This window comes from Wolffia australiana, chromosome 10 (assembly GCF_029677425.1).
Source record: "Wolffia australiana isolate 7733 chromosome 10, ASM2967742v1".
Taxonomy (NCBI): Eukaryota; Viridiplantae; Streptophyta; class Magnoliopsida; order Alismatales; family Araceae; genus Wolffia; species Wolffia australiana.
The window spans coordinates 1009677-1081765 of NC_135844.1; the positions used below are offsets into that span (position 1 = coordinate 1009677).

The 72089-nt window shown below is 50.0% G+C and overlaps 2 long non-coding RNA genes, 2 other non-coding genes and 1 pseudogene across 4 annotated transcripts; 3 read left to right on the forward strand and 2 right to left on the reverse strand.

Annotated features, from left to right (window-relative positions):
• Positions 1-6080, forward strand: part of LOC144708764 (cytochrome c oxidase subunit 3 pseudogene) — a 13038-nt pseudogene extending 6958 nt beyond the window's left edge.
• Positions 6081-9366: 3286 nt separating this feature from the next.
• Positions 9367-9474, reverse strand: LOC144708990 (small nucleolar RNA R71). The gene has a single exon (XR_013582935.1). It is a non-coding gene; the product is annotated as a small nucleolar RNA R71 (small nucleolar RNA).
• Positions 9475-30109: 20635 nt separating this feature from the next.
• Positions 30110-30741, forward strand: LOC144708757 (uncharacterized). Its single transcript, XR_013582852.1, has 2 exons — positions 30110-30411; positions 30496-30741. It is a non-coding gene; the product is annotated as an uncharacterized LOC144708757 (long non-coding RNA).
• Positions 30742-42252: 11511 nt separating this feature from the next.
• On the reverse strand, positions 42253-42361 carry LOC144708996 (small nucleolar RNA R71). Its single transcript, XR_013582940.1, has one exon. It is a non-coding gene; the product is annotated as a small nucleolar RNA R71 (small nucleolar RNA).
• Positions 42362-54289: 11928 nt separating this feature from the next.
• LOC144708653 (uncharacterized) lies at positions 54290-56420 on the forward strand. The gene is made up of 2 exons (XR_013582825.1): positions 54290-55153; positions 55285-56420. It is a non-coding gene; the product is annotated as an uncharacterized LOC144708653 (long non-coding RNA).
• Positions 56421-72089: the final 15669 nt, after the last annotated feature.

Here is a 72089-nt window from a genome sequence, read left to right on the forward strand (position 1 = left end):
CACCGCGAGCAGGCTCGCCACACAGCAGCGCAGCGCCGCAGCGAGCTCGCCAGCGCAGCAGCGGCGCCAGCGCGCATGCTCGCCCGCACGTAGCAGCACCGCAGGCTCACCAGCCGCAGGTGTTCACGTCTGGCAGAAACACCCGCAGGGTGTTTGCTCAATTGCCTCACAGGGCATAAGCGAACCGTCAACAAAGAAAATTTCTCTGCTAACGGTTCTGCTCAATTGAATTTGCCAAGATATCTCCGTAAAACTTAACTGAAGATAATTTGATTGAAGAATTAGCTGAATCCATACTTTTAAGGAATTCTCTGCAACTTATTCTGGAGAAAATTTCTACAGAGATTAACACTTGGAATTAGAGAACTGAATAGACTGATTTAATAGAAAAGAATTTTCCGCTGTTTTCTTTGCTTCCTGTGGATCGACCCTTGCTTGCCAAAGGCTGTGAGGTTATAAATTTCGTTGCATAAGCTCAATCCTCACACGAATTCAACTGATAAATAACCAATAAAAAACACCCTAAAATTGAGCTCATCATGCGGGTGGAGAAGTAGTGTAGATTGCGGGGCTCTCGAATCCCTAGATTCCTTGACATCCTGCTGGATCCGGTTTTTCACTAGCCGTAAGACCGGTGTAGCGAGAACAATATCGGACTCATTGTCACTATAGTGTCTATGGCTCTGGGTATTCTTGTAGACCGGAACCTCTACCTTTGCACTAAGCTGTATGTTAGCACGGGTGTCCTCTCTTCTACATTTCTTATCTACATCATCACAGCAATGACAACGGGCATGCTGGTTTCGTCTGACATCTTGCGGGCTGAATTGCAACTGTTGGCATGGGTAGGGCACATTTACAATTGTTGGCACGGGTGGTGCTGGTGGGGCATATGGTCCATATTGTGCCAAGGGCGCATACGCAACGTGAGGCACTGGTGGGGTGGGCTTCCCATAATGGGTCAGTGACGTGTATGAAGCATGCAACGCCAGCATGGTCAGTTGTCCTGGATGGTATGGCGAGGGCTTGCACGGCGCATAAGTCGATGCGGGCGCATATGGTAAGGGCGATGCCTCGGGTGTATGAGGTGGCCCATAGTGGTAAGATAGCGATGGAGCATGGCAAACGTACGGCAGGCTGTGGGTTGGCATCGAGCAATACCTAACCGGTGCCGTCTGAGGGGACGGTGGAAAATAATGTTCCCCATCTACATGTGGATCAGTTTGCACGTAAGCCATAGTGTACAGGGCATGGGATGGGTACTGAGAATGGACTGACTCGTATGGTCATCCATGATAGTCATAATGGGGTTTGTTTCCATAATAACCTATGGTGGCACACGCCATCAAGGATCGGCAACGATGCCGTTCACGCCACCCGCCATCGTCATCGAAGACCAGGTGAAAGAAATGCTCGATTATTGTTTTTGATTTTCCTCGTCTCTTGTCGTGTTTTGTGCTTTGTTCATGTTCATCACCCCATTTTTGTCGGTCTGCGACACGTCTCTACGCCCGTCATTATCGTCACGGGAAAGGATCCTTAGCCAATTTAAAACCCCTCCCTTGTACGCTTTTATTTCTTTCCTTTTCTTTATTTTAATTTCCCTTCTACTTTGTAATGGGGGAGCCCATTTGTATAAGGGCTCCCTTAATGGACCATCCTTTCTCCCCTTTTGGCCCAATTGGGGGGCCCATTGACCTCTTCCCCTTTATAAGGGACGAGGGGGGGCGCCATAATTCATCAGACCAGGAAGAATTTGATTGTAGTATTTTTCTTGTTCTGCTTTGGTCTCCCCTCCCCTTGTGAAAAGGAAGACCAAGAGGGGAGGAGGAGGAGGGCGACTGTGTGGATTGGGAGACGAGGAAACCAGAATTTGGGAGGATCTGCGAACTCTTCTGTCCTCCTCTTCTCTGTGTTCACTGGCGATCCCAGAACTTGCGACCATCCATGGGTTGGACTCCTTGAGCATCGCAGGCGGCTTCCTACGAGCACTTGCGGAAGAAGGGGTAATTGGGATAAGAGTTAACTGAGAACAGGAGAGCAAGGGACTAAGAATTGGTGGGTCACCGATTTGCCTCTCCTACTTCCTTCCTCTGCATTCATCGGCGTGTTGACCCACCGTTCAGACCTGGCGATCGATCACGGAATTGGACGCCTTGACCTCGCAACCTGGTCCCTACGAGCACCTGCAAAAGAATAGGTTGTCATCGACAAGGGCGAACATGGAAGCTGCACCCCTTTGCACGTGAGCAGCAGGGATGAAACCAGCCAACGTGGTTCAAAGTCCCCTCAACGTCCCCCAACCAGTTGATCCCACGCTCGGATAGGGCACCGACGGGATGTCTCCCCTCATTTATGGGCACTGCTTGTGTGACGCCTGGCCGATCGAGATCTCCGTTGTAGGAACCCAGCGTGCTTGAGTGAGTATTGGCGTTTGGAATTCTCCTTCCCTCGACTGGCTCAAAATTAAGGACCATCTCTACCAAGCCCTGTCGCTGCCACTGTGAGCACTCGTCGCGTTGCACCACGGGTTGCCCTCTCTCTCTTCTCCTCAACTGCTCTAGTGCCGAAGCTGGATGAGCCGCCATGTGTCCTCTGGCGTCTCTCCACTCCACCCGCTCTGAGTCACCACCCACGTCAATGAATCCTGTGCCAAGAGCCCACTAACAAGGTACGCCATCCTCTCACTTGGCTTGTTTAATCATCACTTGCTGTATAATTTCAGTTCGACTCCACCGCGTTCGGGCTAGGTAGGTGAGAGAGGCATTGAGAGAAAACTACAACTTTGAGTGTCTTACCGGTATGGATGAGTACGTCTGTTTTGTGCGAGCCCTATGGATAGATTATGTTTGGCTGTTGATGCCTTCGTCACTCCGATGAGGTTCGAGAGGCCACCGTTGCCGTCACTCAGTGACCCCATCCAAGCTTGGAGCTTGGTACCTCCCTTGAGTCAAAGCCTGCACGTACGACACGTAGGACATTCATTGCATCGAAGTTACATCGACCCATTAGGGTTTTAGGTCTGTTGGACAATGACATCATCGACGTTCGATACCATTATCACTTATCGGGACCAAGCCATCATACTTGGTGCCGACTGACCGACATTCCCGACAACGTCCGACATCACTTCCCCTCTGCCTTGTTTGACCAATTTGCTGGCCGAATCCGCAAATGGGATTTGACATTGATGTACACAGCCACGAGTCTCATTGCACAGGTCACCTACACATCACGCAGCCACACCAGCAACCGATCTTACCGACCGAGCTGTCTCCACTGTCCATCCATGGGCGGTTGCACTAGTCGCTGGCGTGCTGCCTTGCCAGGCCCTCGCCCCACGGCTTTTGAACCTCAATCCCCATTGTGACACCGTGATACCTGTTGCGCACTCTGTTGGATGCCCTTGTTGCCACGTCTCTCGAGTGGTACCTGTTGTGTCTTGCACCGCATTGCATCATCAAGCCGTCATGTGCGGCCATAAGTCCTTTGATCTCGATCAATCGTCAAAGCACAATCCCTTGGTCAGTAACTGCTCGAGCCACCGTTGTGTGCAATCGCACCGTCTAGTGCAACCCTGGTACTTGCACCGCCATCATGCCGCTGGTTGTCCCTCGTATCCGCCATTTGACCCCACCCGCACCAAACCATTTCCAGGTTATGCCCCCCAGGCTTGGCCGATTGCTAGAGCCGCCTCGCCGTTGCACATCCCCTCTCCTCGTCGTCGACTACCTCCTGATTTGATATTATGTGGCCGTCAAGGAAATCACACTACCATGTTTATTTAAGTTCATTAAATAAAATATTTGCATTCATTAAATAAAATAGCACAAAGCGAAAGAGCCACGGTATCATCAGAAATGAAAACACATTCTGAAGCGATTTCACCTAATTAGGGAGATAATTGCAGGATGAGATATTGTGATGGAAAGGGTTCCATCAACCGACAACATAGCAGACCCACTAACTAAGCTACCATCTCATGAAGTTTTTTAGCTCCACTATCAAACAATGGGATTGTTGAACAAGGGTGATTGGCTTTAATCCTGATGGGGGACCATCGCGCCAACATCGGTAATTGAATCTTATTTTCCTTGTATTTTGATTTTTTTGGACAACTTGGAGTGGGCCACCGTGCTTTGTGCCTTGTCAGTTATTTCATTTTGTCTCCACGCTAATGTACATTGAGGGGAATCCTTGTCACGCGATGGTTTTCCCCTAATTTTGGCCCACCTTGGCATCCCCCCTCTCCTATATAAAGGGATGGCATACCCAACGAAAGCCTTGAAGTTTATTGAAGTTGAAAAGGGTTTTCCTCAACTGGCTCCCACCTTCTCCCTTTGGGAGCTATCTTTATTGCTTTCGAGATACTAGACCGTGGAAGCGCCCAACACATAGCCCTACCCACATGGACATCAATCCGTGAGTGGAACCGTCGTCTCCGCGACCACTCCATCATTGTTTCTTGATTGCCGCATTAAGAACCTGACTTCTTGATATTGTTGCTACGCAAGAATTGACAAGAAACATCCCTCTTCGCATCGTTCTTAGATTGGTGCTGCCGCTGTTGCCGCCAGCATTGTCATTTCTGCCACTGCCACCTATGTCACTACTACCGCCGCTGCCGTTGCAACCGCCTCCGCCGCCATCGCCAACCGCCTCTTCTTGCGACTGCCTACGTGTCTCAAGCACCTGCATCTACAAGCCTGCACCCTAAGTCTGTGTGCCCTGTGCGCCAGTACCCCGCGTGCCCTCGCTTTGCGCCCCGTGCACCTGCGCCCGCATCCCCTATGCTTTGTGCGCCCACGCCCCGCGTCCCACGTGCTCTATGTTCTCGCGCCCTGCGATCACATGCCCGCGTCCCATGCCCTATGTGCCCGTGCCCTGTGTGCTCGCACTCACGGTGCCTACCGTGTCCGTGTCCCGCTCTTGTGGCGCTCGTCCATGCCCCCGAGCCTTGTTGCTTGTCATCACGCTGAACATGGACTATTGTTCCCCTCTATTCTAAGTATTATTACCTTTTACAATGCGGTCTTCCGCTATCAGTTCTTTACTGTTTTAACCTACAATACATAGGATTGCCATCCACGACGAGGGTTAGACCTATTTTTTTGTGGTTACGGCCTGAATTATATGTAAAAGGAGTCGTGGATGCCTTTGGGTCTTTCACCCATCGCGTCATAGGTATTTTAGTGAATCTCACGGGTCATTTGCAGTCTGGACATGACAAGCCATATCCCGAAGATCAAGAAAACAATAGTTTTAAATCAGAAAACTTCATCAATCTTCTTATTTAGAGTGATTTCCTAAAACGTGCATTCATCATTTTAGGTGCATTTTATCTTACCGTCTCACTGCGTTGTTACATGAGCTGATCGATCCGGCATTCTCCGTGTTACATCATATTGGTATTAGAGCTGGTTGCGTTAGCTCTTGCTTAACACGATTAGTAATATATCAAGTCACCTCATATTTCAAAATTCATTTCGTACACCATATCATGGCATTATCTCGTCATTTCATCATATAGGAATTCATTAAATTTAGGAGATAATTGACCATAGGATGTCTCGAACATATGGCCAGATACGATCTACCATAGCTGACATATATTTTTACAAGGATCATGAATATGATCCTGAATTTTCTGATCCTCCACTAGAGGATTTCTTTAGCCAGCATTATCAGAATGCACCATTTGATTTTGCCATGGTCCAGTTACCTACTCGAACCATTAGGGATTCTTCGAATAGAATCCATACTCCACCTAGTGCGCCAAGACAACATGACCATTCGGCACGGTGACTGATGACCACAAATATGTCATATAATAATCCAGTAAGCGACATTAATCAAATCATTATTTGCATACATTATTTCCATATTTCCCATTCAAATCATGATTTTTTACTAACCACACTTGATTCAGAGAATCAAGTGGATTGGATCTCATTTTTCACTTAAATGTGTACAGATTTAGAGGAAGTCCAACAAAGAAGGCACTTGCTTGGGCCGATTTCATCCACAAGATGAAGGCCGATTTCATCCACAAGACAAAGGCTGATTTCTTAAAGGACTGAAACTCACTTACTTGGCCAGCCCTAAAGGCCCAAAAAGGCCCAAGAAGCCCAAGATGCCTAAGAAGCCCGAGAGAGGAAACCTATACATGCTCTCTCAAAGAGCCATTTTCAGTTGTCTAGAAAATCTGTCCAAACAGGCTAGGGCTTGGAGAGAGGAGTTCTGCAGACCCTCCAAGAGCTGATGAGCATTGGAGCTGGGAGAGAAGCAAGCTGAGGCATAGCTAGAGCAAGACGATCATCATCTTGCCAGAAGGGTGTGACACCAGGTGGTGTGATTGTTCTAGCTTCAGTTGTTGTCTTCTTCTCCCTTCTAAAACAATTGAAGTTGGGATTGGAAGGTACTGAGTAGTGTTTTCGATGGCGAGGATGCCAACACTTCAGCACCGAACGCGTCACCTCGGTCAACCAGAGTCAACACGCCCGCTATGGACCACGGTCAACTGGAGTCAACTGAAGTCAACATGCCGCAGCGGTCGACAAGCACGTCTCAACCCACGCACGTCCCTACGCGCGTCATGACACGACGCCAGAGGCAGATCCACAACTGCCCTTTGGCGTGACACGGTGCACGTCTTTATTTTCTAGTCATTTTCTCTTTCCTCCAAGGCCTATATATAGGCCATTGTTTTCAAGAAACATCAGGCAGTCATTATTTCAAGAATTGAGTTTTGTTAACTCTTCTTGGAGGACTGCCCAGCCTCCCCTGTCCCTCTTAACCCTAGCCTTCGTCGCCGCCGCCGCCGCCTCGTGACGTCGGCCTCCTGTCTCCTCTCCATTCTCTCTCTTTCTCTCTCTCTCTTTTTTTTCTTCCTCTCACCCTCTCTCTCTCGCCCAAGGCTGCCCAGGTAGCCCGCCAAGGGGCCACCTAGGCTGCCCGCGCGCCGCCCGCGTGCCGCCCGTGTGCCGCCCGCGCACTCCACGCGTCGCCCGCACATCAATCGTGCGCCGCCTGCGCGCCGCCCGCGCCGCCCAGGCAGCCTTCGCTAGGGCCGCCCGAGGCCGCATTCCGGTTGCCCCTGTCCGGACGGCGTCGGCGCTTCAAGCTGCGCGCGCTGGCGCTTTGTGCGCTCAGCGCCCGCGCACGCTGCTCCGCGTGCTCCGAGCGCTCCGCGCACCCTTCGCGCGCTTCGTGCGCGCGGGTGTTCGCCCACGCTTGATGTTGCGCCCACGACAACCGCACTCAACCAGGGCCGTTCAACGCCCGGAACGTCCAGCCTCGTCCTCGTCCAGTGGGCCGCTCAACGCCCGGATTCGCCCAACTTCGTCACGATCAGAATTTCCCGCAACCTCTTCACGCACTACGGTGTCGAGGTACGCCTGAACTCTTTGGTGTTGAAGTGTTCCTCGTTCAGTGTTTTCCCGAGAAGTTTCCACCACCGTCAGATTTAGATTTGGTTTGAGATTCTATCTCTTCTCTCCTCTTGTCGAGTATTCCCTTGTGACGTGAATTCGGATATTGATTTCAGTGCTTAGGCATCATCGCAGTGGGGGAAGACAGTACTCCCGCCCTCGAAAAGGGTAGGAGCTGCACCACCAGATTTTCATCGGTTTTTAAATCCGAATTTGATCGTGAATTTCTTTGGATTGTTTTATCCCTACCTATAATCGCCCTATTACCCAAACTTGTCGTCAACCCATCCATCCCGTCAGTCACCTTTCCTTAGATGTCCTACGTCAGTTTTCCAATTGTTCCAGACAAAATTATTCCATTTTCTAGGTTAATCTCAAGTTTATCTGTTCAAAATTTTTCTCTACAATCTGTTCCTATTCAATTTCATCTTTGCATCAGTGGTTTTTTGGTTGATTGTCGCCTCTATGCAAGCTTTGCCAATCCTGTGCCCATCCCAGGCTGCACACAGCCAAGGCCGCGCGCAGCAAGGCTGCATGCAGCAGAGGCGCAACAGCAGCCAAGGCCGCACGCAGCCAAGGCTGCGCGCCGCTGCAGCCAAGGCTGCATGCAGCAGCAGCCAAGGCCGGGCATAGCCAAGGCCGCGCACAGCCAAGGCTGCGCACAGCAGCAGCCAAGGCCGCACGCAGTAGAGGCCGTGCGCAACAGCAACCAAGGCAGCACGCAGCCAAGGCCGCGCGTAGCAGCAGCCAAGGCCGCACACAGCCAAGGCCGCGCACAGCCAAGGCCGCGCACAGCAGAGGCCGCGCGCAGGCTGCACGCAGACAAAGCTGCGCTCAAGCTGCGCGCACCTCTGTGCTCTTGCCGTGCGCAGCTCTGCATGTTGTCCGTGCGCAGTCACACCCTGTGTGCAGAATCCTTGCACACATGATGCAGCTATAGTACGGCTGAGCGTAACTCCGTGCGCTGAGAACAGCACGCAGCTAAGAAGTTGTGCGTTCGGTCACGATTCGCTCAGAGCTACAGGCGCTAGCTTGTAACAGAGCAGTTTCTTTGATTATTAGCTTCTACGAAGCTAATCAAGTGAAGAATTTTATTAACGTGCATTGACATTATTCTATGAATGCTCACTGAAGATTATTTTACAGAGTAACATTGAAGATTTTACACTTGACTGTTCAAACAAATTATAAAAAGTAAATAAGATAAGCTAGATAGAAAGGAACTACTGTTTTCTTATCTGCTCCCTATGGATCGACACCCTACTTGCCCTAGGCTGTGAGGTTAATTTTAGTGTTGATTAGCTCAAATACTCACATGACCAACCGGTAAATAACCAGTAAAAAACCCAAAATTTGAGCTTATCAACTGGCGCCATTGCCGGGGAGCACTATATTACTGTAGTAATTTTATTTTCTTTTCAGTTGTTATTGACTCTTTTTCCTAAAGCTGAAGGTTGAAAATTCCTCAGCTAGTGGGAGAACTGCAGAGACTGCTACATGTGCGAGGGACTCCACTCCAGTCAGCCAACCAGATAATCAGCAGCCAAACATGGCAGAAGAAGGACGTCAACATCATGACAGAAGATGGACCATGCTGGATAGATCAACACCCTCAGGAAGCTTGATGCAAACAAACGTGAACCTAAATATAGGTGAGGGTATCATGTTCAGGTGTGACAATGCGTCAATACAATCTATACCTGAATTTAATGGGCATTCTGCACAAAACCGCCTAGAGTTTTTAGATGATTTCCATATTAGGTGTTCTTCACAGAACGTGCCGGGATTATCTCCAGAGATTTTAAAAATGAAGTATTTTCCTTTAACTCTAAAAGATAAAGCTTTCTCTTGGTATCGTAATTTAGGAATTACCTTTAACTCTTGGGATGAGATGTAGGGGAAGTTTCTGCAGAAATTTTATCCTCTCTCTAAACGCATTTCCATAGAAGAGAAATCCATAATTCCACCCCCACGAAGGCGAAACTTTTAGTGAAGCCTGGCAGAGATTCAATGACCTTATGAGGAAATGCCCTCATCATGGAATTGAAAACTGTCAATTGGCCCAAATTTTTTATGAATCTTTGTTAGATTTCATGAAAAATAAGGTGAACTTATCCGCCGGTGGAACCTTCTATACTGCATATGAAGATGAGGTTTTTGATATTTTGGAGAGAGTTGCAGAGACTGATTTGCAGGAGATTGGAGCAAATCAGAATGGGAGAAATGTGCAGCCCAAGAGGGCAGGAGTGCTGTAGGTCAATGTTAAGGATGTGGAGCTGCATGCAGGCCTCAAGGAGACTAACCAGAAACTGGAGGAGCTCACCTCCACATTGAGAAATGTTTTCCTCAATAACTCTCCAATCATAAAAGCTAAAATCTGCTCTCTCTGTTTCAGCAGAGATCATGAAGATGGAGCTTGCTAGTCCATGGAGGAAGAAGTGAAGGCCTTCAACCAACAGCATCAATAGTGGTCAGGACAAAAGAAGCCAAATTTCTCAAGTGGAGAGGTGATGCCGGACGTCGTCTCAACGGCGTCGACCACAAACAGAGGAGGGAACTGTGTCGTCGCTTAACTGGATCGGATTCCGCCCACGTCGCCAACCAACGGATGGATATGCTGAGGAGAGATGTATGTATCTCTTCTTCTTCTTTCTTCTATTCTTCTCCACGACCTGACCTTCTTCTCAAAATACCATTCTTCAAAATTTAGGTCAAAAAGTAGGCAAGCGCCCACCTCTTTATATATATATGATGATCCTCCTTAAGTCCAAAACAGCAAAACAAACAAGGAAAGGAAAGGAAATAATGAAGAGTTCCTCATGTGGAGCCTTGCTATAGAATAAGGTAAATGCAGAATCCGTGGCTATCAAGAGGGCTTCAACCAAGGCAGCAAGCCTCCGTTTCAATCCCAGTTTCAGCAGAAATAGCAATTCCAGCCAAGACCTCAGCAACCTTACCATGTCCCATCCCAAAACCAACCAGATTTTTCTGCACTAACCCCGGTTATTTCAGATATGATAGAAAAGTAGAACCAGAAGTTGAGAGCGGAAATGGAGATGCGGATGCAGGTGGTGATGGAGTTTCAGACAAGGCAAATGCTGGAGTATCAAGAGCAAACAAGAAGGTTATTGGAGAGCCTCAGACCTGGAACTGCTGAACCTCAAGGTAAGAACTTAGAACATAATTGTCAAACTAGTAGATTCCCTACTCAACCGATGATTAATCCGTGCAATTTACTCCACGTAGAACATTATGTTCATGAAGAGATAAATAAGGAAGATCTTGAAGTTCTAGCAATCTCAAAATTGAGAAGTGGGAAAGAACTTCAGGATCCTTATCAGAATTCTGCAGAGAATTCAAGGAGGGAAAATGAGCAAGGTAGTGAAGAAGGGGAACCTTCCTATGAGAAGGAACCTCTCCCTTCCACTCATGCTCAAGATGTTCCTTATCCCTCTGCTCTAAATAGAAGAAAACCTGTTTATGACTATGAAAGTAGGTTGCTAGAAAACTTTAAACAAGCCACCATGACCGTGATTGTAGAAGATATGCTTAAGTGTGCGCCTTCCTTGAAGAAATATCTTAAGGATTCTTGCACTAGTAGAAAGCCTAGGGAAGTGGTAAAGCTTTCAGAAAATGCGTCTAGCATTCTGAATGCCATTCCTATCAAGATGAGGGATCCAGGGGCTCCGTTCATTACATGTGAAATCGGAGGAGAAACCTTTTCCAAAGTTTTATTAGATACCGGAGCTAGCATAAGCATCATTCCTACAGCTTTATACGAGGAATATGGATTTGGAGAATTAGTGGAAATCCATATGGACTTACTCCTAGCTGATGGCACTGTTAGGCAACCCGAAGGAAGGTTGACGGATGTCATGATTACAGTAGAAAATTGTGAAATTCCTGTAGATTTCATAGTGACTGATGTCAAAATATCAGGGAATATTAGTTTAGCCCCTATCATTCTCGGGAGGCCATTCTTAGTAACGGCAAGGACAATCATGGATTAGGAGAAGGGGACTGTAGAATTTAAGATTGGGAAGGAAAGAGTGCAAATTGATATATCAAAAATGATGAGGTGCCCCTTAGGGAGCAATGAAGAACTAAAGCTTTGTACAGAGGATGAAGGAGAAGTTGAGGTGATGAAGGAATATTTATCGCGTGTAGAAGAGCGAAAGTTAGAAGATGAAATTACTAACACTCCTTTGGTCGAAGTCGACCGAGAGCTAAAACCTCTACCATCTTCCCTCAAATATACATACTTGGATACCAAGAAAACTTTACCTGTAATCATATCTTCATAACTTACCCAAAAACAAGAAGATGACCTACTCAAGGTACTTAGAGATCATAAGAAAGCCTTAGGGTGGACGTTTGATGACATATGAGGTATTCCATCTTCGATTTGTGAACATAGGATATTCTTGGAGGAGGAATCTAGACCTTATAGAGAGCATCAAAGGAGGCTCAACCCTTACATGAGAGAAGTCCTTGAGAAGGAAATACTTAAATGGTTAAATGCTGGAATCATATATGCCATATCCGATAGTAGATGGGTGAGTCCCGTTCACATGGTACCGAAGAAGTCCGGAGTGACTATAGAAGTGAACGAAAAGGGAGAGGAAGTGCAGAAATGGTTAACCACAGGATGGAGAGTATGCATCGACTATAGGAAGCTTAACAAAGCCACCAAGAAGGATCATTACCCACTACCCTTCATGGACCAAATCTTAGAAAAACTATCCGGGCAGCAATTCTTTTGTTTTCTTGATGGATATTCAGGATAAAACCATGTGAACATTCATCCTGAAGATCAAGAGAAGACGACCTTCACCAGTCCTGTGGGGACATACGCCTTTAGGTGTATGCGTTTCGGGTTATGTAATGTCCCCCCCACATTCCAAAGATGCATGAACGCCTTATTCTCCGATCTAGTGGGAGAATGTTTAGAAATCTTCATGGATGATTTTTCCGTTTTTGGATCCACACATGAGAATTGCCTCCTAAGTCTCACCAAAGTTTTAAAGAGATACATTGAATCCAACCTCGTACTAAGTTGGGAAAAATCTCATTTCATGGTGCAGGAGGGAATGGTGTTGGGTCACATGGTAAGCACCCGTGGGCTGGAAGTGGACAAGGCCAAGATCAAAATCATCCAGGACCTTCCACCTCCAACCAACCTAAAAACCCTTAGAGGTTTTCTTGGCCACACTTGTTTCTATAGACGCTTTATTTTGGATTTTGCTAAAATTTCTGAACCCCTTACTAATCTTTTATCGTCTAAGAATAATGAATTTGAGCTAACACTAGAAGTTAAGACTGCATTTTACACTTTGAAAGAAGCATTAGTGAATGTGCCTATATTGCAAGGGCCTGATTGGACCCTTCCTTTTGAATTGATGTGTGACGCTTCTGATTATGCTGTAGGAGCAGTGTTAGGCCAAAGAATAGATAAGAAACCAGTGGTCATATATGATGCCAGCACAACGTTAGTAGATGCACAATTGAACTACACAACTACAGAGAAGTAATTGTTGGCAATCATATTTGCGTTAGAAAAGTTTAGATCTTACTTATTAAGTAGTAAATTTACTGTTTTCTCTAATCATGCAGCAATTAGGTACTTACTAGCAAAGAAGGAGGCTAAGCCTAGATTGATTAGATGGGTGCTCTTACTACAGGAATTTGATTTAGAGATCAAGGACAAGAAGGGATGTGAAAATGTGGTCGCAGATCACCTATTTAGAATTTACATCACCCCACCTAAGTTAATAAACGATGAATTTCCTGATGAACATGTTCTAACGGCATAAGGAACACCGGTTCCTTGGTTTGCGCATATTGTCAATTTTCTTGTTTCAGGAAAAATTCCTACAGGTTGGACGTCCCATGAAAGAAATAAGCTTTTGAAGGACAGCAAATTTTACTTTTGGGAGGACCCAGAATTATTCCACCAAGGGCTAGACCAAATATTGAGGAGGTGCATACCCGAAGGCGAGCAAAAGAGTATCCTAGAATTCTGCCATGCAAAACCAGGAGGAGGCCACTACTCGGCCAAGGTAACAGCTCATAAAATCGTAGAATCAGGATTTTTCTGGCCAACTTTATTTCAAGATGCACAAAAGTTTTACAATAAATGTTTAGCTGGCCAAGCTTCGATTAATATCAATAAGAAAGATCGCATGCCCTTACAACCCGTCCTAGAAGTAGAGATTTTTGATTTATGGGGAATAGACTTTATGGAACCTTTTCCAAACTCTGATGGCAGTTGACTATGTGTCCAAATGGGTAGAAGCCATCCCTACTAAGACCAACGATAGCAAAGTAGTGGTTAACTTCATAGAGAAGAATATTTTTTATAAGTATAGATGCCCAAGAGCTATAGTTAGTGATGGAGGTTCTCACTTCACCAATTACAAATTTAGAACTCTCTTAAAGAAATTTGGTGTCCATCATCGAGTCACTACCCCTTACCATCCCCAAGCTAACGGTCAAGTGGAATTGTGCAATAGAGAGGTCAATAAAATCTTAAGCAAAATAGTGTGTCCTAATGGGAAAGATTGGTCTAAGAAATTGGACGAGGCATTATGGGCCTATAGGACAGCCTACAAAACCCCTCTAGGAATGTCCCCATTTAGACTAATTTTTGGGAAAGCCTGCCACCTACCCTTAGAACTAGAACACAATGCTCTATGGGCAGTTAGGAAACTCAATTTAGCCTCAGATCAAGCAGGCAAGCAAAGACTACTTCAGCTGCATGAGTTAGAAGAACTTAGGAATGAAGCCTATGAGAATTCAAAATTTTATAAAGCCAAAATGAAAACCTTTCATGATAAAAGTTTGAGGAGAAGGATCTTTGTAGAAAATCAAAAAGTGTGGCTTTATAATTCGAGGCTAAAACTCTTCCCTGGAAAGTTAAAAACTAGGTGGGATGGTCCCTTCATTGTACATAAGTTTTTGAAAATGGAGCAGTCATGATTCTAGATCCTCAATCTCAAAAACGTTTCACTGTTAATGGACAAAGACTTAAGCCGTATTTACAGGATGAAGATTTGCATGGACCTATTAATATCTCTCTAGAAAAACCTCCTAATGATAGTAGCATGATCTAAGCAGTATTTTCATTCTGTTTTCTTGTTTTCCTTCTCTTGCATTTTGTTTTGTTTTTTTCGTTTTGTTTGTTAAGTTGCAGCATCGCCTATCCAAGCCCACATCCACCACACCATGGATAAGACAAGTCGACAATGGCAGATCTCCATTCCTTGGTTTGCTTTTTCTTACTCCTTGTTTCAGTTTACTTCCCATCATGTAGGAACATGCCATTTTTTATAGAGCGGGGGGGAGTCTCATGAAAAATGTTGCCGTCATCAATGAAATTTTTTTTTTTCGTTTTTGTTTGCACCAAACCAAGGATATTTGATGATCATAGGGGACATTCAAGCAATGATAGAAGTGACATCCAAATCCTTTTCAAGGGTGAGTGGAGTTGAAAGACTTGCCAGCTAAGGATACTCGCGGTGAATTAAGCCTAGCTAAGTGCACGGATGTTCATACTAGCTGAAACCCACAAATCTTATCATCATACTTCTCTTATCGTGTCACCCACCTCGGGTTGAGTTAACACTTACATGCATGAAACCTTTAGCTTTAGTGGAGGGTAGGGCTAGTGCTCGCTCAATGGCATTATTACTTATTGATGTGAGTGAAGCTCCCTGAACCAAGAGGGATACAAAACCTCTTCGGGGGAATAAGCTGCCGATCTACTAAGGACAGCACATGGGTAGTGGATAAGCGCCACTAAATGCAAAGTAAAGAAGCTGCATTAAGTACTACAAGCTTAAAGCTTGCATCTTAGAAATCAAAGTTGATTGTCATCAAATATGACCAACATGCAGCAAGTGTAACTGAAACAAAAAAGTGGAAAAGCTGTCTCCCATGTGTTTGAGCCGATTGTATTATAGCCATTAGTATTGAGCCAGCATTAGCACCGCTCTCTACGCCTTGTCCAGTAATGCGCTTGGTATGTTAACTCGACCTTACCTCATATAATACGTAGTTACTTATATGTAATCTGTAGGTCGGAAGTGCACTTAGCTTTGGTTGAAGGCTGAAATAGATCCTTGGGAATTTCCATAGGCTGACCATGTTCAATTGACAAAGACATCCCTTGATGAGAAAAAGAATCAAAACTATCAAAAACAAGGAGTCAACTAGTGATCATCATTTATTTTTACTCATGTTTCATTACTAAGGGACTAGTAATGATCTAAGTTGAGGGGTATTTGATGACCACAAATATGTCATATAATAATCCAGTAAGCGACATTAATCAAATCATTATTTGCATACATTATTTCCATATTTACCATTCAAATCATGATTTTTTACTAACCACACTTGATTCAGAGAATCAAGTGGATTGGATCTCATTTTTCACTTAAATGAGTACAGATTTAGAGGAAGTCCAACAAAGAAGGCACTTGCTTGGGCCGATTTCATCCACAAGATGAAGGCCGATTTCATCCACAAGACAAAGGCTGATTTCTTAAAGGACTGAAACTCACTTACTTGGGCCAGCCCTAAAGGCCCAAAAAGTCCCAAGAAGCCCAAGAAGCCTAAGAAGCCCAAGAGAGGAAACCTATACATGCTCTCTCAAAGAGCCATTTTCAGTTGTCTAGAAAATCTGTCCAAACAGGCTAGGGCTTGGAGAGAGGAGTTCTGCAGACCCTCCAAGAGCTGATGAGCATTGGAGCTGGGAGAGAAGCAAGCTGAGGCATAGCTAGAGCAAGACGATCATCATCTTGCCAGAAGGGTGTGACACCAGGTGGTGTGATTGTTCTAGCTTCAGTTGTTGTCTTCTTCTCCCTTCTAAAACAATTGAAGTTGGGATTGGAAGGTACTGAGTAGTGTTTTCCAATTGTTCCAGACAAAATTGTTCCTTTTTCTAGGTTAATCTCAAGTTTATTTGTTCAAAATTGTTCTCTACAATCTGTTCTTGTTCAATTTCATCTTCACATCAGTGTTTTTTTGGTTGATTGCCACCTCTGTGCAAGCTTCGCCAATCTTACGCCCATCCCAGGCTGCACACAGCCAAGGCCACGCATAGCAAGGCCGCACGCAGCAGAGGCGCAACAGCAGCCAAGGCCGCACGCAGCCAAGGCCGCGCCCAGCCAAGGCCGCACGCAGTAGAGGCCACGCGCAGGCTGCACGTAGACAAAGCTGCGCTCAAGCTGCGCGCACCTCTGTGCGCCAGCTACGCGTAGCTCTGCATGCTGTCCATGCGTAGTAACACCCTGTGTGCAGAATCCTTGCACACAGGATGCAGCTGCAGCACGGCTGAGCGTAACTCCGTGCACTGAGAACAGCACGCAGCTATGAAGCTGTGCGTTCGGTCACAATTCGCTCAGAGCTACAGGCGCTAGCCTGTAACAGAGCAGCTTCTTTGATTATTAGCTTCTACAAAGCTAATCCGGTGAAGAATTTCATTAACGTGCATTGACATTATTCTATGAATGCTCACTGAAGATTATTTTACAGAGTAACACTAAAGATTTTACACTTGACTGTTAAAACAAATTATAAAAAGTAAATAAGATAAGCTAGATAGAAAGGAACTGCTGTTCTCTTATCTGCTCCCAGTGGATCGACACCCTACTTGCCCTAGGCTGTGAGGTTAATTTTAGTGTTGATTAGCTCAAATACTCACATGACCAACCGGTAAATAACCAGTAAAAAACCCAAAATTTGAGCTTATCAGTGACCTCAACAACATCCATAACCATGGTATCCTGTGAGACACCAATCTCCACTGCCCGACCGATATAGCCAACTACGAGGCCATAAAGATAGATACTATCCTCGGGATAATGCATTGTACTATCCCGAGGGGAGTTACCCGCCCCAATAGGAGGCACCCTCTCCAATAGGTTGATGTCGGACTTCGTCTAGGACGTCGTCCGGTCAACACCGAATATGATAGTTCGGTGCCGATAAGTGATGATGGTATCGAACGTCGACGGTGTCGTCGTCCGACGGATCAAACCCTAATGGGTCGATGTAACTACGATGCAATGAATGCCCTACGTATTGTACGTGCAGGCTCTGACTCGACGGAGGCTGATGCAGGACGGACGTTGTCAACGTCCTACGGCGGGAGCGTGCGTCCGTTCGTCCGGATCAGGGACGATCATCTTGGACGGCACGTCCCACTTTCGGTGGGGTGTCCCGGAAAGGTCCTGTCCTATGCGGGGTCCTCATTTCGTTGGGGCCGAAGGGAGTCTCTATCTCCACGTGGTTGGCGCTCCACGGGTAGTCGTCAAGGCGTTGGCGGGCCCGACTACCGGTGGGCGGGGCTGTTCAGCCGGCCGCTGACGAGGACGGTGGCGAACTGGGTGGCAGCATACGACGACTGAGAGCAGCGTTAGCGGCGAGCGACGGCGGCGGCGGTGGCGACGAGCGGCGGCGGTGGCGGCAACGGCGAGCGGCGGCGGCGAGCAACGAGCGGTGGGGTCGGTGGCATCGACGGCAACCGGCGGCGGCGGAGGCGAGCGGCCAGAGATGGTGGCGGCCGGAGATTGCGGCGACGGCGCCCGGAGACGGGGGCGGCCGGGCGGCGGCGGCCGGAGATAGCGGCGGCAGGGGGGCGAGGTCGATGGCAGTGGCCGGAGATCGGTGGGGGGCGGAGGCGGTGGCAGGGGCCAGAGGTGGCAGCAGCCAGAGATGGCGGCGACGGCGACCAGAGTCGACGGCGGTTGGAGATATCGGCGGCAGCGGCCTGAGATAGCGGCTGCGGCCAGAGATAGAGGCGGCGGCCGGAGGCGGCAACGGCGGTCAGAGATAGAGGCGGCGGCACCAAGAGGCAACGGCGGCCACAGATGGCGGCGGCGGGGTCCGGAGTCGACGGTGGCCGGAGATTGCGGCGGCGGCGGCTGGAGATGGCGGCGGCCGGGCGGCGGTGGTCGGAGATAGCGGCGGCGGCTGGAGGAGGTTGCGTGATGGCGCGTCACCACCGGACGTCATCGAGCCAGCAGTAGAGGAGGAGCAGGATTTCCCCGACCCAGCACCCGAGGAGCCAGCACTACCCAGCTCGCCACCGAGACGAGTCCAGCCACCACAGCAAGCCGCCGCAGCAACACGGGATTCCGCATTCCGTTACTCGGCATGACGCGGACGCCGACCACCGGAGCACACCGACACCTTCGGTTACCTTATTCTATAGCTTTTCGGTTTTATCGTGTTGTCGTGTAGCGGGGAAGGATCCATATGAGGAACTCTTTCACCCCCCCCCTTTTTATGTTGGGCCTGACAAGCCCGTTTTCATTATTTCCTTTCCTTTCCTTGTTTGTTTTGTTGTTTTTGGACTTAAGGAAGGGCCTATCTTCACCCATATATAAGGGGAAGAGGTGGGCGCTTCCCCTTACTTGACCTAAATTTTGAAGAATGGTATTTTGAGAAGAAGGGTCAGGTCGTGGAGAAGAATAGAAGAAAGAAGAAGAAGAGGAGAAGGAAGAAGAAGAGGGGAGGAAGAGGAGAAGGGGAGAGGAAAGAGGAAGGGCAACCGCGCGCGCCGCCGCCGCCACGCCGCCACGCCGCGCGCCCGCCGCCGCGCCGCGCGCCCGCGCGCCCGCCCGCCGCCGCGCCGCCGCGCGCGCGCCCGCCGCGGCCGCCGCCCGCGCCGTCGCGCGCCGTCCGCGCGCGCGCCGCCCGCGCGCGCTCACCGCCGCTGCGCCTGCGCCCGCGCCGCCGCGCGCCGGTCGCGTGCCGCCTCGCGCGCCACCGCCGCGCGCCGCCGCGCGCGCCACGCCGCGCGCGCCGCGCCTGCGCGCCAGCGCCCGCCGCGCCAGCGCGCCATCACCGCGCGCCCACGCGCGCGCCGCTGCCGCCCGCCACCGCCGCGCCACCGCGTGCCGTCGCGCGCTGCCCCGTCGCGCCGCCGCGCGCTGCCGCGCCAGCAGCGCGCCCGCCGCCACGCCGCCTCCGCTGACTGCGCACAACCGCCCCTCCGCGCAGTCAACCTCCGGCGCACCCGACAACTCCCTCCTCCGGAACTAGTTGGTGCGAAAATCCGTCGCCAGCGGCGAAGGTACTCTGCTTTCCCTAGCCTCTTTACGTCATTTATTTCCGTCAGTATTCTTTCGTATTGCCTCCACCGCGCTCGGGTTAGATAGGTGAGTGGGACAGGTTGAGAGAACGACGAAACAAAGACGAGTGTCTTACCTGTTCGGTACGAGTCGGGACGCCCCGACGCGTGTGAGCATTCCAGTGGGAGTTACCCCATTCGACGGCGTGCGCGCCCTCGACCCACCTCGGACGACTTGGAGGGCTGGACCGATCCAGCTTGGCGACCCCGTTCCCGCTCCGGGTTGGCTCTCATAGCTTGTCGGCGCATTGCACGTACCGTTGTAGAACCATCGTCCTCGTCATCGTCATACATATATTTCTGTTCTCCGCATATCCATCGGTTGACGTCGTGGACGTAACCCGATTAGTTAGCGAAACGACACTGAGTTCCTTCCTTCGGTGACGGTCGGACGCCGGTGAGACGACGTCCGGCATCAAATTGGTATCAGAGCCCGGCTGTGGTCGCCCACAGCACGTCTCCGACTTCGCATCGCATCGCATCGCATCGCATCGCATCGCATCTAGTGCATCGCATCCATCGATTTTACGTGCATCCATATCGGTACCCAGGGAATGGCCGTAGAGACGCGATCCGCACGGATGGCGCAACGCGGAGGTTCTACCTCCCCGCGACGAGTCGAACCGTCGCGAGACGAGAGAGGCAACGAGATTGCCCTCTCGGGACCTCAACCGGCCTCGCCGGTTGCGGAACCTACCTTACCCCATATCGAGGACACGCCGGTCCCACCCGACGTCACGGGTGCTCCAGGCGCATCGAAATCACCGGCATCGCCCGGTGGTTCACGCCGATCCCAGCACTCCCCACGCGGCACACCGCGTGTCCTCGACGACTCCCGATCGAGTGACTACGAAGACCGGGATACCACGAGGCGACGACCACACGGGAAATCTCCCGTCGTCGAGTACTCCCCTAGAGCGACCCCTGCACGGGGTAGAGGACGAGGACGACGAAGCGCCACTCGCCAGTACCATCCAAGAGAAGAACTTCCGGAAGACCAAGGAGCTCAACGTCGCGCATCGGCAGCTAGGACGGAGCGCTTGGAGCGGATGCTCGCCGACACCCGAGTGTCCGAGCACGGAGTTGAGGCGGGACCGGTTGCACGAGGCCCCCCTCGCCCCCCTTACGGGGCTGGTGGACCCGAATACCGGGGTCACCCCGACCCGGACCTTGCTGATGATTACGAGGTCCCTGATCGCCCGTTTACGGCGCATCGCCACCGTACCCCTAGCCAGCGAGCCCGTACGCGACCCACAGGATGTCCGCGCTTGGGACATGCACGCCTCGCGGGATGACTACACCCGTGGCTACGACGGGTCCCTTATGCTCGACCTGATCTCCCTATACGTCAGTACGAGCGCGACCCGAGCCGTGACTATCCGGCCCGTCGGTTCGACCCCGTTCCTCCAGGTGGTCCGCGGTTCGACGAGCCACAGGCACGACGCGAGGACTACACGCACGCCGCCGCCGCCATATTACGGGCTGACGGTGCATGCCCACCACCACATCACCCGGTGCCTTGGGACCGAGCACGCGGATGGTCGCCCTACCACGGGGACGACCGCGGACACGACCCATTCCCGCCCCGTCGCCCCATGGACCCGCGACGAGGAAACTACCCCGTGCCCGAGCGGCGCTATGATGACGGCGAGCGTCGGCGCGAGGAGCATCGTGCACGCATCTAGAGGAGCGCGGCGCGCCAACGCATTCGTCTCACGAGGGCTCGAGAAGCCCAAGGAGTTCATTGACTGGGAATCAAAAATGAACTCGTATTTCAGGTGGTACAGGATGGATGACGACCTTTGCGTCGAGTACGCAGAGACACGGCTTGACGGACAAGCCAAGATCTTCTGGGAGAATGAGCAATTCTCGGCCGAACGACGAGGACAGCCCATCATGTCATGGGCAGAAATGGCGCGGAAGCTAAGGAACAAGTACGTTCCTCGTCAGTACCAGATGACACTCTTCCTCTCGTGGCTCGACCTTAAGCAAGGTCGACTCCCGGTGTCGGAGTACATCGAGGCTTTCGAGGAATGCCGGATGCGTTGCCGTTTCGTGGAGGATCCCCGCGTCATCATCGGCCTCTTTGCCCACGGCCTTCGGCCCGCCTTGCGCAGCAAGGTCCTTGACTGCCAACCGGCAGAGGTCGACGAGGCATACCACCTAGTGGAGCACATGGATCCGCCTGTCGAAGACACCCCGGCGCCCAACGCGCACACCACGCCGCGAGTTCCTACGGTTCGGCTTGCACCCGCTCGCTCCACCCTACCCGCGACCACTCGGGTCGCACCGGTCACCGGGGGCCAAGGAACGACCCCAACCACCTCAGTGGGGTCTACCCCGCAAGCCCGGGCCTCGACCGGCGATGCCCCGGCCCGTAGCGCTGCACCAAGTCAAGCACACATCACGTGCTACAAATGCCAAGGACGAGGGCACCGGGCACACCAATGCCCATCTACACTTTTGATTGATGTCGGGGAAACCGAACAGGATTATTGCGATGGAGCCGACGTACCCCAGGAGGACCACTATCACGGGAACGAGGAATGCGCCCTTGAGTACGAGGAGCCCGATGGACAGATAGGATTCATCCAGATCATCGAGGCGCGAGGAGCCCCACCCGTGACAGGCCGTGCGTCCGTCCGGCCGTTAGCCAACATCGCTGTCGACACACCCGGCAGCAGTAGAGATAGGATATCACCGCGGGTTGACAACTCCGCTAGACTTCCACGGGCCGCTCAACAGCCGACACCGTTCGATGATGCGGCCATCCGTACATCGATCTTCTACACGTACATCAAGATCAACGGCAAGGCATGTAAGGTGATCGTGGATAGCGGTAGTTGCATCAACGCGATCTCAGATACTATGGTCAGCGGCTTAGGGTTGACTTCGATAGAGCACCCCACGCCGTACGACGTTTCATGGATCGACGCTTCATCACTATCTGTGAAGCGTCAGTGCCGCGTCCCCCTGAAGGTGAACACATACGCCGAGGACGTACTCTGTGATGTACTACCCATGAAGGTGGGTAGCATCATCCTCGGTCGGCCGTGGTTATATGATCACGACGTCACCTTAGCAGGGCGCGTGAACACCTGCTCCTTTATGCACCAGGGGCGACGAGTTACGTGGCACCCGTACCCCACGAAGCCGGCCAGCAAGCCGGCGACCCGACCAGTAGGGTTAGTGATAGTCCGAGGACCCTTATTCACTCGCGACCTTGGCCGCGAGGGTGACGATACACCTATGTGTCTGGCCGTCACCCTTGACGTCCCTGCTGACAGTGCAGTGACCCATCGCACTCCAGAGGTTGAGGCTCTCATATCGGAGTTCGGAGATGTCTTCCCGGAAGAGCTACCAAGCGGATTACCCCCGATGAGGAACATACAGCATGCCATTGACTTGGTGCCCAGCGCGTCGCTTCCGAACCTACCGCATTACCGCATGGAGCCGCCGAAGTACGAGGAGTTGCTACGACAAGTGAGGGAGCTTTTGGGGAAGGGCCTCATCCAGGAGAGCATGAGCCCCTGCGCAGTACCCGCTCTCCTAGCGCCGAAGAAGGATGGCACGTGGCGCATGTGTTGCGATAGCCGTGCCATCAACAAGATAACGGTCAAGTACCGTTTTCCCATTCCGCGTGTGCAGGATCTATTCGACATGATGGCGGGATCCACTATCTTCTCCAAGATAGACTTGAGGAGTGGGTACCATCAAGTACGGATCCGTCCCGGCGACGAATGGAAGACCGCCTTTAAGATAAAGGACGGTTTATATGAGTGGAGGGTTATGCCTTTCGGCCTCTCCAATGCGCCCAGTACCTTCCAACGTCTCATGAACGAGGTACTGCGCGCCTTCATAGGGAAGTTCGTGGTCGTCTACTTCGACGACATCCTCGTCTACAGCAGATCCAGAGACGAGCATGCAGACCACCTTCGGCAGGTCTGCACCATCCTACGGCAGGAGCAGCTCTACGCCCACCCCAAGAAGTGTAGCTTCCTAGCGTCCGAGGTTGCCTTCTTAGGGTTCATCGTGTCCGCCCAGGGCGTAGCCGCCGACCCGGAGAAGGTCCGGGCCATCACGTCGTGGCCGACCCCGGCAAACATGCACGACGTTAGGAGTTTCATAGGACTGGCGACTTTCTATAGACGATTCATACGGAACTTCAGTTCCGTTACGGCCCCCATCACCGACTGCCTCAAGGAGGAGTCGTTCGCCTGGACACCGGCAGCAGAGAGAGCTTTCCAGCAGATAAAGCTCATGATGACACAGGCGCCGGTACTACGGCTTCCCGACTTCGGGAAAGTGTTCGAGGTTACATGCGATGCCTCAGGTATCGGCATCGGAGGCGTCCTCAGCCAGGAGGGCCACCCCGTGGAGTTCTTCAGCGAGAAGCTGAACGATGCAAAGCTTCGATACTCCACGTACGACAAGGAGTTCTACGCGGTCATCCAAGCCTTACGGCATTGGAGACACTACCTCCTATCATCGGAGTTCGTGCTCTTCTCGGATCACGAGGCGCTCAAGTACCTGCACTCGCAGCAGAAACTGAGCGATCGGCACGCCAGGTGGGTCGAGTACCTACAGGACTACACCTTCGTCATCAAGCACAAGAAGGGCAAGGACAACGTCGTAGCCGACGCCCTCAGCCGGAGAACTCACGTGCTCAACGCGTCATGAAGGTGACAGTCTTGGGGTTCGAGGCCATCCGAGATGGTGCGATAACTGCCTGATTTCGCCCCATCAACGCGAAGTCCGACGAGGACCATCCCAGGATTACAAGGACTATGTCCTTATCGACGGATACCTGTTCTTTAAGAACAGATTGTGCGTATTCTCGCACATCACTACGTGACTTCCTCACTTGGGAATGTCACGCCGAGGCCTTAGCGGTCATTTTGGCGCGACAAGGCGATCGCCGCCATGGAAGGCCAATTCTACTGGCCTTCCTAAAGCGCGATGTTGGCATAGTTGCCCAGTGCCGCGGTATGTGCCTTGGCCAAGCAGGTCAAGACGAGCGCCGCACTTTATACCCCATTGCCGACGCCGAGGCGTCCCTGGGACTATGTGAGCATGGACTTCGTCTTGGGACTGCCCCGCACCGCGAGGCACTACGACTCCATCATGGTAGTCGTGGATAGGTTTTCGAAGATGGCCCACCGTGCCTGCTCGCGCGAAGGCGTCTGACGCCGTGAAGGTCGCCCAGATCTTCTTCCGAGAGATCGTGCGCCTCCATGGCCTGCCATCCTCGATCGTGTCCGATCGTGACGTGCGCTTCACGAGTTACTCGAGGACCTGTGGAGCCTCTTGGGCACGGCTCAAGTTCTCGATTGCCTACCATCCGCAGACCGACGGTCAGACGAGGTGGTCAATCGTAGCTTGGGCAACCTACTACGTTCCCTCGTGAGGTGAACACCTCGCGTCTTGGGATCTTGTCATACCACGCTGAGTTCGCATACAACTCCTCGGTGAACAGAACCACCGGGTTGAGCCCCTTTGAGATCGCCACGGCCAGGCACCCCGTCGACCCCTAGACCTAGCTCCCATAGATCCTCATGTTAGGGTTTCCGAGGACGCACTTGCATTTGCCCAGCATGTCTCTGCATTACATCATCGCATTCATGATAGGATCACGCAGCAAAATGCATTGTACAAGCAAGCCGCCGACTTGCATCGCCGACCCAGAGCATTTGACGTGGGAGACCTAGTGATGGTCAGACTCAGGCCGGAGAGATACTCTCCCGGGACGGCAACGAAGCTGCATGCTCGCAGCGCCGGCCCGTTCCGGATCCTCCGTAGAGTGGGCGACAACGCGTATGTCGTCGAAATTCCTCCTACGTGGGGAATAGGCTCTACATTCAATGTGGCGGACCTAGCTCAGTACCGGGCCCCTTCTTCCTCCCCACTCCCAGCCTCTCTAGACCCCTTCAGCGTGAGTGAGTTTGCCGACACCACTCCCCCAATTGTTTCACCCGATAGGCACGAGGCAATCGATTGTGTACTGCAGGAGGTAATTGACCATGCAGGTGGGAAAGCATCGAGGAGATTCCTAGTACGTTGGGCGGGCCACACCTGCGCGGACGACACGTGGGTTACAGAACAGGAGCTCCAACGCCTCCGTCCCGACCTCCTTCCACCGTCGCCGATCCTCCACCCTGACTCGCCGGAGTCGAGTCCTTCCCACCCCGGGAGGGTTGATGGCGCGTCACCACCGGACGTCATCGAGCCAGCAGTAGAGGAGCAGCAGGATTTCCCCGACCTAGCACCCGAGGAGCCGGCACTACCCAGCTCGCCACCGAGACGAGTCCAGCCACCACGGCGAGCCGCCGCAGCAACACGGGATTCCGCATTCCGTTACTCGGCATGACGCGGACGCCGACCACCGGAGCACACCGACACCTTCGGTTACCTTATTCTATAGCTTTTCGGTTTTATCGTGTTGTCGTGTAGCGGGAAGGATCCATATGAGGAACTCTTTCACCCCCTTTTTATGTTGGGCCTGACAAGCCCGTTTTCATTATTTCCTTTCCTTTCCTTGTTTGTTTTGTTGTTTTTGGACTTAAGGAAGGGCCTATCTTCACCCATATATAAGGGGAAGAGGTGGGCGCTTCCCCTTACTTGACCTAAATTTTGAAGAATGGTATTTTGAGAAGAAGGGTCAGGTCGTGGAGAAGAATAGAAGAAAGAAGAAGAAGAGGAGAAGGAAGAAGAAGAGGGGAGGAAGAGGAGAAGGGGAGAGGAAAAAGGAAGGGCAGCCGCCGCCGCCACGCCGCCGCTGCGCCGCCGCCACGCCGCTTCGCTGCCGCGCCACCGCCGCCCGCGCCGCCGCCGCCGCGCCGCGCCGCCGCCCGCCGCCGCGGCCGGGCCGCCGCGGCCCGTCCCCGCGCGCCCGCCGCCGCGCGCCCGCCGCCGCGCGGCCCGCGCCGCGCCGCCCCCGCCCCGTCGCGTGCCGGCCCCGCGTGCCCGCCGCCGCGCGCGCCCACCGCCGCGCGCCCGCCGCCGCGCGCCCGCCGCCGCCGCCACGCGCCGCCGCCGCCGCCAGCGCCGCTGCGCCGCGCGCCGCCGCGCGCGCGCCATCACCGCGCGCCACCGCGCGCGCCACCGCGCTGCGCCCGCTGCTGCGCTGGCGCCCACCGCGCAGCGCCACCGCGCGCGCCGTCGCGCTGCTGCCCCGTCGCGCCGCCGCGCTGCCCCTGCGCGCCCGCCGCGCCGCCACGCCCGCTCGCTGACTGCGCACAACCGCCTCCGCACCAGTCAACCTCCGGCGCACCCGACAACTCCCTCCTCCGGAACCAGTTGGTGCGAAAATCCCGTCGCCGCCAGCGGCGAAGGTACTCTGCTTTCCCTAGCCTCTTTACGTCATTTATTTCCGTCAGTATTCTTTCATATTGCCTCCACCGCGCTCGGGTTAGATAGGTGAGTGGGACAGGTTGAGAGAACGGCAGAAACAAAGACGGCGTCTTACCTGTCGGTGCGAGTCGGACGCCCGACGCCGTGTGAGCATTCCAGTGGGAGTTACCCCATTCGGCGCGTGCGCGCCCTCGACCCACCTCGGACGACTTGGAGGGCTGGACCGATCCAGCTTGGCGACCCGTTCCGCCCGGGTTGGCTCTCAGCTTGTCGGCGCATTGCACGCATCGTTGTAGAACCATCGCCTCGTCGCCATCGCCATACATATATTTCTGTTCTCCGCATATCCATCGGTTGACGTCGTGGACGTAACCCGATTAGTTAGCGAAACGACACCGAGTTCCTTCCTTCGGTGATGGTCGGACGCCGTTGAGACGACGTCCGGCATCATGGCGGCCAGAGATAGAGGCGGCGGCCGGAGGCGGCAGCAGTGGTTGGAGGCGGCGGCGGCCGGAGATGGTGGTGGCGGTTGCCGGAGATCGGTGGCGGCCGGAGGCGGTGGCAGCTGCCAAAGGCGGCGGCAGCCAGAGATGGCGGCGGCGGCCAGAGTCGACGGTGGCCGAAGATGGCGGCGGCGGCCGGAGATAGCAGCTACGGCGGCCAGAGGTGCCGGCCGCCGGAGGTGGTAGCGGCCGGAGGCAGCATCAGCGGTCAGAGATGGCGGCAGCGGCGGCTAGAGATTGCAGCAGCGGCAGCCGGTGATGGCGGCGGCGGCGAGCAGAAATGGTGGCGGCAGCGGCCGGAGATGACGGCGGCGGCGGCGACGGCCAGAGTTGGCGGCAGCGGCAGCCAGAGGTGGCAGCGGCAGCCGGAGATGGGCCTGGATAGTGGGCCAGAGTAGTGGGTCGCATTTAGGGTAACATGCCTCGGGTTGGGCCTGATTTGGGCCACCGAGATTGGCGGGGCCCATTAAATTAGGCCCGTTAACGGGCATAGGGCTTACGTGGCGCCTCGGGGCGCGTGTCATCACCTGGGCTTCACAGATGGCAGTTGCGGCGTCTCAGGGTGCAGGATGAGGCGCCTCGGGTAGCGGAAGCTGGACCGACGGTTTGGGCCTCGTGGGCCTGGATAACGGGATCGACCCAATGGGTTCTGGCCCATTGGATAGGGCTAGCGCGGCGCGGCGCGGCTGGTGCGGCGCGATGGGCGCGCGCGCGGCTGGTGCGGGCGCGGCGCTGCGGCGCGGCGCGGCGCGTGACGGCTGAGCACGCGCGCGCGCGCCGCGTGCGTCTTCGATGCGCGGTGGCGCATCTACGGCGTGGGCGACGCGGCTTTAGGGCGCGCGGCGGTGCAAAATGGCAGCAGAGCGCCGGCGGCGCGCAGGCTGTGCACGGGCAGCGCAGGCGGTGCAAGCGGCGCAGGCGGCGCGCGGGCGGCGCGTAGGCAGCGTGCGGGCGGCGTGCGGGCGGCGCGCAGGCGAAGCTTGAGCGGCGCGCGGCGGCTCGAGGACGCAGCGCAAGTGGCGCGCGTGGGCGTCGCGCAGACCGGCGAGGGCGGCGAGCGCCGGTAGGGCTGGAGGGGATCGGCAGCGCCAGCGGCGGCGGCGCCGCCTATTCAACTTTCTCTCTCTCGCTACTCTTTGTTCCAAAAATTCCAATTAGACTTATCTTCTTCTTACTCTAGGGGTCCTATATATAGGCCCCATGAGTTACAAAGGGAAAACCCTAAACTAAAACATGAAAATTTAAACAAAGCTAGGAAAAAAAACTAGATATTTGAGGGCTTCGCCATCAGAGGCGCCAAGCTCCAAGCTTGGATGGGGTCGCTGGGTGACGGCGACGGTGGCCTCTCGAACCTCGTCCGAGCGACGAAGGCGACTATGGCCAAACGAAATCTATCCATCGAGCTCGCATGTAACGGACGTACTCATTCGTACCGGTAAAATGCTCAAAATATCATAGTTTTCTCTCAATGCCTCTCTCACCTACCTAGCTCAAGCGCAGTGGAGTCAAGACGAAAGTACACTACAAGACGTAAATAAACCAGCAACGGGAGAGGACCGCGTACCTCGTCCATGCATGACTCATCGGTGCAGATCTTTGTCGAGGTCGGCGGTGATTCAGAGCTGGTGGAGCAGAGAGACGCCAGAGAGTAGATGGCGGCTGGACAGGTAATGTATACTGGAGCGGTGGTAAAGGGATGGAGGAGGGGAAGCGGCGAGGTGACCACAAGGGCAACACGGCTCAAGCAACTCGGCTGGGCTCGCCGGGGCTAGCGTGTGCTAATCGCCGGGCCAAGTTGCCTAGCAGGTGCGAGCGGCGGTGTTGTTTCACCGGCGGGAGCGGGGTCCCGACAGTGACCAGTACCAGAGGCAGGTGAAACTGTCACGAGCAGGTAGAAGGTGGGGGCTGGGCCGTCGCCTCCATACCGTGAGCCAGCTGGGTGGTTCTCAGTTGAGTAGCCCGATGCTTTTCTCACCCAAGACGGCCCGAACAAGAGGACGCATCCAAGGGAAGGGCTGCTGATCGATTCTTGTCGATCGGCTTTCACAATCAGGCGGCCCTCCCCAAGATCTTGAATTCTCGACCAAGGTGAGCATAGCCTGGTGAGCTATCAGTCACGCCGAGCCCAATCGAGGGAACCGCCGTCGGCTGACCCCCGAATAGGAGAATTCACGGCTGGGGAATCTCTGAACGAGCGAAATGCCAATTGAGCAAGTATAACCTGGCGAGTTGGTGACCAAGGTGAGCTCTGGCCGTGAGATTCGTGTATGGGATGATCCCCGACCGACACAATTATCAATTTCAGGCATCTTGCAGGAGTCCCGGCCATAACGGATTGGGGGTCGACCGGAGTCTTGGCCGCCCACGATTTTGCAGAAAATTCATGATTGTGACTTCCTCAAGCTTGGGAGAGCTCGAATTTGGGGGTCCGAGTCTTCAACGTCGCATCTGGTGTGCGATTGATTTTTCACCCGTTGATCGGCAGGACGCGAGCAGGACGGGGGGATTAGCGACCATTTGGGGTTATTGATTTGCTCCGGTAAGGGGGGGGGATTCTAAGGATGAAGAATTAGAGGGGGAACGACGGGGAGTCTGATGGGTCTCCCCTCTTTCCCTTTGCAAATTCTCCTTCCTAGTGGCTTCGCGGATTCCTCTCTTCCCCTCCTTCGTTGATTTCTCTCGGGGGTGTGAGACAAGAACACAAAATCACACGATTCTTCTTGTTTCTTTCCTGTTCTAAGGAATTAGGGTGCCGCCTTCTTTGAACCACGTTGAGGGGACTTTGAACCACGTTGGCTGGTTCCGTCCCTGCTGCTCATGTGCACAGGGGTGCAGCTTCCAAGTTCGCCCTTGTGGATGACAACCTATTCTTTTGCAAGTGCTCGCAGGGACCAGCTTGCGAGGTCAAGGCGTCCAATTCTGTGATCGATCGCCGGGTCTGAACGGTGGGTCAACCCGCCGATGAACGCAGAGGAAGGAAATAGGAGAGGTAAATCGGTAACCCACCAATTCTTGGTCCCTTGCTCTCCCGTTCTCAGTTAACTCTTATCCCAATTACCCCTTCTTCCGCAAGTGCTCGTAGGAAGCCGCCTGCGATGCTCAAGGCGTCCAACCCATGGATGGTCGCAAGTTCTGGGATCGCCAGTGAGATTCGCCAGGGAACGCATAGAAGGGGAGGACAGAAGAGTTCGCAGATCCTCCCAAATTCTGGTTTCCTCGTCTCCCAATCCACAGAGTCGCCCTCCTCCTCCCCTCTTGGTATTCCTTTTCACAAGGGGAGGGGAGACCAAAGCAGAACAAGAAAAATACTACAATCAAATTCTTCCTGGTCTGAGGAATTAGGGCGGCCCCCCTCTTCCCTTATAAAGGGGAAGAGGTCAATGGGCTCCCCAATTGGGCCAAAAGGGGAGAAAGGTTGGTCCATTAAGGGAGCCCTTATACAAATGGGCTCCCCCATTGCAAAGTAGAAGGGAAATTAAATAAAGAAAAGGAAAGAAATAAAAGCGCACAAGGGAGGGGTTTTAAATTGGCTAAGGATCCCTCCCCGTGACGATAACGACAGGCGTAGAGACACGTCGCAGACCGACAAAAACAAAGCGATGAACACGAACAAAGCACAAAACATGACAAGAGACTAGGAAAATCAAAAAAAATAATCCAGCATTTCTTCCACCCGGGCTTCGATGACAATGGCGGGTGGCGTGAACGGCATCGTTGCCGATCCTTGATGGCGTGTGCCATTAGGAAGTCCCCATCAATAGAGTGTATGACCGGCTAAGTTTACAAGGTTACCTTGTGCCTGGCGGGTGCATGGCCGATGGCATGTCCCATGAGCGATGTAGCAAACGCCCTAGCATGGGTCTCGTTGACTACGACGTGTAGTCGTTTGCAATGAGAAGTGTCTTACAGATGTAGGGATTATAAAGACGACTGGGTGGCACGTTTGAGAAATCACGGCGGCATCATAGCGAGGAGACGGTGATCCAGCAACATTTTTTCCCTGCCTTCTTGATGCCGCACGTCATCCGACAGATAAATCACTACGGATATGAAACTACATGATGCTATGACTCCTAGGTGGACGTACGTGCAAGCCCCGATTCGTGGGTGGTGGCGACGACGTCAACGCATCGACACTGGATGCGTCACCACCGTCATTTGAAGCCAACACCACCGCTGAGGACATGCCCCCATCGTCACCGGATCAAGTCAACACGCCAGCATCAGGCACGTACCCACCCACGCACGCCCCTTCACGCGTCCTGACACGTCCCCAAAGGCACATCCAGAAATGCCACCTGATTTGACACGAAACCACGTAGCTCGTCTTTATTTTATTTCTTTTAACTGTACTTTCTCTTTCCTCTAAGGCCTATTTGTATAGACCAATGTTTAAAGAAACAGTTAGGCAAGTCATAGTTGAGGAATTCAGTTTTTGTTAACTCTTCTTAAAGGACTTGCCCTAGCCTCCCCTATCTTCCTTCTTCTAGTTTGCCACCGCCGCCGCCATCGACGCCGCCACGCATCGCCGGCTACCGCTTCCACTTCTGTCTCTCTCTTTCTTGCCCTCTCTTCTCCCCTCCTTTCGGCCCAGCACCCTCGCATCAGGCCAACCGGCGTCTGAAGCACCAGGCTGCCCAGCACCACAGCGCAAGGCCGCCCGGCGCCCACGCGCCTGGCCGCCTCGCGCCCTAGCGCCAGGCCGCCCCGCGCCATGGTGCAAGGCCGGCCAGCGCCTTAGCGCCAGGCCGCCCCCACGCATCAGCGCCAGGCCGCCCCGTGCCCAAGCGCAGGGCCGCCCAGCGCCTTAGCGCTTGGCCGCTCCCGCGCATCAGCGCCAGGCCGCCCCGCGTCCAAGCGCATGGCCGGCCAGCGCCCTAGCGCCAGGCCACCCCCACGCCCTAGCGCTTGGCCGCCTTGCGCCAAGGCGCTAGGCCACCAAACACCCGAGGCGACGCCACTGACCGACAGGGCAAGCGACACCGCGCAGGCCGCCAACCCGGCCGCCCACGCTCCAAATGCTCTCGCCGCCACAGGTCGTCCTGCATACCCTTTTGGTGTCGGGCCGCTGCTCCGCATCCCGCAAGGGGGCGCAGTTGGATCTGCGACACCCTGCCGAAGCGCACGTTAATCGTCCCACCAGCGACGCCCCATGCCCAAGTAATCCGGCCATTAAGCAACTAGGCTTAGTTCGGCCGTCCCACTGCCAGGGCCGCTCAACACCCGGAACGCCTAGATATTTCATCCAGTGGGCCATACAACGCCCGGATCGCCCAGTCACGTCACGACATGAATTTTTCGTAGCCTCATCACGCACTAGGGTGCTGAGGTATGCCTCAACTCCTTTAGTATCATGTGTTCTTCGTCTAGTGTTCCACGAGGATTCTTCCACCACTGTAAGATTTGATTTGATTTTCTAGAAACTTCCACGAATTCTTCCTTTTGTGAGATTTCCCGCGAACGTGAATTCAAGTATTGGATTTGGTGCTTAGTCATCATCGCGGTGGTTGAAGATAGTACTCCCGTCCTATACCCAAACCCGTCCTCCATTGTCCACCATCGTTATCATTCCCGTCCCCCTAGTCGTCAGCCTCCCTAGTTGTCCTGCATTAAATTGGTATAAGAGCCTAACCTGTGTCAGCATTGCCGCTTCTGCCATCGTAGAAATCTTCATTAATCATGTCCATTGCATGCATCTGCATTCAGGCAAACGAGTCTCCGCTCCAATGATTGACCAAACCCAAGATGGTCGTGAGGTGTCCTTCCCCGTCCACAAGTTGTCCTCATCTGTCCCACCAACCTCCTCACGTGGGGACATCGATCACGTGTTAGACACTGTCCAGAATGGTTTTCATGATGTGAATACACAAATTACCAACATGGACAACCGTTTCACCAGTTCGATCGATGCAGTTAGTGAACAGAGTTATCAACTCGAGAATCGAGGTTGTGATCGAAATCGTCGTGATTCCGAAGACCACTATCTGCCTGAACCCAGACCTCGAGATCGTGATAGGAATCATCATGACTTTGATGATCCTATACGACCCGAGAATAGACTTGGGAGTGGAAATCAGAATTGTCCCAAACGAGACGATCTAATTCCTCCGGAGGTTCGAACTCCAGTCCGTGATAGGAATTGTTGAGATAACTACTATCCGCCTGAGCCTAGAACCCCAGGCCAAGATAGGAATTGTCCCCCGCAGAACGAACCCTATCCACTTGTGGGATAGAGACCCGGTACACGATGGAAATCATCCGCCACGAGACGATTACCATCTACTGAAGGAGAGGATCCCAGAGCATGATAGGAATCATCCCCCTCGAAATGATCCCTATCCGCCTGACGATAGACACCGAGGGTAGAACGAGAATCGTCCAGACAAGAACGATCCTTATCCACTCGAGGATGTGGCGCCCCCTCGTGATCACCGTCGTGCGGATGACGACAATCAGTGGCAACAAATCCAACGCAGTGTCAAAGTCAATGTTCCATACTATGAAGGATCTAGGGACCCTAAAGAGTATCTTGATTGGGAGTCTAAATTGAATGGCTATTTCAAATGGTATAATATGCTTGAGTGGCAGAAAGTCCAATACGCCGAGATGAGACTAAGAGGTCAAGAAAAAATCTTTTGGGAAAACCTTGAATTTTCAATTTACAACCGTGGAGAGGGACCCATAGATACTTGGCCACAAATGAAGGACAAACTGTGTGAGAAGTACGTTCCCCTTGCTTACTTAGATAACCTTCTTGATCAATGGCATAAACTATAGCAGGGTACACTTCCTGTATCTGAATATATTACTCAATTCAAGGAATTCGACATGAGATGTCCGGTTGAGGAGAACCCCCGAGTTGTTATCTCTCGATTTAGAACGGGTCTTAATCCCTATTTGGAGACAGAGTTGCTTGTCCGCAAGGCCACTACACTAGAGCAGGCTTATTTAATCGTAGAAGACCTAGAGCTCTGTCAAAACCTATACCATACCCCCGTCTACACTCGCCCTGCTCTTATCAATCGGTCTCACTCATCCAATCCTACTTATTCCAACCATGTGACTCAGCGTAACCCACCGTTAGCTCTCCCAGCATCGCCACCAAATCCAACTCCCATTTGCATTCCCACGGAGCACCGTCCTCCAGCTCCGACACCGTCCTCTGCTACGCCAAACGCCTGTAAATCGTCTTCCCTTGATTGCATCGCTAGAGCCCCTCCTCAACCCAATCCCGCACAAATCGATCCCTTTGGCTTGACTTGATTTAAATGCCAAGGATGCGGTCATAAAGCTTCCCAATGTCCGTCACGAGCCCTACATATAGGTCAGGAGCCGTCCGATAACGTCCCTATCATAGATGAGCAACCTATCGACGAGGAAGAGTATAGAGTGGATAGTTACATCGAAGATGAATTCGTGCACAAAGAAGATTTGGTGGGCTTCATTGGCATCACTGACTGCCCAGATTTTGGAATTTATTGACATTTTCCAAAAAAGGTACGGTTAATAATCCCAGTGGTACTGAAGCCATTAAAAGAACACTCAATAACTTATTAGCTCCTGTGCGAAGTACTGAAGCCATTAAAAGATTTGGTGGGCTTCATTGGCGTCACCGTCCCTTCTTCGTCGGGATCCATCCACATCCGTTAGGGGAGTTGTTCGATGCAACCTTACCCAGTGATAACACCCAAAATTTGGTCTTTATTTCATGTTATTAGCACAATTTTATGCACTGAAAGAGCATAAAATGGGATTTGTATCATATATTTACATGAAAATATTGTGTTCAAGTGATTTCTGATTTTTCCCTAATTTTCTGTGAATTCTATGAATTTTAAAGGATTTATTGGAGCTTGAAATAACTATTTTTGAATGAAAATGGCAATTGTAATATTTAACTTCGAGATTTATCAGCATGGGGATGAATCAGTGAATTTTCTAGAATTTTTTTTACGAATTTTTAGGATTTTTCTGAGATTTATTTGAAGAGGACATGTATTTATTCTAAAACAAAAAGTATATTTATAAGAGAAAAAAATTATTTATATCATTTTCGAACTTTGAAGGGCCTTTTTGCAAAGTTTCGTTGCAAAAGACCCCGAAAACAGCTCTCGGTCGCCACTACAGGCATAAAGATGTAATTTAAAATCTTCCAGGGTTTTATTGCAAATAATTTATTAATTATTTTAATGTTTTAGAAAAAAAGTGGAGGAGAGAGAATGCGCAAAGGGGTATATCTATAAATATTTATTAGGTGCGTCGGATGGCAATTATTTATTTCGCAAAGGATTTACGCGTAAATTTTAGGGCGATTTCTGGGAACAACGACGTGGCCTCATCGCAACCGTCGGATGAAAATCTGACGGCGGTCAGTGATAGAGGCCAGTTGCGGTAAGATTACCGCCCCTGCGACGCATGCTAAGCGCACGCACGGGCGGTGATGTGGCAAATTATCAATAGAAGCTTTCAAGTCCAGACGCACGCAAAGGTGCGTATCAAAATGTACGCAAATCCCGACTTTTGAATATTTGTTTTGGTTTTCTTTTTTCGCTAGGGGGTACGTGGTGCAACAAGAGAGCTTCCGCCTGAAGAAGGTGAATCGGCGCCACCAATGAGAGGGCGACACCTCAGCCTGCAGTTAAGAGAAAAAAATAAATAAATGAATGAATTAATCCAATGGCTCACACTGGTTTAAATTCATTTATTCATAACTTTTGATCCATAAGTCCGATTGAGATGATTTTTTTATGGATTTGCTCGTATTGATCCTCTCTTTCTATCTGTTTTGTTGGATCATTGAGATCAAGCATGTACCGATAGATATAAATTAATTACTAAGTAGGAGTAAAATGGTAATTTATTCCATTTTACCTAGGTATAAAAGCCGAATTTCGAGAGGAGGGGGTCATTCTTGATGGTGCTCTATCACAGGTGTAAGACAGAGAGGAGCCCCAGCCTGGATCAACCTGTTTGGTACATTTTCCTTTCATTGTAATTGAATTTTGGTGCATTTTGAATGAAATTAGTTCAATTTCTTGTTTCTTCTTCTTGATTCTGATCTGAACTTCTAAATCGCTTGGCTTGAGCGGCATGTACAAGCCCTGATTAGGATTGAGAGGAGAATTTGAGGGATTTAACTAGGCATTCAACTGCATTCCCAAAGAAAAACTCTAAAAAATTTTGATTTAATTTTTAGGAGATTAAATTACCCCCATTTTATTTCTGAATTATCAAACTTACAAAACCAACCCAACTCAAATCAAAACTTCCTTCTCAACCTCTCTAATTGACCTCTTGGACCCTCTTATTTGGATCAAAGAAGCCAATCTAGAGCTCCCTATTTCTTCTATTCATCTCATCTCTTCTACCCCCCTTTCTAAATTTCTCTTCTAATTAGGGTGAGTTGATCCTCATCGAAGATCAAATTCACTCTAATTAGGGTTAAACTACCAAGAAAATCATCAAATTGAATTCCTTACTAGCTTCCCTTGGACGACACTCGTACTTATCACTACACATCTTAAAAAGAGTTTTTATAAATTTTATTGCATAAGCTAAATTCACAACGACAAGGGCTAAAAACTGCATAATTTCTACCCCTATTTTTGGCTTATCACCCAGCTATCCACCGATAATACCGCATTGAGGACATATATATTTTACACGTACTTTAACATTGGTGATAAGATGTGCAAGACGATTGTAGATAGTGGTAGTTGCATCAACACTATCTCAGATATCATGACCACTCATTTGGGATTGCCTTTAATCGATCACCCTCATCCATATTACGTATGTTGGATCGATGCTTCCTCGATTCCCATGAAGAACCAATGCGGTCTTCCTTTGAAGGGTCAATCATACAAAAGAGAGGTATTGTGTGATGTGTTACCCATGAAGGTGGGCAGCATTATTCTTGGCCGCCCTTGGCTATATGATAATGATGTACACCTTTTTGGCAGAAGCAATACTTGTTCGTTTATCCATCAGGGAAGGAAAATTACTTGGCATCCTTACACTCAAACCCCACAAAAGTCCTCCCCAAAATCTACATCTTCAGGTCTATGTATTCTTAGCGGTCGTCAATTTCAGAAGGAGATAGATAGTGAGATGTCTATTTGTTTGGCCATGATTCACGATCATTCTTCTGAGGATTCCACATCACCACCACTGGAGGTTTCCAAATTACTAGCTGAATTCGAGAGCGTCTTCCCCAAGAACTTACCCAATGAATTACCTCCTATGCGCCAAATCCAGCATGCCATTGATTTCATTCCCGGATCCTCCTTGCCGAATCTTCCCCGTTATCGTATGGATCCCACGCAATACAAGGAACTTCTGTGCCATGTCCAAGAGCTCTTGGACAAAGGATTCATTCAGGAGAGCCTTAGCCCATGTGCCGTCCTTGCACTGCTCGCTCCCAAAAGGACGGGAGTTGGCGCATGTGCATTGATAGTAGAGTCCTCAATAAGATCACTGTCAAATACAGGTTTCCCATTCCTCGCATTGATGATATGTTTGATATGATGGCTGGTTCGAGGATTTTCTCGAAAATAGATCTCAAGAGTGGCTACCATCAAGTCCGAATCCATCCTAGTGATGAATGGAAAACCACCTTTAAAATCAAGGATGGATTATATGAATGGAAAGTGATGCCGTTTGGTTTGTCGACTACACCTAGTACCTTCCAGCGTTTGATGAATCATATTCTTAGACCATTCATAGGGAGTTTTGTCGTAGTTTATTTTGATGATATCCTCATTTATAGCAAATCCAAACACGACCATGTTCACCACCTACGTCTAGTGTGTGAGGTCTTGAAAAACGAACAGTTACATGCACATCCCAAAAAGTGTTCATTTCTTGTCGATCATGTCTCTTTCCTAGGTTTTATCCTGCCATCATGAGGAGTTTCTGTCGATCCGGCCAAAATAGATGCCATTACACAATGGCCGACTCCTAGGAACGTCCACGTTGTACGTAGCTTCCATGGCCTAGCAACTTTATATAGGCGATTCATCTCAAATTTTAGTACTATAATGGCACCCATGACCGAGTGCTTAAAGGGAAATCATTTCGAATGGACTGATTTAGCACAGAAATCCTTTGATGATATTAAAATTAAGATGACACAAGCCCCATCCTCCGTTTACCCGATTTCAATAAAGTGTTTGAGGTCGCCTTTGATGCATCAGGATTAGGAATTGGCGGAGTACTGCGTCAAAAGAATCATCCCATTGCATTCTTTAGTGAAAAGTTGAACGACGCCAAGATCAAATATTCCACCTATGAAAAAGAGTTCTATGCTATTATCCAATCCTTACATCATTGGCGTCATTACTTACTCTCTAAGGAATTCGTTCTCTACTCCGATCATGAAGCTTTGAAGTATCTCCATTCTCAACAGAAATTAAATTCTAGACATGTTAAATGGGTCGAATTCATCCAGTCATATACCTTCGTCCTTAAACATAAGAGGGGAGTAGAGAACCGAGTGGCCGATGCCCTTAGTAGATGTGTCCACCTCTTGAACGTGATGAAGGTAGAAGTTATTTGATTTGAACATATAAAGGATCTTTATCCTGATTGCCCGGACTTTGCACCCATTCTCCAGACTATAGGCAAATACCTGAGTCCTATAACCCAAGACTGTGTTTTAGAAAATGGATTTTTATTTTACCACCGACGCCTCTGCATTCCACAGTCCTCCCTCAGGGATTTCCTCATATGGGAGACACATGCCGGAGGCCTTAGTGGTCATTTTGGGAGAGATAAAACCATCGCCATGGTAGAGCATAGGTTCTTTTGGCCATCCTTCAAGCGAGACGTAGCTAATATTGTTTTCCAATGTCAAGTATGTGCTCTCGCCAAGCAGGTTAAGCAGAACACTGGCCTATACACCCCTCTACTGGTTCCTCAGAAACCTTGGGATGACGTGAGCATCGACTTTGCGTTAGGGCTTCCGAGAACGATCAAGCGTTATGATTCTATCATGGTGGTTGTAGATTGTTTTTCAAAGATGCCCATTGCATTCCTTGTTTTAAAACATCCAATGCTTCTCATGTCACTCAGCTTTATTTCAATGAAGTTGTCCATCTCAATGGGCTTCCAAAAAGTATAGTATCGGCCAGAGATGTCAGATTTACTAGCTACTTTTGGAAAACTGTATGGCATCTCTTGGGAACAAAGATTAAACTCTCCACGGCTTTTCATCCCCAGACTGATGAACAGACTGAGGTCGTTAATAGAAGCCTTGGCAATCTATTGCGATCGTTGGTTGGGGATAACCTTAAGTCTTGGGATTCCGTCATTCCACGTGCCGAGTTTGCCTATAACGTGTCGGTCAATCATACTACTGGCTTGAGTCCCTTTGAAATTGTGCATGGTCATCCACCTCGTAAACCCACCGATCTCATACCCATGTTACCGCATGCTAGAGTCTCAGATGATGGTCATGAATTCGCAAGACATATTAGAAGTCTGCATGAGGATATTCATAAACGCATCATGAGTAGCAACTCTGCATATAAAGAGGCCAGCAGATTTACACCGTTGTTTTTGCGAATTTAAAGAAGGTGACATGGTGATGGTGAGGGTTAGGCCAGAGAGATTCTCTTCCAAGCCGGCTACTAAGCTTCATGCTCGTAGTGCCTATGCCATCGACATACCCTCCACGTGGGGGATAAGCACCACTTTCAACATTTCAGATTTAGTCGCGTTTAAAGCCCCGCCTCTATCATCTAATGACCCTTGTCTGCCCTCGGACTTCCCGGTGAGTGAGTTTGCCTTTTCCACCCCTCCCTCACTACTTTTTGATTGGCAAGAGAACGTCGAGGCTATACTGGACAAAGTAATCACCTTCACCAAAGGTAGGACAGTCCAGAAGTTTCTTGTTCGTTGGTAGGGAAAATCGTCGACGGATGACACGTGGATCACAAAAGAGGACCTGGCTCGCTGATGACTCTCAAATATGTCATCAAATAATTAAACTCTTTAGTTCTCATTCATCAAAATTATAATGTTAATTCATGCTAATATCATGCATATGCATCATTTTGTAAAATCACTAACCCCACTTGATCCTTTGAATCAAGTGGAATATATTTAACATTTTATGGTTAGTAAACATTCAGAGACAGGTTAAGAAGATCAAGGAAAGAGACGAGGATCAAGAGGAGCGGGCAAAAATTCAAAGAAGCAGAAATTACGAAAATGCCCCTCGGCATGACTTAAGAGAAACCTATAAATACTCTCTTGAGAGTTGATTTTAGTTTGTCCAAAATTTCTCTCAAGGAAGCTAGGGCTTGGAGAGAAAGGATTTCTGCAGACCCTCCAAGGCTGATGAGCATTGGAGCTGGGAGAGAAGCAAGCCGAGGAGTAGCTGGAGCACGACGATCGTCGCCTTGCCCGGAAGGAGTGACACAAGGAGGCGTGAGCGTTTCGGTTTTGGTACAATCTTCTTCTCCCTTCTAAGACAGTCAGGGTTGGGCTGAAGAGCACAAGCTGTGTCTTCAGCATTTCCAATTTCTGTTGTTCCTTTGGTTACGTTTGATTTCAAATCCCATAGTTGATTGAATCGTTTTCCATTCTGTCCAGCAAAAATTTCATTGTTCTCGCATCCGGTCGTGAACTCCTTCCCTGCAGAACTTCAACTGCTAGCAACCCAGGCCTCAGCCTAGGTTGCCAGCAATCAAGCAGCAGCAAGCTCGCCGCGTGAATCAGCACCGCGAGCAGGCTCACATGCGCTGCAGCGCGGCCAGCAGGCTCGCCACAGCGCAGGCGTTACAGGCACAAACACCCGCAGGGTGTTTGCTCAATTGCCTCACAGGGCATAAGCGAACCGTCAACAAAGAAAATTTCTCTGCTGACGGTTCTACTCAATTGAGTTTGCCAAGATATCTCCGTAAAACTTAACTGAAGATAATTTGACTGAAGAATTAGCTGAATCCATAGTTTTAAGGAATTCTCTGCAACTTATTCTGAAGAAAATTTCTATAGAGATTAACACTTGGAATTAGAGAACTGAATAGACTGATTTAATAGAAAAGAATTTTCCACTGTTTTCTTTGCTTCCCGTGGATCGACCCTTGCTTGCCAAAGGCTGTGAGGTTATAAATTTCGTTGCATAAGCTCAATCCTCACACGAATTCAACTGATAAATAACCAGTAAAAAACACCCTAAAATTGAGCTCATCAACTGGCGCCGTTGCCGGGGAGCACGGTATTACAGTAGGAATTTTTGTTTTTCTGAATCTACAGTCATTCTTTATTATCCTCATAAGCTGAAGGACTTTAAAATCCTCAGCTCATCGTCTGCTAACATTTTGCTGAAGATTTATGGTAGTAACACTCTCAGGAGCTGGTGAGAAGTCTGCAGAAAAAATTAGTAGAGACGCCACCCCGGATTCTATAGTCACAGAACCAGAAATTCAGCAGAGAAATATGGCTGAAGAGATACATCAGCAGAATGAGAGGAGAAGAACTATGCTGGATAGGTCTACACCATCCGGAAGCTTACGACAAACCGATGTAAATCTGAACATCGGTGAAGGTATCTTGTTTCGATACGATAATGCATTGATCAATTCCTTACCTGAATTTAACGGATTACCTGCACAGAATCCGTTAGAATTCCTTGATGATTTTCATATTAGATGCTCTTCTCAAAATGTTCCTGGAATATCTACGGAGATGTTAAAAATGAAATATTTTCCTCTAACTCTTAAAGATAAAGCGTTTGCATGTTATCGTAATCTAGGAATCACTTTTAATTCTTGGGAAGAGATGCAAGGAAAATTTCTGCAGAAATTTTATCCTCTCTCCAAAACGAATTTTTATAGAAGAGAAATTCACAATTTCCATCCTCATGACGGAGAAGCCTTTAGTGAGTCATGGGAGAGATTCAATGATTTGTTGAGGAAATGTCCTCACCATGGCATTGAGCAATGTCAACTAGCCCAAATATTTTATGAATCTCTCTCTGATTTTATGAAAAACAAAGTAAATCTCGCTGCGGGTGGAACGTTTTACACCGCATAAGAGGATGAGGTTTTCGATATTTTGGAGAGAGTTGCAGAAACTGACTTGCAGGAGATTGGAGCCAATCAGAATGGGAGAAACCTGCAGCCAAAAAGAGCAGGAGTTCTGCAGGTTAACGCCAAGGAGGGAGAGCTACAAGCGGGCCTAAGGGAGACTAACCAGAAATTGGAGGAGCTCACCTCCACCTTGAAGGATGTCTTTTTAGGCAACTCTCCTATCGTTAAAGCTAAGATCTGCTCTCTTTGCTTCAGTAGGGAACATGAAGATGGGGCCTGCCAAGCCATGGAAGAAGAGGTGAAGGCCTTCAACCAGCCGCAACAACCGTGGGCAGGTCAAAAGAGGCCAAATTTCCAAAACGGAGAGAGCTTCACCCAAGGGAACAAAGCTCCTTTTCAACACCAATTTCAGCAAAAGCAGCAGTTTCAATCAAGACACCAACAGCAGTATCAGGCTCCCTCTCAAACTCAACCTGATTTCTCTACACTAACCCCGGTTATTTCAGATATGATCGAGAAGCAAAATCAGAAGTTGAGAGCGGAGATGGAGATGCGCATGTAAGTCATGATGGAGTTCCAAACGAAGCAGATGTTGGAGTCCCAAGAACAGATGAGGAAGCTATTGGAGAGCTTCAGACCTGCACCACCTGAACACCAAGGTATAACTCTAGAACCCCATTGCACATCATATAAACTTCCCACGAAACCGGTAATAAATCCATGCAACCTACATCATGTGCAACACTCCATTCATGATGATACGAATGGAGAAGATCCTGAAGTTCTAGCAATCTCAAAATTGAGAAATGGAAAGGAACTTCAGGATCCTTATCAGAATTCTGTAGAGAATTCTAAGAAGGGGAATGAATCAAGAGAGGAAGAAGGAGAGGATTCTCCCTACGTGGAGGAACCTCTACCTTCTACGAGTGGGCAACATGTTCCTTACCCTTCAGCTTTAAATAGGAAAAAACCGACTCTTGATTATGAAAATAGATTACTTGAGAACTTTAAAAGAGCCACCATGACTGTTACTGTAGAGGACATGCTTAGGTGTGCACCCTCCCTAAAGAAATACCTTAAGGATTCTTGCACCATTAGGAAGCCTAGGGAAGTAGTTAAATTATCTGAAAATGCCTCTAGCATCCTTAATGCCATCCCTATCAAAATGAGAGACCCCGGAGCCCCTTTTATCACATGTGACATTGGAGGAAACACATTCTCTAAAGTTTTATTAGATACGGGAGCAAGCATAAGCATCATCCCAACGGCATTATATAAGGAGTGTGGGTTTGGAGAATTAGAGGAAATACATATGGATTTACTCCTAGCTGATGGAACTGTTAGGCAACCCGAGGGAAGGTTAACCGATGTCATGATCACTGTAGAGAATTGTGAAATACCCGTAGATTTTATAGTGACGGATGTGAAAATATCGGGAAACATTAGCTTAGCTCCTATTATCTTAGAAAGACCATTTCTAATTACGGCAAAAACGATAATGGATTGGGAAAAGGGGACGGTGGAGTTTAAAATTGGAAAGGAGAGAGTTGAACTTGATATATCAAAAATGATGAAATGTCCCTTAGGAAGCAATGAGGAGTTAAAATTGTGTGCAGGGGGTGACGGAGAGGATGTGATTAAGGAATACTTGCCACAAGTAGAGGGCAGAGAGCTAGAGGAAGAAATCATAGACTCCCCTTCGGTAGAGGTAGGACCAGAATTGAAACCCTTACCCTCATCCCTCAAATATGCATATCTAGATGAGAAGAAAATCTTACCAGTAATCATTTCCTCATCACTCACTCCTGAACAAGAAAGTGACTTGCTCGATGTACTTAGGGAGCATAAAAATGCCATAGGTTGGACATTTGATGATATTAGGGGAATTCCATCTTCGATCTGTGAACATAGGATATTTTTAGAAGAGGAAGCAAGACCTTGTAGAGAGCATCAAAGGAGACTCAACCCTTACATGAGAGAAGTTCTTGAGAAAGAAAGTATAAAGTGGTTGAATGCAGGAATTATTTATGCCATATCCGACAGTAGATGGGTGAGTCCCGTACACATGGTACCAAAGAAATCTGGAATTACAGTAGAAGTGAATGAAAAAGGGGAAGAGGTGCAGAAGAGATTGACCACTGGATGGAGAGTATGTATTGATTATAGGAAGCTAAACAAGGCAACCAAGAAAGACCACTACCCTCTACCCTTTATGGATCAAATATTAGAAAAGTTGTCGGGGCAACAATATTTTTGTTTTCTTGACGGTTATTCAGGGTACAACCAAGTAAACATCCATCCTGATGATCAAGAGAAGACAACATTTACGAGTCCCGTAGGGACATATGCCTTTAGGCGTATGCCCTTCGGGCTATGCAATGCCCCCGCCACATTTCAGCGATGTATGAATGCCCTCTTTTCTGATTTAGTAGGAGAATGTCTAGAAATCTTTATGGATGATTTTTCAGTTTTTGGATCTACCTTTGAAAACTGCTTACTAAGCCTCACCAAAGTATTGAAGAGGTGCATTGAGTCCAACCTTGTCCTAAGCTGGGAAAAATCCCATTTCATGGTGCAGGAGGGAGTAGTGCTGGGACACATGGTCAGCAACCGTGGATTGGAAGTGGACAAGGCCAAGATCGAAATCATGCAGGGTCTTCCACCTCCAACCAACCTAAAAACCCTTAGGGGTTTCCTCGGCCACGTGGGTTTCTATAGACGTTTCATTCTTGACTTTGCTAAAATTTCCAAACCTCTTACAAATCTTTTATCGTCTAAGAACAATGAGTTTGAACTAACACTAGAAGCTAAAGATCCATTTTATAAATTGAATGAAGCTTTAGTTAATGCGCCTATCTTGCAAGGGCCCGATTGGACCCTTCCTTTTGAACTAATGTGTGATGCTTCTGATTTTACAGTAGGTGCAGTGTTAGGTCAGCGAATCGACAAGAAACCTGTGGTTATCTACTACGCCAGCAGAACCTTAGTGGACGCGCAGCTAAATTATACTACTACCGAGAAGGAACTGCTAGCCATTATTTTTGCTTTAGAAAAGTTTAGATCTTACTTGTTCGGTAGTAAAATTACTGTTTTTTCTTACCATGCAGCTATTAGATACTTGTTAACGAAGAAGGAGGCCAAACCTAGGTTGATTAGATGGGTGCTTTTATTGCAGGAATTTGATTTAGAGATCAAAGATAAGAAAGGGTGTGAAAATGTAGTAGCAGATCATCTCTCTCGAATCATGAGCACCCAACCTGAGATTATAAATGATGCATTTCCTGATGAATATGTCCTAACCGCACAAGGAACATCGCTTCCTTGGTACACACACATTGACAATTTTTTGGTTTCAGGAAAAATTCCCACAGGATGGACGTCTCATGGGAGGAAGAAGCTGCTTAAGGATGCACGATTTTACTTTTGGGAAGATCCGGAGCTATTCCATCAAGGCCAAGATCAAATTTTGAGGCGGTGTGTCCCCGAGAGCGAGCAAAGAAGCATTTTGGAATTCTGTCATTCCAAACCCGGAGGGGGACACTACTCGGCCAAGGTAACAGCTCATAAAGTTGTTGAATCGGGTTTCTTTTGGCCTACATTATTTCATGACGCCCAGAAATTTTATAATACTTGTTTAGCATGCCAAGCATCCATCAACATAAATAGGAAAGATAGAATGCCCCTACAACCCATCCTAGAAGTAGAAATATTTGATTTATGGGGAATCGATTTTATGGGACCCTTCCCTAGTTCTAATGGTTATGAATATATTTTGATGGCTGTCGATTATGTCTCCAAATGGGTAGAAGCCATTCCCTCCAAAACCAATGACAGTAAGGTAGTGACTAATTTTATTGAGAAAAACATCTTTTATAGATATGGATGCCCACGAGCTATCATTAGTGATGGAGGTTCCCACTTTACAAACTACAACTTTAGGAACCTCCTCAAGAAGTTTGGTGTCCATCATCGAGTCACTACTCCTTATCACCCTCAAGCCAATGGCCAAGTTGAATTGTGCAATCGGGAGGTTAAGAAAATTTTGAGGAAAATAGTGCGTCCGGATGGGAAAGATTGGTCTAGGAAGCTAGACGAGGCATTATGGGCCTATAGGACCGCTTACAAAACTCCTCTCGGCATGTCTCCCTTTCGACTTATCTTTGGGAAGGCTTGTCACCTACCACTTGAGTTAGAACACAAGGCCCTGTGGGCTATTAGGAAACTCAACCTAGATTTGGATAGAGCCGGCAAGCATAGACTTCTTCAATTGAATGAGTTGGAAGAGTTAAGAAATGAGGCTTATGAGAATTCGAAGATTTATAAAGCCAAGATGAAGATGTTTCATGATAAGAGCTTGAAGAGACGAATTTTGTAGAGAATCAAAAGTATGGCTTTACAACTCTAGATTAAAACTCTTTCCAAGAAAATTGAAAACGCTGATGGGATGGCCCTTCCTTGCTCAGCAGGTTTTTGAGAATGGAGCGGTTACCATTTTTGATCCTACATCTCAAAGACAATTCACTGTGAATGGGCAACGGCTCAAACCCTACTTAGAAGAAGAAGATCTTAATAGCCCCATGAATATTACTTTAGAAAAGCCACCGCACGAGAGCTCATGATCTGACTAGTTTTTGCTTCCATTTCCTATTTTGTTTTTGTTTTTGTTTCTGTCTTCGTTTTTGTTTTTGTTTTTGTTTGTTTTTGTTTCTGTCTTCGTGTGCAGCTACTCCTATCCAAGCTAGGTACACCGTCACTGGACAACACGAATGCTGATCGCCGCCTTTCCTTCCATGGTTTGATCTCTCTTTCTCCTTTCTCGTAATTATGATTTGTCATGTAGGAACATGCCTTTTTATTGGGGGGAGGGGAGTACAGTTGCATGCATCATCCGTTAAAATTTTTCGTTTTGCATTCACAAACCATGGATATTTGATGATCCTAGGAGATGCTTGTCCAATGATATGCATGATAATTCGATTCTTTTCAAAAGGGTAGAGGTGCAAGAGTGGCCAGCTAGGAAATCCTAGGTGAAGTAAGCCTAGCTAGGTGCACTATGATATGTACTATTTCATCCACATCTCTTACCATTATATTTCTCTCACCTCACCACCGACTTCGAGTTGAGTTAGCACTTACATGCACGAAATTTTTAGCTTTAGTGGAGAGTAGGGTTAGTGTTAGCTCATTGGCAATATTATTATGATGTGAGTGAAGCTCCCTGAACCAAGAAGGATACAAAACTTCGTCGGGGGAATAAGCTGCCGGTCTACTAAGGACGGCACATGGGTAGTGGATAAGCGCCACCAAATTATAAAGTGAAAGCTGCATTGCGCAAAAATAAGCAAAAGCTTGCATCCTAGTTACTAAAGTTGATTGTCATAAAAAATGACCAACAAGCAGCAAATGCCAAAGAAAATAAAGGTGGAAAAGCTGTCTCCCATGTGTTTGAGCCGATGCTACTATAGCCATAGTATTGAGCTACCATTAGCACTGCTCTCCACGCCTTGTTCAGTAGTGCGCTTGGGGTGTTAACTCGACCTTACTCCATATACTATGTACTTACTATATGTACTCCGTAGATCAAGTGCACTTAGTTGAGGTAGAAGGCTGAGATAGATCCTAAATTTCTCCTATGCTGGTCAAGTTCAATTGCTGAAAATACTTCTTGAAAAGAGCATAAATCAAAGCTATCGGAAGTCGAGGGTCAACTTGAGATCATCTTTTATTCTCACCTGCATTTCATTACTAAGGGACTAGTAATGATCTAAGTTGGGGGGTGTTTGATGACTCCCAAATATGTCATCAAATAATTAAACTTTTTAGTTCTCATTCATCAAAATTATAATTTTAATTCATGCTAATATCATGCATATGCATCATTTTGTAAAATCACTAACCCCACTTGATCCTTTGAATCAAGTGGAATATATTTAACATTTTATGGTTAGTAAACATTCAGAGACAGGTTAAGAAGATCAAGGAAAGAGACGAGGATCAAGAGGAGCGGGCAAAAATTCAAAGAAGCAGAAATTACGAAAATGCCCCTCAGCATGACTTAAGAGAAACCTATAAATAAACTCTTGAGAGTTGATTTTAGGTTGTCCAGAATTTCTCTCAAGGAAGCTAGGGCTTGGAGAGAAAGGATTTCTGCAGACCCTCCAAGGCTGATGAGCATTGGAGCTGGGAGAGAGGCAAGCCGAGGAGTAGCTGGAGCACGACGATCGTCGCCTTGCCCGGAAGGAGTCACACAAGGAGGCGTGAGCGTTTCGATTATGGTACAATCTTCTTCTCCCTTCTAAGAAAGTCAGGGTTGGGCTGAAGATCACAAGCTGTGTCTTCAGCATTTCCAATTTCTGTTGTTCCTTTGGTTACGTTTGATTTCGAATCCCATAGTTGATTGAATCGTTTTCCATTCTGTCTAGCAAAAATTTCATTGTTCTCGCATCCGATCGTGAACTCCTTCCCTGCAGAACTTCCAACTGCTAGCAACCCAGGCCTCAGCCTAGGTTGCCAGCAATCCAAGCAGCGAGCAAGCTCGCCCGCGACCATCAGCAGGTGGCGAGCAGCGCTCGCCACAGGCGCGAGCGCAGCAGCGCCCGTCTTGCGCAGCAAGACAAGCAAGCTTCGCGCGCAGCAGCGCGCAGCGCAGGCTCGCCGCGCGCAGCAGCGCGCCGCAGGCTCGCCACAGCGCGCAGCAGCGCAGCTCGCCAGCGCGCAGCAGCGCATAGCAGGCTCGCCAGCAGCGCAGCAGCGTCGCGCGCAGGTTTGCTCGCGCAAGCTCGCCCGCGCGCAGCAGCGCCGCGAGCAGGCTCACCCGCGCGCAGGCGTTCGCGCGTGCACAATTACCCGCAGGGTGTTTGCTCAATTGCCTCACAGGACATAAGCGAACCGTCAAGAAAGAAAATTTATCTGCTGACGATTCTGCTTTATTGAATTTGCCAAGATATCTCCGTAAAACTTAACTGAAGATAATTTGACTGAAGAATTAGCTGAATCCATACTTTTAAGGAATTCTCTGCAACTTATTCTGAAGAAAACTTCTACAGAGATTAACACTAGGAATTAGAGAACTAAATAGACTAATTTAATAGAAAAGAATTTTCCGCTATTTTCTTTGCTTCCTGTGGATCGACCCTTGCTTGCCAAGGGCTGTGAGGTTATAAATTTCGTTGCATAAGCTCAATCCTCACACGAATTCAACTGATAAATAACCAGTAAAAAACACCCTAAAATTGAGCTCATCACTCGCTTGCGCCCCGACTTGGTGACCCCGTTGGAGTTTTCTGACGCTTACTCCATGAAGTCGAGTTCTTCGCACCCCGGGGGGAATTGGTGGTGACGACGTTAATGCATCGACACCGGACATGTCACCACTGTGATTTGAAGCAATACCACCGCTGAAGACATGCCCCCATCGTCACCGGATCAAGTCAACACGCCAGCATCAGGCACGTCTCCACCCCCGCACGCCCCTTCATGCATCCTGACACGTCCCCAAAGGCAGATCCAGAACTGCCCCCTGACGTGACACGAAACCACGTCGTTCGTCACATCGCTCGTCTTTACTTTATTTCTTTTAACTGTACTTTCTCTTTCCTCGAATGCCTATATGTATAGGCCAATGTTTAAAGAAATAGTTAGGCAAGTCATAATTCAGGAATTCAGTTTTTGTTAACTCTTCTTGGAGGACTTGCCCTAGCCTCCCCTATCTTCCTTCTAGTTTGCCACCGCCACTGCATCGACGCCGCCACGCATCGCCGGCTACCGCTTCCACTTCTGTCTCTCTCTTTCTTGCCCTCTCTTCTCTCCTCCTTTCGGCCCAACACTCTTGCATCAGGCCAACCAGCGTCCGAAGCCCCAGGCCGCCCAGCGCCACAGCGCAAGGCCGCCTGGTGCCCACGCGCCTGGCCGCCTCGCGCTCTAACGCCAGGCTGCCCCGCGCCCAGGTGCAAGGCCGCCCATCGCCTTAGCACTAGGCTGCCTGATGCCGGACGTCGTCAAGATGTCGTCCGGTCGACATCGAGGGTAGCGGCTCAATATCAAAGCAGGACCTCAATCGGATGACGACGAGCAGCGTCGTCCGAGAATGCGGATGGGCAGGTATGTATGATGACGTGGATGTGAGAAATCCTACTTGTCGTACGTGCGAGTGCCAAGATGCGGAGTTGCGGTTCCAGGGATTGACGGGGTCGCTATGGGTGAGGTCAAACATACCTCCCGAACCTCGCCCGAGAGGGTCGAGGGCAAGTACATCACCGAACGGGAATATCTCGCTAATATGTTCCCACTCGTCGGGCTCGCCCGACTCGTACCAGCAGGGTGAGACTCTCGTTGAATTCGTCGTTTTCTCAACCTGTCTCACTCTCACCTACGTCTAACCCGAGCGCGGAGGAGGCAATACGAAAGTGTACTGAAGTAGACAAGAGACGAAAAGAGCAGGGTAAGGGGTTACCTTCGTCGCGCTGGCGACGGAAATTTCGTACCAACAAGATCCGGAGAATTAGGGGGTCGAGAGCGGACACCAGAAGAGGCAGCGCGACTAGAGGCGATGATGCAGCGACGGTGGGGTAGACGACGACGTGCTGGGCGCCGAATGGAGATCAGGCGCGGCGTGGAGTAAGGTGGCGCACGGGCGAGTGCGACGCGGGGAGGGCACAACGCACGGCGTCACGGCTCAAGGCGATCACGGCGCGTGAGTGGGCTCGACGCCCGGGCAGCACGGCGCGCGGGGTGTAGCGCAGGCAGAGGTTGGGCACTACAGCAGCCGTGACGCAGGATCAACACACCCTGCACGGCACAATGCCAGGCAGCACCAGGGGAGGGTGGACGGCGGCAGTGAACGGTCGAGCCGGGCGGGTGGCTCCAGGCACCGGCACGGTCGAGACTGGCGGCAGTTCTGGGCTGGTGAGGTCGGCGGGCGTTGGTGGGACGTGAAACGAAGGCGCGCAGTTGTCGCGAGCGGCGGCGGGTGACCAGGCGATCCGAGGCTGGAATTGGCACGTGGTCGTCGGGCTACGGTGTGACGGCTTGGCGGATCGGGGTCGACGGGCGGCAGCAGGACTGGATGGCGTCGGCGGGGCTGAGGCGGTTATGGCGGAGCAGACCAGATGGCTGAGATGGTGGGGCGGACGGGGGAAAGGCGGCAGGGCCGGCAGGACGGTGGCGGTACGGCGGCGGTCTGGCAGCGAGGGTGGGCTGGCAGAATGGCGGCGGTCCGGCGGCGGTGGCGGAGCTGGCGGCAGTTTCCCTCTTCTCCCCTCTTATTCTTCTTCTCCTTCCTCCTTCTTCTTATTCTCCTTCTTCCTTCTTCTTCTTCTTTCTTCTTCTTCCTCTTCTCACGATCGTGACTCTCCAACTTCCAAACGATAATTTCAATGAAAAAGTCCAAGAGTACCTTGGGGGGGCGCCCACCCCTCCTTTAAATAGGAAAGATGAATTAGGCCCCCCTTAAACTACAAAGGGGAAAAAAGAAAGAGGAAATAAGAAGGGCTTGTAAGGCCCGCTAAGGAGATAAGAAGGGCTTGTCAGGCCCACTAAGGTAGGTGGGAGGGGAAGATATCCTCATATGGGTTCTTCCCCCCGCTACAATGACAAAATGATAAAGATGAAAGCGATGACGACAAAATAAGAGACAAGTGAAACGATCCGAAGCTGGCGTGGCTTCACCCCGTATATCTGAATCCGGGGTTGCGCGTCGAGGCTGCTGCTCATTGTGTCCGCTAGACACGTGTCATTGGCGGGCTCGATGACGGTGCTGGCTCCTCGCATGACGACCCTGCGGTGTCGAACGGTGCCGCGCCATCATCGCCCCCACGCATCAGCGCCAGGCCGCCCTGTGCCCAGGTGCAGGGCCGCCCAGTGCCTTAGCGCTTGGCCGCCCCCGCACATCAGCGCCAGGCTGCCCCGCGTCCAAGCGCATTGGCGGCCAGCGCCCTAGCGCCAGGCCACCCCCACGCCCTAGCGCTTGGCCGCCTTGCGCCAAGGTGCTAGGCCGCCCAACACCCTAGGCGCCGCCACTGACCGCCAGGGCAAGCGACACCGCATAGGCCGCCAACCCGGCCGCCCATGCCCCAAACGCTCTTGCCGCCATAGGTCGTCCTACATACCCTTTTGGTGTCGGGTTGCTGCTCCGCATTCCGCAAGGGGGCGATTCCCCCTTAACCCCCGCCAACTAAACGCGCAGTTGGATCTGCGACACCCTGTCAGAGCGCACGTCAATCGTCCCCCCAACGACGCCCCACGCCCAAGTAATCTGGCCATTGAGCAACTAGGCTTAGTTCGGCCGTACCACTGCCAGGGCCGCTCAACGCCCGGAATGCCCAGATATTTCATCTAGTGGGCCATACAATGCCCGGATCGCCCAGTCGCGTGACGACCTGAATTTCCCGTAGCCTCATCACGCACTACGGTGCTGAGGTACGCTTGAAATCCTTTAGTGTCGTGTGTTCTTCGTCCAGTGTTCCACATGGATTCTTCCGCCGTCGTAAGATTTGATTTGATTTTCTTGAAACTTCCACAAATTCTTCCTTTCGTAAGATTTCCCGCAAGCGTGAATTCAAGTATTGGATTTGGTGCTTAGTCATCATCACGGTGGTTGAAGACAGTAATCCCACCCTCGACGAGGGATGGGGCTGCACCGCCATTATTTCATCGATTTTAGGTTTTCAATTCGATTGTGTGAATTTTGCGGCCTGTTTTATCCCTATACCCAAACCCGTCCTCCATTGCCCACCATCATTATCATTCCTGTCCCCCTAGTCGTCAGCCTCCCTAGTTGTCCTGCATCAGTGGGGATTCGCCAAACTCTAAGCTCTGGGGTTGGCAAATGGTGAGGGTGATGGTAACCTTCTGACGCTTGTTGGAGTGACGACGGCGATTATGGCATCGAACGGAACAATTCTGTTGATGCTGACATGTAACGAATGGGCTCAACCCATACCTAAGAATTCACTCATGACGTAGTTTTTTTGATATAATCTCTCAACTATTCTAACCCGAGCGTGGTGGAGTGCAGCTAAAAATATACTGAAAGATGGAATATAACTAACGAGCAAGGGGAACGACATACCTCATTGGTGGCGCCGTTTGACGTTGGCGTCTTTGTCGGTGCACTTTTTTAAGCTGGCAAGTAGGCAGAGGCGTGCTGTTTACGGGCGTAGCTTGGCTCGACTGGTGGCGGTGTCACGGTCCAGGAGTGGTAGTCAGAGTAGAGGCGAGGAGGCAGGGTGCCGGCAACTTGGTAGCACCAACAACTGATTTTAGCTCCGCGGACGTGACCATAGCAATGGGTTAGCGTGGTTGAACACGTCGCGGCTTCGACAGGATGGGGTATGATTGACTGATGGAGGACCATCCCACCGATTGTGCCCCGACCCGTCACCAGCACAGCCGTGGTACCCGAGCCGACGTGAAGAATCAACAGTTCCACTATCAAGTTTGAAGAATCAGTCGCGTCGTCTTGGAGAGTGCCGAGACGTTTCCGTGTATTTTTCCTTTTCATCGTTTTGGATTGTCAGAGGCCCCTCCTGCGTGAGTACCGGCCTCCCCCGTCGTTCGTGTTTATTTTAGTCGTGTTTAATTGTCATTTTTAGGGGAAGAAATTCCATAATGGGCCTCTTCTTCCCCTAAAAACTCCCTTTTAAGGGGAGACCCAATAGGCCTTCCCCTCAAAGGGGGCCCAATTTGGGCTTCCATAACTGCCGCTTCCCTACCTTTTAAGAAAGGGGGAAGTTGAAGTTAAAGAAGTCATTGTTGAAATTACAAAATTTCAGATCTCGTTTATGTTATTGGCAGTTATTGTGGTTGTTCATCATCTACCTTGTCGTTGAAGAAGAAGAAGAGTTGATTGTGTTCAAGAAGAAGCTCTCGACGTATTGATAAAGTAACCCTGGATTCTGCACAAGTTATGGATGATCCAATCGTCGTTCTCTATTTCTTCACTGTCGGAGTTAATATTCTCCATCTATCGATAAAGGGAAGGGATCACCGACCACGTAATCCATCGTCAAGGCTGTATTCACGATGAGGCCTGTTCTTACCAGATGGTCATCGCCCTCTTCACCGTGGGTACTTGCCTTGGTATCCTGATTTGGTACCAGATGGTCGTCGCGTAAGTCAGACGAAAAAAAAGGAAAGATTGGTGTCCTTTGAGGTTAATCGAGCGCCCCTTCGAGCTTACGGTCGATAATTTTGGGATTCCTCCTAAATCGGGCGAATCCCGACGATTATCGAAGGTCTGTTAGTTGACGAAAGGACTCCTTGTTATTTGAGTTTGAGTCCCTGAAGTTTGAATCAAAAGTCATCTTGAATCAGAAATCGACGGAGAAGAAAAAAAAAAATTGAAGTTTGTTGCTTGATGAGAATGATTTTCTAGTTTCTGCTCGGGCGTCTATTCAATTGTCCCTTGCAATTAGAACGTTCGTTTGATCGTTGATGCGGCAGGAAGGAGACAAGGACCAAGAGAGACATACTCGCCCGCGAACTAGTATCTTACTATAGACCGCACGCCTCGTGGACAATGCTCAGGCCACGAAGATTTCTCTCAGCAAGAATCTCTGACCACACGCTAAAAGAACGGGTCTTGAAGTTGTGCCTCGGGCCTTCACTAGATCTGCTTATTAATTTTGGCGCTGATGATTCTTTGTCTACGTGGACCTCAGTTGCGCCAGCCACAAGCTACCTGTCCGGACGCTTCAGGTCATTTTCTTTCCCCTCCCCCCGCCTTCGTTTTACGGTGTTGTTACGTCCTTCTGTGCTGTGATTTTGGCTGCTCCTCTGCGCGAGTGAAATTATAATTGTTTAAGACTAGCCAATATTTTTTGTGATAGAGTTTCTCGTTGCCACACTGGCATTGTTCGCGGCGACGGTGTGGGCGCTCTTGGATGAAGTTTGTCCCCCATTACGTCGTCTCTTCGAGTTGGTCACCTGGATCATTGGAAGCTTGATTGTGACAATACCCATCACGTGCCGTATAGTTGATCTGTGTCTCGGATCATTCGACGAACAACGTACTTCTTGTTATCATTTTCTTGAATCATCTTAATACTCCACATCATTAATATTGCATTTTGGTGTTTATCATCTTGACAAACACGAGGTATCAATTCCGATCATCGTGTTACATCATTGACACATCCGGCTTTCTGTAGCAGGTTGACAGATGCGACACGAGCCACACGGGGCTCTGTGTCGACGACACTCATCGTACGTAGGCCCTGGCGGTGTTGAGCATAGAGAATAAGTCCGGTGTAATGCACAAGGGGGGTAGTCCCGGCGTGGGGAAAAAAGAATAAGTCTGGTGGCCTTTGACAAGGCTGTCCATTGTATCTTTAGCATGATCTTGCCACCAACATGACAGGTCAGAGTTGCGACCTGTTGCTCACGTAGAGGCACGTTATGACCAATGGTGGAATGGCAGCACGGGTAGACAGATACTGCTAGAATTCCGGAGGTATAGGCATCGGCGTGAACCTGGCTGTCTAGCACGACTGGTGGTCAGCCCGAAGGCATTCTTTAGACCGTTAAATGCCAGCGGATTAGCCGCTAGAGTCAACGAAATGCCTGACCACTGACACAGGAACGAAGGCCAGTGGAATAGGCCAGTGGAATAGGCCAGTGGAATAGGTGAGACCTTTGGTTCAGTGACTCTATGCAGACGGACCAGAAAACTCCCGTACCCTTTCCCAGTGCAAATGGTGCGACCGCCACGCGGGAGACGTCCGGGGCTGACCGTAAGCCAAGCGGTGCTGGAACGGGGTCTTTCTCGCACCTGCGATCAGGCCAAGAGGAGTCTGTGGTGTAGTGGCCATGAGTAGTGAGGTCAGGCAATGCTTTCCCTTCCTTTCTTCCTTCTTCATTCTCTTCTCCTCTTCCCTCTTCCTCCTCTTCCTTGATGTAATACATACTTGCCGAGATCGGTCGGCACATAGTACAATACAAAAAAAGGGAAATTATGCACGAATTAGTATGAATGTTTTTTAAGCGAATAACCCCAACGATTGTATAAGGCAATAGTCATTCATGAAAATACGATGTACTAAATTTCCCAGAAAGAAAATGATCACATTTAGACTCTCAATGACCTGAGCAATTATCTAGAAACGCCTATGACGCGAGGAGCTTGACACCCGGTTGCATCATTGACTTTGTTATCAAGCGATAAGCCTTCAATCACAAGAAATATACTAACACTCGACAAGGGTGGCTATCCTTAGTGCAGAATTTTTTGACCCAGCAGCGGAACATATAGGGGAAGATGGCTGTGAAGAAATAAACAATACTGTCTATGAAGGCTAAACGAGATGAACCTGGTATATGAACGCGAGGTTCTTGTGCATAAGCACAGATGAGTCAATGTTGACCATGTGATAGCAAGATGCGGCGCGGCTAGGAAGATAGCTTGGCACTTAGGTGTAGGCGCGAGACTCTGATGCCCAGGCAAAGATGATTTACTATGGCCCCGTGTGTTAGCAAGATGGAGTGCAGCATGGTATTAGTCAACCACACAAACGGCGGTATATTGCTGGGAGGATGACAATCACAAAGTGTGGACAAAGAATGAGTCGTCAGTGTGGAATAGTGTTGCGGTGTGCGACAACGTGAAGGATCCACATGGATGAGGGCACAATTAGCAAGATTCTGGTGCACTGGTCGCACGGAGGTGGACACACAGGCACTCGTAGTGCCACGCGGGCATACAGACATGGTTGGGATGCGAGTACCCAACAATAGAAGGTTGATCACGGCCGAGGACACGCGATCACCACAGTGGATGGCGAAAGCCGCCGGTGAGGGCACGCGATCATGAATAGGCTTGAGCACCAAGTGGTGACGTTGGAAACAGGGCAACGAGGCGGAATTGATGCTCCCTGAAGGTTCACGATGGCGGGCTTCTTGACATTTCCTGAATGGTAACCGTTCAAGAACTTTGCTTCTTGATAATTTCCAAGAGCTCAAGAACGGAAGAAGGTAGTCGACGACAATGCTCTGTTCCACGGAGTAATCTCGACGTGGAAGACACACAAGCACAGTAAGTGGTCCACGATCTCGATACGCTATCAATCTATAACTGCTCTAAAATCTCTAATGGAAATAACTATTTCAAAGGAGGAACTTTCAATTTTAAAAAATGACAACCTGCTTGTCCTTGGGCATGCCATCTCTTTATATAGGAGGGGAAGATGCCCAAGTGGCCGACAACGAGGGGAAAACCGTCGCGAGGCGATGTTCCCCTATACAAACATTACAAACATGAAAGCAAAATAATGGATGAGGCCCAAGCATAATGCCCCATTACGTTTAAGGATTATGCTGGATACTTGAAACAGGAATTATGGACATCAGCTCAAGCAGCGCGGCGTGGTTGGACTCTTTCTGTGTTGATGTCGTCACAATGGTCCCCATCTTCCTCCTTGAGTGGGAAGAACTCGACTCTGGTGAGTTGAGATCGATGATGTCTTTAATGGGTTGGATCAAGTCAGGACAAAGTCAGCGAAGGTCATCTTCAGTAATCCACGTATAGTCCAATGAAGGTCATCCCTGCAATGCACTGAGAAAGTGCGGTCCACTCGTTCCCCTGTAGTGTGAATTACCTCTTGTAGTACCGTTTCTATCTGTTCTTGTCATACAAGAGTAGGGATAGGAAGTGGAACATGGTTACACTCACTCGCATGACTATCAAGTCTCAATTGGCTGTGGGGCTCATTTATTGGTGGCATGGGCTGGTATTGGACTAAATCACTGATATTGAAAGTCAGACAGGTCCCCCAATCAGGTGGGATACTCACGACATAGACATTGTTGTTATTTTATGGGCAATCGAGAAAGGCCTGGCACTATGAGCATGTAGCTTCGTAGTGACCCCTAGAGAGTGTCTCTCAGGTCTCAATCTAACCATGACTAACTCATCTTCCAAAAATGAAATGGATTGTTGTGCTGAATCAGCAGCTGCTATACACTTTTGGTTAAGAATGAAATGCGAGAATGAATGTTGTCATGCGTGCTTCTAATATGCTCAGCAAAATCAAATGCATCCTCGTAAATTCTGGCATGAGAGTCTAATCGTATGAGATCTAGTGGTTTGCAGGGAAGTTGACCATGCATGATTTCAAATGGTGCTTTCCCAATAGTACGGTTCACCGAAGAGTTGAAGGCAATGTCCGCACGAGGTAGCACTTGAACCCATGTGGAAATATTTTCACCAACTATTGATCTTAATAAGTTGCCAAGACTACGATTGACAACTTTAGGTTGACCATCTGTTTAAGGATGATAAGCCATTGAAAACTTTAATTGGGTTCCCATAAGGACCCCAAGGGTTTTCTAGAAATAGCTCATAAATCGTACATCACAATCGGAGACAATAGTTTTGGGTACTCAATGTAATTTAACTATATTATCGAAGTACCTTGCAACGTGTGATGCATCAGCCATCTTGGAGCAAGGCACAAAGTGTGCCATTTTAGAAAATCTATCTACTACAACCATGATCGAACCGTGATTGTGGGAGATCTTGGGAAGACCTGAAATGAGATCGATACCAATGTCGTCCCAGGGTTTGGCTGGAACGGGTAGAGGAGTATGGATTCCATTATTCTGCTTGGTTAACTTGGCCCGCGAACATGTAAGGCATTGTTATACAATCTTTCCCACCTCCCATTTTAGGAAAGGCCAGTAGAATTGATATTCCAAGCCTTGAATGGTCTTATTTACTCCGAAATGTCAACTAAGACCTCTGGCGTGTGTTTCCCAAATTAGGAAATCTTGGAGTGAAGTGCGAGGAACGCAAAGTCATTTTCCGTTGAGAAGATAGCCATCGGATATGTAGTAGTCATGGAGCTCAGTGCTTGTTTTGCTCACAACAGCTTGGATTATCTTTTCAAAATCAAGACAATCATGGTAATCTTCTCATAACTTCTCAAATCCAAGGACTTGGGTCCTCATCATGTTTAGAACTAGCGGTCGCCTGCTAAGTGCATCTGCCACGGCATTGTCTTTTCCCTTTTTGTGGTGAATAACAAAAGTAAAGTCTTGTAAGTAAGCTATCCAGTGAGCATGTCGGTCACTTACTTTCTTTTGATCATGTAAGTGGTGTAGTGCACTATGGTCGGAGTATAGAACAAACTCCTTAGGAAGGAGGTAGTGGCGCTAGTGGCACAATGATTGTACTAGGGCATAAAACTCCTTATCATAGTTACCATATTGTTTTCGTGTATCACTTAACTTTTCACTGACATACTCAATTGGATGTCCTTCTTGGCTAAGGCATCCTCCAATTCCAATGCTGGAAGCATCACAAGCTACCTCAAAAACCGTTGTGAAGTCGGGTAGTTTTACTACCGAAGCTTCGGTCATTAGTCTCTTTATAAGTTCAAAAGCATTATCAACCGTAGATGTCGATTCGAACTTATCTTTTCTGATCAGATCTGTAATGGGTACGATGACACCACTAAACCCAGGTACAAATCTTCGGTAGAAGGTTGCTAATCCGATAAAAAATTGGATGTCGTGAACGTCCTTTAACTTCGGTCATGTCATAATGGCTTCAACCTTAGCCAGATCGACAGCTACTCCTTGCGCAGATAGTATAAATCCTAGGAAAAAAAACTTCTGATGTAAAAAAGCTACATTTTTTTGAATGTGCATAGAGCTTTTCCTGACGTAAAGTGGTGCACACGTCTCGCAAGTGGTGAAGATGTTCAATCCAACTATAACTGTAGATCAGAATGTCGTCAAAGTACATAACTACAAACTTTCCAATGAAAGGGCGAAGTACTTCATTCATTAGCCATTGAAAAGTACTAGGGCCGTTGGATAATCCGAATGGCATAACATTCATTCATAGAGTCCATCTTTGATTTTCAAAGCCATTTTCAAGTCGTCTCTAGGTCGAATTCAGACTCGGTGGTAGCCACTTTGTAAATCTATCTTTGAGAAGATAGTGGCTCCGGTCATCTCATCAAGTCTTGTACCCTGGGAATCAGAAAACAGTATTTCACCATAATTTTGTTGATGGTCCTTGAGTCACAATACATGCGCCAAGTCCCATCTTTCTTGGACTCAAGTAATGCCGGCACAATGCATGGGCTGAGGCTTCCTCGGATCAATCCCTTGGACATGAGTTCCTTCACTTGACGATATAATTACTCATATTTGAGGGGATCCATCTGATAAATTAGGAGGTTTGGGAGTGATACTCCTGGCATGAGATCAATTGCATGCTGGATATTCCGCATCGGTGGAAGTTTATTGGGTAATTGTGTTGGGAAAACTTCAGCAAACTCATTCATGGGCTGGATCATTTCAAGAGCCTTGGAATCTTCATCTGGTTCCTTTGTAGAAATTGATAAGGTAAGTGCAAAACACACGGGCACGGAGTCTTGATTTTGTTCCAATTCTTGCCTGAAAATACATTCATTAGTAATTATTGGATTCCGTGTTGGTCCGGATTGAGTCGGAGCAGGCAGTGGAGGTTGTGTTCGTGGTCATACCGGTGGGTACCAAATTAGGCATTGACCACCATAAATGAATGAGCATGTGTTTGCTTGTCCTGCTAATTGGATGACGTGGTCGAATAACCATGGTCCACCCAAAATGATACTACCAATTTTTATTCGTAGAACATCACAGAGTACATGTTCATCATATGTACTCATCTTTTTGGGATTGTGTTTTCATCGGCAAGGTGGAAGCATCTATCCATGACACATTGTATGGCATAGGATGGGGTTAGGGTGTTCTACACCGGTTCTGGACACTGGCCATGTATGCATCATGGTCGAACATCCAGTTTTCAAACTGGCCAAGGCAACCATGGGATTCTGGGTAGTGGTAGAAGGAGCTGATCGACATGAAATAATAGATCTCCCTAGATCCACGGCATCTTTCTGGATCCGAAGTGTCACTACCGATTGTGCCATAGGAGGTTGGACCGGAGTGATCTCTATAGAACCAAGTGGTTCTTCGTATTCTTCATTATCTGGGCACTCACCTGGATACTCGTCAACCTCCAGGTCGTATTCGAGCTGGGCTTCCAAAGGATTTCTATGAACATCCATGTGGAATAGAGATGGACAATCGGTACGATGATGTCCGAAACCTTTGTATTTAAAGCACGGCATAGGTTCACAGGTAGCATTTGGAGCACAGGCGGTCGAGACAACTGAAGAAGAAGGATGTGTCGTGGTTGTGCTAACAGTGGGAGGAACATTAGCTCTATGAGTTGGGTTAGTTTCTCGTGTCCATCCAGAAGTAGTTCGGTAGTACTGTTTGCGAACGGAGTAGTAGTCACGGCTCTAGGCATGGCCGGAGTAGTTTGTACTACAACGTTGAGATGATACTCATTGCTTTCTACTAGACTATAGGCTAAGTCCAAGGTTGATGGGTTTTGTTCTAACACTCGTACTCCGAGGTCGGAGCGGAGTCCGTGGATGAAGAAGGCAATCTGGATTTGTGGATTGTCCACAAATTTATATCTCATTCGAAAATCTTCAAATTCTTCATTATATTCAGTGACCTTTCATGTGCCTTGCTTAAGATCCATCCATTTAAGCAAGAGTCGGGTAATGTAAAGTTTTGGAATATATTTATCGTTTAATTTGTGAGACATCTCATCCCATGAGAGCCCTCCTGGATGAGGCCTTCGCGAGAAGTTCTCGGACCTGTCGTAGCAGCTCCTCATATTTGTGCAGCTCCATTCCGTAATGGGGCAGATTCGGTAAAGTCGTGTCGGGCACAAGATTGATCATGTGCTGGATGTTACGCACCGGCGGTAGCCTGTTGGGTAATTCATCCGAGAAGACGTCGCCCAACTCCGATACAAGGGTTTCGACCTTAGGTGGTTGTTGTACTACGGGGACGTCGAGAGTGGCGGGGAAGCATAGTGGCGTGTCGTCTCTCTCATGCCCAGATCTTGGGCAAACAAGGGCCCTCGAACAACCACTAACACTACGGGGTTGGTTGTGGCTGACTTGTTCGCCAGCTTCATGGTATATAGGTACCATGTAATCCGCCGTCCCTAGAAGATGAAGGAACATGTGTTTGTCCTTCCGGCTAGAGTGACGTCATGCTCATATAGCTAGGGACGGCCCAAGATGATGCTCCCCACTTTCATAGGGAGTATGTGATGGGGGACCATCAATCCTTAAGGAGTTATCTTCCTTGTTTTTTTTATGTTTCTTTGTTTTCTGTTTTTTTGTTGTTTCATCTTCCCTAAAACCTCTTGGGCTTCCCCTTTTCGCCTATAAAAAGGAAGGATGCCCATTGTAAAAGGAGAAGACCAGAAGAATTGAAAATCGAGATTGAAAGTTTTCCAAAATGTAGTCCCTTTTGCTCTTTTGAGTTTCTAGTCATTTTTCTGAGAATTTCTGAGAGTTTTAGTGTATTTTCAGAAGTTGGGAAAAATTACAGGATTGCCATCATGAAGTGTTCGTGGCCTTTTCCAAGGATTCTTGCCCTTTTCTTGTCGTCGGAGCGCTGCCGCCGTCTCCGTCGGTGCTGCCATCTCCAAGGAGTCGTCTGGATCGCCCTGAGCCGCGCCATGGAGGCGCCCTTTTCTGAAGTCTCGATCGCCTATTCCGCCCACGTCCGCCAAGGTCCTCTTTGCCGCCTCGGCTCCTCGACCGCCCACTACCGCCATGGCTTTCCCAGCCATCTACAGTCGCCTGCGGCCTCCACGGTCGCCGTGGCCGCCATGGTCCAAACGGCCGCCGCGATCACCGCGGCCACCGTGATAGCCGCGACCACTGCGGCCGCAGCAAGCGCCGCGACCGCTGTGGCAAAACGGCCCTGTGGCCCCCTTGCCCCCCCCCCCCCCATGGCTGCCGCCACGGCCCCACGATGGCCTCATCGGCCGTTAGGGCCCATGGTCACCGTGGCCAACTCGGCTCCCATGGTCGCCGCCACAGGCCCACGTCGACCTCAGCGGCAGTCACATCCCCATGGCCGCCTCGACCTCACCCGTGGTTGACCGCCCGACCGTCTCGATCGCTCAACTGCCGCTGGTCACCGGAACATCCTTGGCTGTCCTCGGCCTGTCCCAACCCCTCCGGCCTCGAGCCGGCCGTCACGGGCAGCCCGACCAAGACCTCCTCCTCCGGCCGACCACACGTGCCTTAGCCGCCCTCGTCCGCTCCAGCTGCACTCGGCCGCCTCGGCCGCATCAACACCCTTCGGCGACCAGGCTGCTTTCGGCCACCCTTGGCCACCTTGACAGCCGTCATCCCACGGCCCTCGACCACTTCGTCTGCCCCTCCGCCTCCTCGGCCACCTTAGTTGCATCTACTACCCACCTCTGCCTCGCCCGCCCTTAGCCGACCTGACTTCCATCGCCTGCCTCTGTCATCCTAGCTCATTGTGCGTCGCCTCCGCCATCCATACCGCGCACGATTTAGATTTCCTTACCCACACCTACCTGCGCCACCATAGCTACCAGCGACGTCTTAGAGTCCTTAGAGTAGTTTCGAGAAGAGTAGTCGTCGGCTGACTCGTCGTCGCCGATACTCACGTCCGTAGCTAGTTACAACCCTCTTAGTTACAGCCTTCGTAGTTAGTTAGAGCCTTCGTAGTCCGATGATAGAATGTAGAGGCAGCCGCCTTATGCCGCTGTGCCGTCCGTAGCTACTTCCCGTCACTCCGGTCTCCTAAAGAAGCTTCAAAGGAGACGGTCGTTGGATGACACGCCGCCACTAGTTTACCGCTGCAAGTAGATGGTTGTAGTAGGATATACAGCCGCTGCTCCGCACCGACAACGCCTTTCTTTCCCGCTCGATAGCAGAACGAAGCCGGGCCCACTCCGCAACCACTGTCGAAGCGTCCGCCTCGTGCCGCCGCTCTGCCGCTCTGCCCTCCACTCCTTGTGATGTTTACGCGCGCCGCTCGATCCCGGCAGGTCGTGTTACATCAGTATGTCACAAGGGGCGCTCTCATCATAGGCGCTCACCTTCAACGGAGCGCGACATTGATGCTTCACTGGTAGTGAAGAAATGTTTATCCACAAAATGTCATATAGAGTCAGATAGGAAATGGCAGTTAACCCTAGCCAAGTAACAATCGTATCGAAAATGGCATTAATGCAACTTCCACAATGTACGATCAACTTACACACCTTGCCATCGTTCTTGACGTAGCTGTAGAAGATCGAGGTGCGAAGTGACACATCTACCATTGGCTCTGGTCTCTGCTCTACTGGTGTGGACTGAGCGGGTGGGGCGGTCCGTGGTGGTGGTCATGCCCTACTAGTGCTGGGCTGTTCGACAGCGAAGTTGGCCAAAGGTCGATCTGCAGCTCATGGAGCTATGGGTGGAGCCCCTTGTGACTCGGTGATCTATATGTACCCGACTTGTCTGTCGGGTTCCTCATACTCAAGTGCGAACTCCTCGTCCACATGGTAATGGTCGTCATGTGGAGATTCCATGTCATCCAGCTGGGCTTGGTCAACGTCTCCTATGTCGATCAAAAGCGCCAATGAGGGGCATTGGTTGGCCCGGTGTCCTCTTCCCTGTCACTTAAAACACGTTACGTGTGCCTGACTAACGGTGATGCTACGTGCCACAGTATGGCTAGTGACGACCTGAGCCTGTGGGGTAGACCCCACGGAGGTAGCGGGGGTGGTTCCTTGCACCCCGGTGGTTTGAGTAACCCGTACAGCCGCGGGCGATGCAATCCGAGTGGGTGTGGGTCGAGCTGGTGGAGTCCGGGGCATGGTGTGAGCGCCGGGGGCAGTGGTCTCTTCGCACGATTGCTCCATGTGTTCTACCAAATGGTATGCCTCGTCGACCTCTGCCGGTTTGCATTTATGAACCTCATTGCACAGGGCCGGCCTTAGTCCATGGGCAAATAGTCCGATGATAATCTGTGGGTCCTCCACGAATCGGTAGTGCACCTGACATTCCTCGAACGCCTGATGTATTCCATCGCGTTGAGCCAACCTTGCCTATGGTCGAGCCACGAGAGGAATAGAGACATCTGGTACTGTCGAGGAACGTACTTGCTCCTCAGCTTCTGTGCCATTTTGCCCGATGAGGTGATAGGCCATCCTCTTCGCTCGGCGGCGACATGCTCATTCTCCCAAAAGATATTGGCTTGTCCACCAAGTCTCGTTTTCGCGTATTCGACGCACAAGTCATCGTCCATGCGGTACCACCGGAAGTAGGAGATCATACTCGACTCCCAGTCGATGAACTCATTGGGTTTCCTTGACCCCTCAAAGACGGTGACGTCGGCATGCACGCTCCTCTTGATCTGAGCACAGTGCTCCTCTTGTCGGCATTCCTCATCGTCCGGGTGCTATTTGGGCACTGGGTAATCCTCATGATGTGGGTCATTGCATCAGCGAGTTGGGGTTGATCGTGATCGTGGTCATCCCAGTGCCGGGAACAACCATCGCGAGGCACGTGGATGTCAGGCATCGCGCGTGGCGGGTACCAAGGAGCCTTGTCGGGTTCATCATACCGATGGTGGTGGGGCCAAACGTGATCGTCACGGCGGGCTAGTGGCCATACCTATGATCGTAGGGCCAGACGGGGTCATCACGGCGGGCTGATAGGTCTGCATCAAGCTCACAATCTTGGCGTTGGACGAAGTTTTCTGGGCAAGCTGGTCGATCGGCCTCGTATCCATGGGCATAGTCGTCCCATGGGTGTCTCGTTTCCCAAGCACAGACATCATGTGGGTCGCATGCAGGGTCTAGGGCGGGGTGTCTTTCTCACAGCATCTCGTCAGGCTTTCATGCTCCTCGTACTCGTTGTCGTCGTAGGGGCTCCTCGGATGGTCCATGTGTCACGTGACCCAGAGCGGGTCGCGGGCTTGCTCTCGAGCCACGGCCACCGGTGTGGCATCGGGTACTTGAGATCATGGGCGTGTGAGCATCTGCTCCACACGCTCAACGATGGCAGCCATGGTGTGGAGATATGCCCCTAGCTCCTTGGACGAGTCCTCCCGGGGATGGTGCTGTCAGCCCAATCCTCCTCATCCACATCCTGCTCCTCGGCCATAGGCGGTGGCAGTCCGGGGTGTGGTCTCATCGACGGGAGATTTCCAGTGTGGTCGGTGACTCGTCGTCGCCTAATCTCCGACGTCACTAGGGTCTGCATCACCTAGTGACCGCGGGAACCACTTGGGGATTGCGGCGTCCACGGGGAGCGTGAGTGTGCTCGCGTGGCCCTATTGATTCGGCCGCACCCGTCTCGGCGGGTGCAGTCCGCGTCGGCTCCTTAGGCGGTTGTGTCGAAACGACCACGGGCGTTGCGGGATGGGATTTCGAGAGGGCCATAGGGTTGCCACTCTTGTCGTTTGATGGTTCAGAACGTCGCGGGGAGGTAGAACTTTCATGTTGGGCCTTTTGGCTTGATCACGTTTCTATGGCCATCCCTAGGGTACCTATATGAGTTTTCAAAATGCGATGCAATGCAGATGATGCCGATGATGCGTCGGAGACATGCTGTGGGTGACCACAGCCGATCTCTGATACCAAGTTGATGCTAGACGTCATCGGGATGACATCCGGTCGATCCTGAAATTGAAGGTTCGATACCGATGAATGATACTGGTCTCGGACTAAGGGGGCAGTGTCGTTCGATAGTGAATCCTGGCGTTGGAGAACTACGATGAAATGCAAGATGCGACAGCCTATGGTACGTGCAAGGGCCGATTAGCGGAGAATTCCGACTCCCGAGAAATTGACGGAGTCGCCCGGTGGTAGTAGGTTGGACCTCTCGAGCCTCGTTCGAGAGGACGAGGATGCTACAGCGCCAAACGAAGCAACTCCGCCGAGTTATGCTCGCACGGGACGGGCAAGCCAGACTCGTACCAAACAGGTAAGATGCTCTTGTATCATCTTATTATTCACTCTTCCTGTCTCGCTCACTTGTGTTTTACCTGAGCGCGGTAGAGGCAAACAAAATGCATTGAAAGAAATAAAAGACGGGCGGTAGAGTGGACGTACCTTATCAAGGACTGGGGACTGGTGTTTCTATGCTTCTCGCGGTGGCCTGGCGCAACGAGGTCGAGCCGAGGGAACAGCCAAAACAAGGAGCAGGAAAAGCCTCCAACCAGTCTGCGCACGCGTAACCAGGAAAGGCTGCTTGCAGATTCGAGGCGCCTAGCGCGCCAGAAGGAGACTTAACCAGGTGTGCGGCGTCCAGGAGCACCGAAGAGAGCCCACGCAACTAGAGTGGGTTAGCACTGGGGCATCACGGCGTGGGTTTGCATCGGTGCGCTATCGCAGGCGCCGGTGGTGCAGGAGGGGTGAGGCGACGAGGTCGGGTGCCTAGGGCACCGAGAATGACCTGGACTGGCATAGAATGGTCTGGATGACCAAATGAGACTTTCATGGTTGGATTGGACGCAACGAGCATCGCAGCAGATGGCACTGCCCCAAGCTCATGGCACATTGTGCTCGAAGTCAATCAGCTAGCGAGGGCAACTGTTAGGATGGTCGATGTCCACCCAATTTGAGCAGTGGCGACAGTCTATGCGTGAAGAGTCGTAGTCCAGCGGTCAACAGGTTAGTCGATTGATCGAACGACGGACTGAGGATGGGCCCCCAATTTCTCCGGTCAGTGGTGGGAGTCGCGGCAGGGGTTGCACTGGTGAGCGCACGGCATGGCACCGGCGGTGCTGGCAATTCTGGCAGCTGGGGAGTGGTCAGGCGAGCCTATGGGAGGGTGCACGACCAGTTTCTTGTCTCGCCCTCCTAGCTTCCCTTCTCCTCTTCCCTCTTCCTGCTGCTCTCCCTCTTCCTTCTTCACCAAGATCGGGACCTGCTTTCTTTCAACACAATTTTGTTATGAAAATTAACAAGTCCAGGGAATTAGGGGGCCCATCCTCCACCTTCTATAGGGGAAGGTTAGGACTGTGCCGCTAACAACAAGGGAAATAAAAGATTAAGGCCCATCTAAGGGGAAAGAAAGGGGAGGGGAAGATCCTTATAGAATGGATTCCCCTCACTACAATGCAAGAGAAGAGAAAGAAGACAGAGAAAGGAAATGAAGGATGGGAAAACATGAATTCAAAAGATACGGATGAAAATGACCGATACAAGTGCGACGCACCCTCTACCAAGAGTACCTAAATCCGGGCGCTTGGGCGGTTGCTTTGGCTTACCGGGCAAGATAAACATGAGTCAGCGGCGTTGTTGGCGATGGCGATGTCTCCAAAGACGTTCCTTGGGGCTCGGACTGTGTCACGCCATCAGGTTTGTAATGGGGATATGGTCTATTGTCGGCTGGACAGAAGTTCCTATCCGGTTAATAGGAATTATCACCATAGTATCGCTAATTGCGATACCGTTTGGGTGGAGGTGATCTTTGGCGTTGAGTCTCCCATTGCTGCTTACTGGAATTCTGTTGTTGTCATGTCGGTTGTCCACTCTGGCACTACGGCGGAGGTTGGGGTACCTCTTGAGCTGGGAGTGGCACTGGGCTGCTATGCATCAGAGCCTTGCCCGTACATCGTGGAACCTCGTTCGTCGAAGAGCCAGAATGTTGTCCGCTTGGCAGAGCCCTAGGTGTAGGCACCAAAATGGTGGAAACCCAATCTTTAGACTGGGTAGGTGGGGTGGGCATGACGTCCCACTAGCTCGAGTGGAGACCCGAGTGACAGGATCCCTAACGGTTCGTGGATGTAATGCGACCTCGGCATCTTCAGGAAGTTCTTCCTAAAAGTGTTCAGCTTGGGGATGTTCGAGTGTAAGATCCACTACATTGGGATTATATATAGAATCCTCATCGGTGTATTCATCCCCTGCGGTGCACCGTAGCTGGGCACGTGTTCGTACCATTGTATGGTCAACTTTCACATTCCAAAAACTACGTGACCTATAAATGATGTGATGACGAGAATATGTATGAATTTCAAAATATGATGTGTGTTATGAAAGAAAATTATAAGAATGATATACTACCGACCATGTCAATAAAATTAACACGACTGGCTCTCATACCAATATCATGTAAGACGTACTTGCCAATATCGTTCGGCATGTATTACAACACAGAAAAAAATGAGAAATTATGCACGAATTAGTATGAATGTCTTTTAAGAGAATAACCCTAATGATTGTATAAGGCAATAGTCGTTCAAGAAAATATAGTACACCAACTTCATGAGAAAGAAAATGATCACAATTAGACTCTCAATGACCCAAGCACTTATCTATAAATGCCTAGGACGCGAGGAGCTTGACTACTTGGTAGCATCAGTTAGACTCTCAATGATCTTTATGTAATTTTCTTCTTTCGTCATCTTTGGATTGTTGGGTGGCCCCTTCTCCATGAGTACTAGCCTCCTGCGTGCATTTTTATTTTTGTTATGACTAGTGCCATATTTAGGGGCAGAAAATCCATGTTGGACTTCTTCTTCCACTAAAGTGCCCTTTTAAGGGGAAGCCAAATAGGGTTTCTCTTAAAAAGGAGCCCAATTGGCCACCCACAACTGCCACTCTCTCTCTATAAGAAGGGGAAGGTGTGGACGTGGGAAGAGGCAGGCTTGATTGTTTGTGAAAAAAATCAGATCTGTGTTTTCATTTGGCAGTTATTTTTTTCTTTACGTCGTGTTTATGTTCTGAAAGGATATCTCATCAAAGGGGAAGAAGAAAGGAAAATCATCTGTTCCTTGGTATTGACCATTGTTTGGTCACACCAGTATTCACCTGCTAAAGAATCGATCCACCACTGTTGTATCTCTTCATTCAACTTCGACATTTCTTCAATTCAAGGAGACCAGATAATTCCCTTCTTCATTCCCACCCCTTCAGAGTAGAGGCTGTATCCACCTTGAAACCTTCAGCAAACAAGGTTGCTTGGGAGGGTGTTTGATCATGACTCCAAATAGTCTTCTACACGATATAGAATCTGCGATCATGATACACTTATTACTTGTATGGTTTCATATTGAATAATCGTTCACGTCAAAGGTGTCTTCTTAATCAACTTTGGTTGCTCTGCATTCCTTGCCTCAATCTTTTCCAATGGATTCATGGATGCCCCAGACCTTTGAAGTATTGTACTCGACGAGCAAGATTGAAGAGACCAGACGCCACCGATGATAATTTTATGCCACGGTGCCTTGTTTCTTTGGATCCTGAATTCGTTCCCGGTGAAAATTGGGGAACTCTACCTTCTCCAAGCATTGACAGAGGAACTCCCACCATGGTATTGATGTGAGGTCTTTGACTCCTCCTCGAGTCTCCTATCCCGTGATTGCATTTATCCACTAGGCCTTTTTGCCCCAAAATCTATAGGTCATACTCTTCTCCCCTTCCCTCAACGTAGTGCAATTTACCTCCCTTAGTGCTGAACTTGCTTGCTTTAATGCTTTGAGTGAAATTGAGCGTGTGATAGGATTAGTTATTTGTACGAGTTAGGATAATTCTGACGCAGGACGACTAAGGACTGGATGACTGGAGTACAGGGAAGGTTATGGATGGATGGATGACGGTGGATGGGTTGGGTACAGGAGGGATAAAACAGCCCACAGAAATACACATGGTTGGATTTGGACTTTAAAACCGATGAAAAACTGATGGTGCAGCTCCGACCCTTGTCGAGGGTGGGAGTACTGTCTTCACCCATCGCAACGATGCCTAAGCACTGAAATCAATACCCGAATTCGCATCATGAAGAAACACTCGAAAGAGAGGGAGGAAGTCAAAATCCGAACCAAATTTAATTCTGACAGCGGTAGAAACTTCTCGAGAAAATACTAAACGGAGAACACTTCGACACCAAAGAGTTCAGGCGTACCTCGGCACCGTAGTGCGTGAAACGGTTCCGGGAAAATTAGACTGAGGAAGGCTGGGCGAATTCGGACATTGAGCGGCCCACTGGACGAAAAGACTAGGCATTCCGGGCGTTGTACGGCCCTGGTAGAGAGTGAGGCGGACGACCGGGCATGGACGAAGGAAGCGGGGACTGGCACCAATCCTAGGCGGCGGCCTTGGGCGGCCTAGGGCAAGCTGCCTAGGCGGTCTGGGGCGACTGCCTTGGGCGGCCTCAGGCGGCAACCCTAGGCGGCCTGGGCGGGGATCTTGGGCGGCCTAGGGCGGGTTGCCCTGGGTGGCCTGGGGCGGCGGCCTAGGGCGGGCTGCCCTGGGCGGCCTGGGGTGGCTGCCTTGGGCGGCCGTGGGCGGCAGCCCTGTGCGGCCTGGGCGGTTGCCTTGGGCGGCCTTGGGCGGCAGTCTTGGGAGGCCTAGGGCGGGTTGCCCTGGGTGGCTTGGGGTGGCGGCCTTGGGCGGCCTAGGGCGGGTTGTGATGCTGGACGTCATCACGACGTCGTTCGGTCATCACTGAGGGTATAGGCTCGGTGTCGAATTGAGGTCTAGTCGGACTACGTCGAATGACGTCACCGACGGATGCTAGTGACAGGTAGGTATGATGACGTGAGTTAATGAGATCCTACGCGTAGTACGTACATGTGCTGACGAGTGGTGGATGCCATTCCAGAGAGTTGACGGGTTCGCTTTGAGTGAAGTCAGACGAACCTCCTAAACCTCGCCCAAGGGGATCGAGGGCGAGTACATCGTCGAACGGGGAAACCCCGTTGAGATGCTCACCCACGTCGGGAGAACCCGACTCGTACCGGGCAGGTAAGACTCTTGTGCTATCTTCGTTGTTCTCTCACACTGTCTCACTCTCAC